A 72,089-nucleotide genomic window follows, 5' to 3' on the forward strand; every position below is an offset into this window, starting at 1 on the left:
GAGATATTACCACCATAATGATTTTATGGATGCGAAAATCGGAGCTAATCCCAGCTATTGTTGGCACTCCCTATTAGCAGGCCAGGAGTTATTTCGTAAAGGTTGTGTTCGTAGGATTGGTAATGGTGCTTCCACAGTAATCTGGAAACACCCTTGGCTTCTTGATGCGAACAATCCTTATGTGATGACTCCTTGTACAGACAATAACAATAATATGAAGGTAAGTGATTTGATTAATCATGAAACTAAAGATTGGGACCCGGGTATTTTGAGCAACTTGTTTGATGACCGGGATGTTGAGCTTATTAAAAAAATTCCAGTAGCTCTTGATTATGATGATGTATGGTGTTGGAAGGGTGACATTACAGGCTATTACTCGGTGAAACTTGGTTATAGGCTTTTGAACTTCTCACATGTGGCTGCCCCATCTTCTTTTGCTGCATGAAATGTAATCTGGCGTTTAAAAGTCCCCTTCCCCCCCCCCCCCCCCCCCCCCCCCCCCCCAACGTCCAAAATTTCATTTGGCGATGTGCTCATGGAGTGCCCCCAACAATGGTGGCTCTTTTTCCCGAAGAGTAGACGTGGATATTACTTGTCATCTCTGTCGACAACACCCTGAGTCGGCGATACACTTGTTCTACGAATGTGAGCAGGTAAAGCCTTTGTGGTATGGTTTGGATTGTCCTTCACCGGTACTTAGTGATGATATTGCTTCATGGATCCATAAATGGCTAACCCAAGTTGTTGATGATATAAAGCTTAAATGCATGGCGATTTGCTGGTGCGTGTGGAGAGGAAGGAATGAGCTAGTTTGGGGCAGTAAGGTGGAATGTTTCCTCTGTTAAATATGAAGCTGAAGCAATTTATTTGGAATGGCTTGGTCTTAACACTTTGGCAGCCCCTAACGCAACCAGTGTAATGCCGCCATTCATAACCTCTCCCTCAAACGATGATACACTGTCTGTGTTTGTGGATGCGGTCGTCTTCCCAGATAGTGAAGACTCGTATTATGGAATCTATGTACGCGATGGTGGGGTGAGTTCGTTGGCGCCAAAAATGGGGCAATTAGATTCTTAAATGATGCTCACTTAGCCGAAGCGCAGGTTGTGAAGGAAGCTTTGTCGTGGCTAAAAGACAAGGGTTCTAATAAGATAGCAGTCTATTCTGATTGTCAGACTGTTTGCAAGTTGCTAAATGGTGCCTCTCGGGATTTATCTTATACTGGCTGTGTCATACGAGAGTGTCGGGCTATCAAAAGACACTTTGAACGGGTGTCCTTCCATTATGTTTCTCGATCAGTGAATAAAGTAGCTCATGCCCTAGCTAGAGTTATGTGTTCGCAATCTGGTCTAATTGTTGGTTGTTCTCTGTACCTCCTTGTGTTGAACGTTTGATATAATAAAGTTTCTGGTGTTTGGTTTTCAAAAAAAAAAAATAGTAGTGCTCAGATTATACCTTTATCCTAAAATTAGTATTTTCACCCGTGCGATGCAGAAATGGATTTGTTAAAATATTTTAAAAATATTTGGATCAATATACAATTATATAAATTATTACATCGAATATTATATAATGCAATTGAAAAATTGAGTTGGATCGATTGTATTTTCTAGTAACTCAATATTTTTTCCATCTCGACTAAACCTTATAATTACACAGTCCTTATATTCTTAATATAAAATAACATTTAATGTAAAAATTATTAATTTTCATCTCGATTAATATTCTTTCCATCTCGACTACACCTTATATATATTTCCATCTCGTATTGCAAAACCTTTTCCATCTTTAATTACAAAATTTTCCTCATAAATTGTGGATATTAAACGATTCTATTCCACTTTTTCATTTTTAAATATATATCTTTATATAACTATATTTCAGTAACATATATATATATATATATATATATATATATATATATATATATATATATATATATATATATATATATATATACAGATTTTACTTTAATTGAGAGTTAATACTTCCAATGGTCCTTCGAGTATTAGCGATTTACCAGATGTGGTCATCCGAGTTTTAAATTACCTCCAATGGTCCTCCATGTTTTAAAAAATAACCACCCGTGGTCCTTTAGGACGTCTCGTGGTCATTTTAAACTCAAGTTTTTTTAGGAATTAGGACTACGATTGGTTATTTTTTAAAACATAGAGGACCATTGGAGGTCATTTAAAACTCGGATGACCATAACTGGTAAATCGCTAATACTCAAAGGACCATTGGAGGTATTAACTCCTTTAATTGACTATAAAAGTTTGGGCGGAAAAATGAAATAGGAGGATTTTACTTTTATATATATATATATATATATATATATATATATATATATATATATATATATATATATTTGTTAGGATTAATAATGTTATTTCTTGTTATTAGTTTATATATGAGTCGCTATAGATTAATCAATTAAATCTTGTATATAAAATAGGAGAGTCTTGTGTTAACTTTCTCTATAGGACTCTCTCTCATTGTAGACTCTGTTTGGCAAACCTAGCTAAAAAGGTATAAGCTAGGAGCTGAAAGCTGAAAATGAGCTGAAAGCTGAAAAGCTATAAGCTCGGAGCTGAAACCTAAAGAGCTGTTAAGCTAGCTGTTATGATTGAAAGTGTTTGGTAAAATTAACTTTTTGATAAGTTGATAAATGTAAAAAGACTAAAAAGGACATCTTCATAAAATTTAAATTAGTTTATTTACATATTAAAATTTAACATTTTGAAATAAAACTATTAGCATAATCATGATCTAGCATCTCATAATGAAGTAGTAATATTGTTGCAAATCTCCTAATAATAATAATAATAATAATAATAATAATAATAATAATAATAATAATAATAATAATAATAATAATAATAATAATAATAATAATAATAATAATAATAATAATAATAATAATAATAATAATAATAATAATAATGATAATAATAATAATGATAATAATAATAATAATAATAATAATAATAATAATAATAATAATAATAATGATAATAATAATAATAATGATAAGCTCGGAGTTGAAAATTGAAGAGTTGTTAAGCTAGCTGTTATGATTGAAACTGTTTGGTAAAATTAGCTTTTCGATAAGCTGATAAATGTAAAAAGACTAAATAGGACATCTTCATAATATTCAAATTAGTCTGTTTACGTATTAAAATTTAACATTTCGTCTACCAAAAAAAGTAAACACTTTTTAAAATAAAACTATTAGCATGATCATGATCTAGCATCCCATAATGAAGTAGCAATATTGTTGCGAATCTCCTTCATCTCCATAGAGGTGTGACTTAAATTTTCGTTGATGGAGATATTACTACTTGAATCTTGAAGTTCATCGGGCGGTATGTAATCTGGATGCTGCTCAAGCACATTAAACATCATGTCATCTTGTAAATTCTTCCGAATATAATTATGTAGTGCAAATGTGGCCATAATAACATCAATTTGGGTCTCCTCACTAAACTGCGACATTTTAGCAAGTATCTTCCATCTCTTATTCAATACTCCAAACGACCTCTCAATACAACTTCGAAGAGAAGAATGTGCAAGATTGAATGCTTCTTGAGCATTAGTTGGCGGCTCTTGTTCAATTTGAGATTGAAGCCATATTGCTAATTTTAAAATAACATTAATAATAATAATAATAATAATAATAATAATAATAATAATAATAATAATAATAATAATAATAATAATAATAATAATAATAATAATCTAAAAACATAATAAGTGTCAATACAAGTTATATCCTTGATTTTTCTCTCTTTTTTATATGCTAATAAATATATACATTTTGCTTTAATTGTTGTACATTCATTTGCATTGGACAAAATCACCCTTACACCGTTATAACATCGTTAGTTTTTAATATATCTACCAATCTTACCATACACCTACATCTATCATATCTTTTTCCTATTTTTAATTATCATTTTATTAAAATTATCATATAACAATTAATTTAATTATAAATTATATTTTAATTAAATATTTATATGAATGTTAAATTATATATATATATATATATATATATATATATATATATATATAATATGTATGTATATTATTTGTGTATCCATATCAATATATCATATATGTGAGTGTCAGCTTAGTATTATTTGTAAATTATTATTATATAAAAATATAATTTTTTTGTTTTGATCACTATATTATTCAAATATATGATAATTCAAAAGTATCATCACTTTAAAAAATTGCAAAATATAATTTTAACTAATTTTTTAAATTTTGTTACTTACAAATATTTTAATATTGGGCAAAAGTTTTCGCGCATCGCGCGTACAAAATGCTAGTAATAATAATAATAATAATAAGCTAAAGTTTCAACATAATTTTTTAGCATGTAACAAGACTAAGGAAGGAATTGACGTGAAAGTTGGGATAGGGGAAGAGAAAGGATTTTAATTCATAAGGTTAAAATATGTCATTACTTTAAAATAATAAGGGTAAAGATGGAAAAAAAAGTTAGGAAGCTAGTAGCTTATTTTGAAACGCTACCTAAAGTAACGTTACAAAATAAGTTCTTATTTTAAGCTAGGAGCTTATTTTGAGAACATTACCAAACAGAGCTTATAGCTTATTAGTAGTTTAAAATAAACTATAAGCTCCTAGCTTAGCGTTGCCAAACAGAGCGGTAATCTTCTGAAACTAATTGATTTTGAATTCATTCATCTCATCTATATATATATAGATTTCCTTTCCTACATGGATTTAATTCTCATATTTCCACGTGCTCTATGGTAGTGCTATAAGACTATAAATCGTTCACATCACTATTAGATGTTTTTAAAAAAATAAATAAAAAATGAATAAATATTGATATCAAGTTAATATAATATTTTCTTATCTGGCGAGTTTTGTTTAAAAGTATTTACTAAAGTTGTTTAAAATTTAATTTTTAATATTTAATCTAGTATTAGTATACACCCCGTAAATTTTATATGTTTAGAAACTATATTAAAATTACTATAAAATTTTTAAAAATTAATTTTAAAAATTTTTAAAAATATGAAAGAAAATAAAACAAAAAAAATAATTTAACCAATTAATAATAAAAAGGACAGGTAAAACGAGATAAATGTTATAATTAATTCATTAAAATTTAGCAAAAATTGCAATATAACTACAACTGTTATACCCTGAACCATGGTCAATTTTGCAAGGTGAACCAAGTTAAATTATTTATTTATTTATTTAAATTTATTTTTTCATTTTTTGTACAAATAAACGTTTGGTGGTGTATTCAATCCAGACATTTACCAAGGAGTGTCGTAGTGATGAGTTTCCAGTTGACCTAAATAATGATGAATCTCTTTTACCTTTACCGATGAATGATGTAGATAATTTTGAATAACTATTTGAAACTCAAGAGCAACAAAGAGAGCATGCCAATGAATGGAGGGCTAAAATAGCTTTGGATATGTGGAGAGACACCGAACAAGGTGAAAACAATTCCAATCAAAGATAATTGTACTAACAAGATGAATATTTTAATTTGTACTTTTTCATTTTAGACATTTTGATAATTATATTACTCAACATTAGTTGTTTCATTAGTTCAAAAAATATTTTTATTGGTTATATTTAGTGAAAAATATATTTTCTTTATGTATAATATAATCTATTTTCATGACAATCAATATATATATATATATATATATATATATATATATATATATATATATATATATATATATATATATATATATATATATATATATATATATATATATATATATATATATATATATATATATATATATATATATATATATATATATATATATATATATTGCAATGCATTAATTTATTTATAATTTATATAAATATATTTTTTTATGAAAATTATAAATACTGTATTAATATAAGTTATGGAATGTTTGTAAGCAGGGACGGAGCCAGAAATTCGGTTGAGGGGGGGCGAAAAAGTACAGACGGATTTAGAAATTTTTCCCAGTAAAGGCGAAACATTAAAGCAAAAGAGATAGTTTAAAAATAAGTAAATAAATTACCTAAGAAATATAGTTGTAAATATTGTTGGATATGGACGAAAAATAAAACACATCAAAACTTTATAAAAATATTCATAATAAAATATGAAACATAATTAATTTGATAAAATAATTTGACTAGTAAAACACATTATAAATTACACATCTCATTATTAATATAAAAGAATGTTATATATATATATATATATATATATATATATATATATATATATATATATCTTTGTGTGTGTGTGTAATATTAAAAAAGCTATTAAAAACTATGTTAATGCTAAAATTTGAACCCTTGACCTTTACTAATGCTAAACATATGCTCTACCAACTACTCTAACACACTTTTTGCTAACATTTAGTAGTTTTTTTTATACTAATATATACTAAAACATGTACTATATATACATATATACATACAAAGACTATATATGGGGTGGGGGTGGGGTGAGGGGGGGGGGCAGGTGCCCCCCCTTTGGCTCCGTCCCTGTTTGTAAGGGTGTATTCAATTTAGAATTTTAATGACTTTTGTAGACTTTTTAATATAAAAAAGTTTTTAAAAGTCTATAAATGTTTGTCTTATGAATTTTTGAAGACTCTTACAAAGTTGATGAAGGTTTAAAAGATTCTAGGAAAGTCTACAAAATCTATACAAAAATCATTTAAAATCCATCACTTTAAAAGTTATTGAAACTCTTTAAAAGTCTTGATTCAATACACCCCCTTAATGTACACAAAATATGTTATTAAAAATCTCTATTTGACATGTAGCTTGTTAATGGCATATTTTAATTGACACCAATATTGATATATTTGTCAAATGTTTATCTTTATAATAATATAATAATGCAACAACACTATAATACCGGTGGACATAAAATAGCTTCATTACAAGAATATTATATATTCATTTTCATAATAAAAAAAAAGTCTATTTTATTAATACTGTAAGTTCATCAATAAATAGTTAAGACTCAAATATAAAGTAAATTAATTTCTAAGTAATCAACCATTAAATATAATCATAAATCATGACTAAAAATTTATTAAGTCACTACTATAAGTTCATCATACAATTATTAAAACAATGTACTAAAAAATATACTCAATATTAATATAAGCCTAGTTTAAAAGATCTCAATGATATTTGCAACAATATGTGATGTAAGTCATGTAATATTGATTTTATTTAAACAAAAAATAGAGAATATATATTAAGTTTAATTGATAATGATAATTTGTAAATTGGAGTATCATCGTAATGAACCTACAATATTTTTATAATAATTACCTATGTCATGTTTGATACATCGAACACATAGTATTATAATAATAGACCATGGTCAATGATATCATTTGTCATATAACAAATATATTTTTATTGCATGAATTAAGTAAAATTAAGCTTACTTATTAAATTTTTCGTAAAAATATAAGATAAAACAGGCCAATACTTATGTCGTCATACACGCGTGTCCATATAACAATATTAAGCCAAGAATTTTTTTAAAATTTTATTTTATTTTTTTACAAATAAAATTGATGTATAAAAAAATAGCATTAGAAAGCTCTAATAGTGATTATTAAATGACTAATTTTTTACGCGCATTGCGCGATTGAGATAATGCCCAATATATATATATATTTTTTAAATAAGTACTTTGTATATATCAATGCAAGATTATATAGAAATTGTTCATGCATAGATAATTGAATGTTGAATTTGCGTATTTAAATAGGTAATTCTAAGTTTACAAATGCAAGATAATATAGTCAAGATTGATTATAATTTTCAATAAAATAATTGTATAGGTATGGTTGAAACCAAATACGGGACATAAGAGAGAGCAAATAAAAATTAGGACATAAAATATTAAATATATACTAATATTGAAGAGCTAACTGTTGATTGCCAAACAAGGACATTGCGAAGTAGTTTCCCACTTCAATTTGTTGTGAGATTTGAATACTCTTTTTATCAATAAATCCCCTAAGTAGTTAATATGTTTGGCTTAATTATATTTATTATTTATTTTATTTTTTAAAAACAATTATTATTATTATTATTATTATTATTATTATTATTATTATTATTATTATTATTATTATTATTATTATTATTATTATTATTAAATATATGTATATCATTAGGTCACTTTTAATGTTAATCTAAACAGCTAACTTTTTCAAATATCTTTTTACCAACCGTTGATATAATTCGCTGGTCAAATCCGCTAATATAATCCGTTAACGCTAACCGCTAACTGCTGGTTGTCAAACAAGGACATTGCGAGATAGTTCTCACTTCAATTTGTTGTGTAATTTGAATACTCTCTTTGTCAACAAATCCCTCAAGTAGTTAATATGATTGACTTTATTATTATTTTTTTTTAATTTTTTCATGATATTAATATAATACTTGGTAAATAAATATATAGCACTATTTTGTATTATAACTTTGATATTTAATTTAAAAAAATAGTTCACAAAAAAGATAATAGACAATGTAGTGAATATAATCAATTGATGAATTTGAACGTAAATAATTTTTACATTAGAGAAAAATAAAGACAATATAATTAATAAAATTATTTCTCTTAAGTAATTTATTGATAATGAATAATTTCTTTTTAATAAAGACATTGTAGAGACAATGTAGCGAATATAATCAATTGATAAATTTGAATGTAAAGAATTTTTATATTGGAGAAAAATAAAGACAATATAACTAATGAAATTATTTCTCTTATTTAATTTATTGATAATGAATATTTTTTTTTTGAATAAAGACATTGTAGACACATAATTCTAAATTAAAGAAATGCATATGTATTATTTTTGTTATAGCTACTAAATTATTATTTAATTTAATAAGAATAAAATAGAGTACTAATTATGCCAACTTTGATTGGAATGAGGTTCGAACTTAAGACCTTACTTATTGAAATTAATGGGTAAGTTAACGGTGAACTAACAGAAATTAACGGAAAAGATAATATTTAACAGAAAAGTTAACGGATAATCATATTCATTAAGGTTAAATTACAAAATCTTAAAGAAAAATTAAAATCTGATCAATCTGAGCCATTCATTTGATTAAAATCTGTGACCGCCATTTTTTTTACCCATTATAAGCCTAACTCTCTTGGGCTCGTATTACTATAGTAGATATCCATATCGATGACTTTTTAAAAAAAAATATTTTAATGAATCCACAAGTTCACAAAATCACTATCACAAGTCACAATTACAATTTCATAAAGTCATTATTGTAATTCATAAAGTGGTTAGTGAAACTATAAAAAATAATGTGGTTAGGGTACCTAGGTTTATTAAGTAAATATTGAATGTTCATAAAGTCATTACAGTAGGTTCTTAAGGTTACTATTGCAGATTCATAAAATTACTATCGGATATGCATAAAGTCACAATTACTACTGCAAGTTCATAAAATTATTATTGTATGTTTGTTAAGTAACTCATACATGTTAAGTCAATATTGCATGTTCAATTAGAAACTCCTACATGTTCATAAAGCACGTTCATCCTAAAATTGATGAAATATATGATATATTGAATAATAATGTATCAATATAAATGTCCTTTAATTTTTATTAACAAAACATTTTAACATATATTTTTTATACATTGATTTTATTTATATAAAAGAAATAAAAATAATATATTTAAGTGATTATATTTTATGAACTTCCATTATTGTTATGATTTGATTTTTTAAAATAAACCTACAATTTTTTTAAAAATGAATATGGATCCATAATGATATTTGTATCCTAGTCCATGACATAATTTGTCAAAACTGATAGAACAAAAACAATGCTTATATTATGAATTAGGATTCATGTAATAAGTTGAACTTCTTATACACGTTCATTTTAACATATAAGTTTAGTTTTAATGTATAAAAAATTCATTTTAACTTGCAATACACTAAAAATGAGTATATTATATGCTAGAAATGAATTTATACCAAAATATAATAAATCTATTAAAAATGAACTTTTAATACACTAAAAATGAATTTATATCAACATCCACCTTATATGGTGAACCTCGAGGTTCACCATATAATTTGCTGTACAAGTAACATCGGCAACCATTGACAATCACCACGTCAAGATATAATTTTTAAAATTTTAATATTTAAAACGTTCAAATAAATAAAAATAATATATATTTTTTAAATAGTAACCACCACAATAACATACAACTTAAAGAACATGTCACTTTTGACTCAATTACACAATTTTAACTCATAATTGTATTTATTTTGAGTTTAATAACCTAAATGCAATTTCTTTTTATAATTTAATGGCTAATTTTATGCTTGTTCCTATTTTATTAGCTAGCCCATCCTATTTTAGTGAGCTCTTACTGGACCAGCAGCCCAAGCAGCGCTGCAAGCCCAGTTAAGAAAATACTAAAGCAGTAAAGCTTATACAATATTCGGAATCCATTAAACCCAGATTTCATCTTTCAGTAAAATGTAAGTTCAAATATTCAAATAGAGTATCTCCAAGATGGGAATAGATGTTAAAAAAAAAAAAACTATATTATTCTTATTTAAATTATTATTAAGATTTATTACTTTTTAACATAATTACAAAAATTAAAAATAAAAAAATTAAAGTAAAACAAGATATGTGGGTATCTCACATTGTTAAATTGAATTTTAGGGTCCGTTTTGAAAGTATGAAGGTGACTTTTGGAAAATGAATCATTTTCCAGAAAACATTTTCCTGTCCAGTGATTAGCTGAACAGTAGAAAACTGTCTTTGTATGTTTGATTTATTTTTCAGAAAATGAGTAGGATTGTATACTTCAACATTTTAATTATTATATACCCAAAAAAAAAATCATTTTTATTATTTTCTATCCATCTATAAAAACAAATAAAATTTCAAAAAATAAAAAATAAAACACACTGTTCTGGTTTCTGCACCCAAAAGTTCCTATGGTAACTCTCTTGTGACACCCTCAAATTCTAATACAGAGATATAAGCAATAAAAGAGAAAGATAAAGGGGTAAAGTTCAAATGTTAAAAATTTCTCAAAATGCGGAAGCTGTAACTAACTACATAGGGGTGTTATGCCACACTTAGGTCATTCTAAACTCAAGTGCTAAGGCGAAAGCTAAGCTCATAAATCTATAAACCATAACATATTCCATAAGGTTCTTACATCAAGTCTATACATAAACAACCTATAGAATTCATCAAAAGGTCCATTTAAGATAAATGGTAGGACTACTCCCTCAAGACAAGATATCGCGCTCTCGAAAGACACTCTACTCCAAACCTGAAAAAAGATTTTTAAAAAATTAGCGAACAATGCTAAGTAAACCCCACTCCAACACTTACCAAAATAGGTTTTGCAACTGTAATGCATATATATCATCTAGCCAACTCTATAGGAAGGTTTCCGAAAGACTCATACTCAACAAGAAGAGAGATTCAAAACCAATTCAAGAGAGAGACCACAACGATACAAATCAATTCAACTCAAGAGTTAAGAAACAGTACCGCGGGAGATAGCAATAGCATAAGACAAGGGATCTCATAAACAAAGGCTTATTTAAGATTGTTCATAGATATAGATGCACAAAAGGAGGGACAAGCCATGTCATACTTTCCAACATACTTCCCGATTCAAGGCATAATCAATCATCTGATTCAAAGGCTCATTCAACTTAGAATTAGAGGGACAGAACAACGAGAGATAACAACAGCATCTCATCAACAAAGGCTCACCCAACGGTACTCATAGATAAAGACATAGAATAGAAGGGAGACATGCCAAAACATACAATTGATATACTTTCCAAAATAAAGATCAATCATTCATAAGATATCAAGAGGATAGGATTCAAAGTCTCATTTCCAAAAACAATAGAAATAGCATAGCAACACATAACAATGGTAATCTCATCAAAACCAAATACAAACATGGAACAAGTGTGGAGGTACCAATGGGCCTAGCAAGGCAGTGACCAAACAGGGAACAAGTGTGGAGATACCGATGGGCCTAGCAAGGCAGGGTCTCCACCACAGCGAAGCCTAGTGAACGGTGTTTTCCACACAACCGCCACCACTGCCCATCTAGCGGAACCTTACTTAATACAACAACGGGCCTAGCAAGGCAGAACTTCACCGTAGTGAAGCCAAGTGAATGGTGCTTCCCACACAACTGCCAACACCGCCAATCTAGCGGAACCTTACTTACAAAACAACAAGCCTAGCAAGGTAGAACTCCACCGTAGTGAAGCCTAGTGAACGGTGCTTCCTACACAACCGCCACTATCGCCCAAACAACGGAACCTTAACAACAATCTCAATACCAATCTAACAAATACCAACTCCCACATAGTCCAACAAAGAAAGGGGTTGATATCAAACATAGGATTCCAACGAAAGGTAGATACATATACAAATGGATCAAGGGTAATGGTTCAACCTCATATCAAGATATGGATTTCCAAGGATTCATACAAGATACCAATAAGTGAATACAAGAGGCATAACGGGTTATCAAATGCTCTTAGGAATGAACAAAGGATTCAAGACATGGATTTCAATACAAATAATGTAGATATCAATAGAGTTGGATTCATGGATGAATAATAGTCTAAAACCGAAGCAAAGGATTCATAAGACCCTACCATAGATCAGACTTGAGCCAAAAGGTAGCAAAAAATACACTGGAATCAAAATAGGCAGTACTGGAACAGAATAAAAAATGAACTAACGGGGTTGAGAGGCGGGGTCAGAGGACCCGTCAGAACTCTAGAGGAACTTTATATTGGAGAATCGTGGTGCGGGCTGTTTCAACGAGATGCCGATTTTTCCTTTCAGATACTCCATTTTGTTGTGAAGTATCAAGACAAGAGGATTCATGGAGGATGCCTGCTAAATCAAGAAAGTTGCATAAAGGAGTTATAAAATATTCTCTAGCATTATCACTTCGTAATGTTTTAATAGATACACCAAACTGATTTTTTATTTCATTGACAAATTTTGAAGAACATGAAGCACTTGAGTCTAAAGATTTTGTAAGTTTATGCACAAAAATTAGATTGAACGGACAGTTAGGTATATAAAGAATTAAGGAGAGGGGCAGAGTAGGAAGGGGGGAAGCCTTCCCAATTGCAGTAGCCGTACTCTTGGACCCATTACCAAAAATAATAGATGGAAGGGATTTAGACTTGGTGAAATGAGAAAATAAGGATGAGTTACCAGAGATATGCTTAGAGGCACCTGAATCGGTAACCCATGGTCCGCTCAGGCTAGGTTGAGATACAAGGGCAATATGAGTTCCTTCAGTGTAGGTGGTAGGAATGACACCAGAAGCTTTGGAATTAGCTTTAAATTGAACAAACTCTTCATACTCAGCAGCGGAAATGGTTTGAGAATATAATTCTCTGGATTGAGATTGAGCAACACATGCTTGGGTACATACCGGTCTCCCATGAAGTTTCCAACACTGATCCCGTGTGTGTCCAGTTCTGTTACAATAATTACAAACTCTAGTGCTTTTCTGTCCACCACGATCGTTAGTTCGTCCACGACCTCCTTGTGTGACTAGATCAGACTGTTCGGTAGTGGATGTTTGAGGAACTGGAATGGAGGATACCTACAAGAGATGTTTGAACAACTTAGTGGTCCCCGGGACAATGTTGCTTCCAAGAACTTGATTCCGGATGCATTCAAATTTAGGACCTAATTTTGTTACGAGAAGTATTACAAAGAATTTCTTTCGTTGGGTAAGTTTCTCTGTGGGTGTACCACCAATAGACATGAGTGTACTAAACTCAGCGATTAAACTTTGGGCTTTGCCAAGGAAAGTTTCCATATCAATACCATCATTCTTAAGGTTAACTAAATTGTCAACAACATTGTAAAATTGAGAGACATCATTAGTGTACAGAGATTTAGCTTGATTCCACACCTCGACACATGTCTTAAAGGGTCGGAACAGAGGCAACAAATGTGGAGAAAGAGATTGCCAAAAGAGACTACAAAGTTGAGCATCTAACCTTTGCCAAACTGTCTTGTCTTTTTTTTGGTATCTTATCCACTCCCTTTTGTAAGTGGTTAACAACACCTTGGCCCATAAACCATAACTCTACGGCATCCGACCAAGAGTGGTAATTTTGAGAACCACATAATTTTTCAGAAGTGATCACCGGGCTTCCGGACAAATTAGGCACATAAATAGAGCTCGAAAAAGTAGGTAGATTATTGGCAGGAAAAATAGTACCCGAATTATCAGAATTTTCGTCGAAAGACATCGCGATCAAAAATAAATCTGATTGCACGGAAGGAATGGAGGAAAGCTGACAAGACGAACTGGAGAGTATCGTCGGAAAAAGCCACAAGAGACGGCTTCACGTGATGCCGGAGCGCCGGCAATGTGGTGGCGCGTGGAGAAGATTCCGGCGACCGTAATTGATGGTAAGGGTCGCCAGAGGATGGGTAAGGGAGTTGGAGTACTAATTTGATAAAATAACTCACCAATAGCAAGTAATCTGAAAACCTAGATTCGAATGAATAGTAACTTTTACTGTTCATCGAAAAAAAAATCAAATTTTGGTTTTGGCTCTTGATACCATGTTGAGAAAGATGTAGAAGAAGTTGTTGTATATTACTTGCTTGTCTGTTACAATGTAGTATAGACGGGCTACATTAAGATATCAAATTTAACAAACTATAAATGTGGGATGCACATGTCCAAAATCACCAACTTAAGGGTTAAGGGATATTCATCCACCTTTCCAAATAGAAGAACCAAGCCACTAACCTTAAACAAAGAGGCTTGAACAGAACTTTCAATATCTTTAGCTACCTTCATGTGGATGAAAGGGACATCAGGGACAGGCGGGATTTCCTCTGATCCGGCAAGCCGCTGCAGTTGTCATATAGATAGTAAGATCAACACAAGAGGGGAACTGCATTGCTAAGAATTTGATATTAACTTCCAAGTAATTGAAGATTGTGAATGAAGTTGAAATAACGGTAAGGGTATTTTTGTCTAAAAAACTGTATAGTACAACTCTAAAAGCACAATGTACAAAATGGTTAACATTAAAAAATGGACATAAATGAGAGATATAACTTTGATTAAGACTTATTATGTTTTTAGATATCAACAACAACGTAACATACATCTAAAACATATATAAAATAAATATATGTTTAAATAAATAAATAAATAAATAAATAGTAGTAGTAGCCTAGTAGGAGTCACTTTTTTTTTTTAATTTTTTTTTTAATATCTGGAATGGAGGGGGATACCCGAAAAGACAGATCAAACCACCATGTGGGCATAAACAGCCCGATGAACCCTGCGTATATAAGTTGCACCAATCTTGTCAAGGGTGACTAACTCCATGAGGTGAGGCGGAGGTGTCTCATAAGTACGTAGACCGGCGCCATCCAAATCCCTCATTGCCGCAAGTTTATCTGCAACACGGTTTTGCTCCCTGAAAACGTGCGTATACCTCACTTCCATCAGACTAGATGCTTCCCGCACACAAAGCCTGCCAATATTATGATTTTGGTGTCTCCACCCTTCCTCTGTACACAAGCTTTCCACCAAGGATTTTGAATCACATTCGACTATGACCCTCATGGCGCCGTATGCCTTCGCCATCCGAAGTCCCTGCACCACACCCCACGCTTCTGCAGCTTCAACAGAGCACCTACCGATCGTGAACGAGAAGCCCCTACACCAATCTCCGTGCACATCGCGTAGAACCCCGCCACAGCTCGTTGCACCTGTTCGCTTGAAGCTGCCGTCAACGTTTAATTTGAACCAACCCGCCGCCGACTTCTTCCAAGAAACGCATGCATCGATATATTTATTTCGGCCCTGTAGAGTCGCCTGCTTCTTTTTAAAAGCCCCAAGCACTTCATGATCATAATTTTGCAGCCAAGCTACCTTATGGTTAACCGCAGTGTTTATCCCGTTAAATACCTCATCGTTTCGCCACCTCCAGATCCACCAAAGTCTGATGCCAAACTTTTCTGGCCAGTCCTCCGTAAAACCGTAATTCGCGCTTCCTCGGATGTTAACTTCGAACCATTCCTCCCAGTTCAAGTTTCTTAGATTTTCCCGTACACGCCAATGCAGTGAAGTTTCCCAGATTGGTCTAGCGGCGTCACAGTCTCTGAACAGGTGGTTCATGTCCTCCCTCTTACCTGCACAACGAAAACAAATGTCATTAGTCGTAAGGTGGCGTCTCGCCCGTTCCATATTTGTTAAAATCTTCCCATGTCGCACAAGCCAGACAAAAACAGAGATTTTGGCCGGCACCCTCAAAGTCCAGATGGTACTCCACATTTGATCAGTACTCCCGACATGAGAGGGGTCCATCAAGGCATAGGCTGAACGCACCGAAAACCGGCCTCGAGGATCCGGCTCCCAACCCCACTCGTCATGGACGCCTGCTTCTGTTAACTCAAAGCCAGCGAGAGTATGAAGTTCTTCCCGCGGTAGGGACTGCTCCAGAATCTCCCATTTCCAACCTTTGGCTTGGTCCCAGTACTCCTCAACGTTTGCGTACAATTCCGGAAGGCTCAACGGATGGAGCAATTTTTCGTATAAAGGATAAGTGGCCAGCCACTTATCCATCCAGAACCTCGTTGCTTTACCATCCCTAACAATTCGCATGACGCCTATCTCCAGGCTGTTATTGGCGCCACACATACCACGCCAAACATTTGAAATCTTACGTCGACTCGAGATGTCCATCGTAGCGCCCACCCTATGATTATACTTGGTAGCCAGAGTTTTTGCCCAAAGGGCTGTGGGTTCCGTTCGATACCGCCAACAGAGTTTAACCATGCAAGCCGCATTCATTTCATGCAGCTTCCTTAGACCAAGACCTCCATTTGCTTTCCCCGTAGTAACCAACTCCCAATTGACCAAGCTCATTTTCCTTCCCCCCGTCTGATCATTTCTACCCAGATAAAACGCCGGGTTCTTTTCTCAATTTCGGCGCAGACACTTTTCGGGAGCGCCGCCATCTGCATGGTGTAGACCGGGATTGCGTTTAAAACGGATTTCGCAAGAGTTATTCTCCTGGTTAGAGATAGCGTTTTAGCTTTCCATCCTTCCAGTCTGCTAGCAATTCGTTCTAAGAGACCTGCATACGTGTTGCAAGTGATCCGACCATGAAGGGAGGGTACACTTAAGTATCGTCCCAAGTTTTTTGTTTCCTCAATACCTAACTTGTTTGCAATCCTGGTTGCCATCTCTGACGATGTACTTTTGGAAAAATGAACCTGTGATTTATTGAGACTGATTTTCTGTCCTGACACTCTGCAGAAGGAATCCAAGCAGCGTTGTACAACCTCAACTTGTTCTTCAGAAGCCTCGTTAAATAGTACCATATCATCAGCAAAGTAGAGGTGTGACAAAATTGGTCCGTCTGGGGCCAATTGAATTCCTTTCCAGTTTCGATTGTTCACTTCTGCTAGGATTAAATGACTAAGTCGTTCTATGCAAAGAACAAAAAGAGCTGGGGACATGGCATCATCTTGCCTTATTCCTCTCTCAGGTGTAAACTGGTCGAGGCATTCGCCATTCCATAAAACTGCAAGCTTAGAAGTAGAAACACATGCCATTATAATATTTACCCAACTAGAATTAAAACCTGCGTGTACCAAAGTATCTCGAATGAAGTCCCATGATAGTCTGTCGTATGCTTTCTCTAGATCCAATTTAATAGCCATGAACCCCTTTTTGCCACGGGCTTCCCGCATTGAGTGCAAAATTTCCTGGTACACAATAATGTTGTCTGAAATTTGCCTTCCTGGGACAAACGAGCTTTGGTGCGGTCCGATCACCTGAGGCAAAATGATTTTCAACCGGTTAGTAATTGTCTTAGTTAAAATTTTATAACTTACATTGCAAAGGCTTATTGGGCGGAACTGCTTGATCGTATCAGGACCCCGGACTTTTGGAATGAGCGCTACCAGGGTATCATTTAAGCCTTCAGGAAGGCTACCAGTGTTGATTGCCTCCCTTACCAAATTAAAGACGCTATTTCCGGTTATGTCCCACATGTGCTGGTAAAAACCAGCTGGAAGACCATCTGGGCCCGGGGCTTTGAAGGGTTTCCTGTCGAAGACCGCTTGTTGCACTTCCTCCTTAGTGACTGGTCTATTAAAGACCCTCCAAACCGTGTGCCTAAGTCTTGGGAAACCTAGCTCATTACTTGGCCAATCCTGAGTCGTCGTGGGCCCGGTGAAAAGATTAATGAAAAAATTTCTAACGTGTTCCGGTAGACCGGGCCCCTCCGGAAGCCAATTTCCATCCTCATCCCTGAGCCCGGACACCTTTGTGCGGGATTTGCGTATTGTAGCAGCAGCGTGGTAGTAGGCGGTATTTCTGTCCCCTGATGTTATCCAATCCTCTCTCGACCTTTGGAACCACAAAAGCTCTTCCTGATAAAGGGTATTTTCCAGCTCACTTCTTAATTTCTTTTCCAATTTTCCCAAACCATTATGGGACTTGCTAGCTTGAACCTTCTGAATACCTCTAATTCTGGCCAAAAGGTCTTTCTTTCGTTTAAAAATATTTCCAAACACCTCCATATTCCAAATATTAAGATCATGAGCCACCTTCTGAATGTTTACGGTCAAGCCAGCTCCGGTGTCCCAGGTCCGCTGCACTAATGTTGACACGTCCTGATTTGTGAGCCAAGCAGCCTGAAATTGAAAACGAAAATGGTTAGAAAGGTTGTCCTTTCGGCCCCCGTGTAAGCGTATCAACAAAGGGGCATGATCCGATGCAACCCTTAGCAGATGCTCCACCGAAGCATCCGGGAATCTAACGCGCCACTCGAAGTTGCACAAGGCTCGGTCTAGCCGGGCTCCTTTTATAAAATCCGTCGACCCATCTTTTACCCAAGTCATCTTAGGCCCCGTAAAGCCCAGGTCAATAAGACCTTCATCCTGGATCCAAGTAATAAAATCTGCACTTCTTTGGGATGAGTAAGAAATATAATTGGCCGTTTCATCCTTGGTAGTGACCGAATTGAAATCCCCAGCCACGAGCCAAGGTCCTTGTGGGCCCCTTTTGGATTGAGTCAGATCGCGCCATAATCTGCGTCTTAGATTGTGAGCTGGACTTTAATACACCGGAGCAAACACCCATGACGGTTGTCCACTTTGGGAAACCTGCAAAAGAATGAACTGCGGGTGAGTGAAGAGGACTGAGATATGAACCGGGTCCTTCCAGAGAACCCAGATCCCCCCACTAAAACCCACAGCTTCCACTCGAAACCAATCCGAGAAGCCGAACATAGAACAAATTTTGTTTGCCTGCACTCCTGAAACTTTCGGCTCGAACAAACCAAGGATGCTGGGTTTGTAGACCTGCAATAAAAGTTTAAGGGCACGGTGGAATGACTTTCCACTCGCCCCTTGACAATTCCAGAGCAAAAAATCCATTAAACAAAGCAGGGAGAAAAGGAAAAATAAACCCCAGGGAGAGAACACAGCATTCAAAACACACAAAGAAAGTACTCAAAGGCCAATGTTGGCCTCCTCATTCCCATCAAAACCATCCTGGGTTGTACCAAGGGCCATCACTACATCGCCCTCTTCATCCACCCGTTCTGGAGGGTCGGCGTGGTGCTCGTTCGTGGGCTCCCAAACTGGTGACGGGAGATCGCCAATCTCGTCTCCAGCAAAAACTCTTGACGAGTGAATCACCAGTCCACCTTGCTCCCCTCGAACAACGATATGTTCATCTTCTTCCGCCGCCCGCCTAGTTCCAACTCGGCCACCTCCCCGGGCTCGTGTGATTACGTCCCTTCTGGCTGCCTGTGCACGACTCATCCCTGCAGGTTCATTCAGAATCTGTCTTTCCACTGCGACCCCATTCGGTCTTCACGCACCAGTACCCGCAACCAATCCAGTTCGAACGCCCTGCGTTTCCTCCGCCACAACCGGTGGTGGCCTCTTCGGATCTGCCTCGTCGACATGTGCTACCACATCCGCCACTTCTGGGTCCCCGATTTCTGTGTCCTCCACGGAAAGCGGCCCAAACCTCGAATTCTGCGCTCCACCATCTCGCTCGGCAACCGCACCACGTCGTCTCTCCTCCGTAGCCCGCGGAGGTCTCACTGGTTGCCTGGGACCCGCTCGCGCCCTCCTCCCAGGGGCGATCATCCAAGCTCCGAAAGGCTCTGCGCCAATAGTAACCCCATGCTTCTCTCCTACAGCATGGCTAACGCCCTCCGCACGCTGATCATCACTCTTTTCAGCTTCCGGTCTAGTCGTTTTTGGGCATGCCTCAGGGCTGTGGCCATAAACTCCACATGTGAAACAAACCATATGAATACCCTCATATGCTACCAATCTCACGCGACCCTTGTATGTGAACTTCGAGATCAAAGGCTTCGTTATATCAACTTCGACGCAGACCCTAGCAAACATCCCTCGGGAAACCATACTCGTCGCTTGATCTACCCGAATCGTACGTCCCACCTTATTGCCTAGTTTCCTGAGAAAAATCAAACTGTAATACTCAGCAGGTAAACAAGGGATTCGAATCCATACCAGGACTTTTTCCGTGACATCGGAAAAAGGATCAAAATCCGGCACCCATGGCTTCACTATTAGGTAGTGATCCATGATCATCCATGGTCCTTCAAACATCGCGTGTTCCAGGTCCTCCACTGCCCCGAACCTGACGATAAAATATCCACTATCAATGGCAATCGGGTCCATCTTCCCGTTTGGCTTCCACATGGATGTAAGGCGACGTAACAGATATGCGTATCCAACATTTCTCCCCATCACCTTTACGATTATCGCCTTCCGCCATGGTGCTCGAATTTCCTTCACCTCAGCCCGTGTTAGGCGGATCGTCGGGCAGAGAGGGTCATCGTCGTCCTCATCCGAAAGATCCTCTTCGCTTTCCTCTTCCATCGTCTCCTCTGTCTGTCGCACATTCCGTTCATCCTGCCCAGAGACAGTCTCGGCGTACATTCGACGAGATGCCTCCGGAACCTGTATCAAAGAAGGATGGGTTACAGGAAGCACTGTTTCACTTACATGCGTTACCTGCATGGCCGGTTCGTCGTTCGTCATCAAGACCTCTATCGGCGTTTCGGGAACACCATCAAGCCCGTCGAGCGCTGGCTGTGTCGAGGATCCTTCTCCCGATCTGTCACCTTTTTTGGCCTTCTTCGTACTCCGTTCTAACAGATCTCGATCTTCCTCAGATCGCTGACAAGAGAGCGTTTCTCCAATCGTTTCTATCGTTATGCAAGTAGCTAGATAGATAATGTAATTTTAGTAGGAGTCACTTTGTTTGGTAGTAAATTGAAATTGGAATCAAAATAAATAAATAATTAATTAAAATATAAGTAAGTATATTAAAGTGTATAATACATATATTTATACACATACATATGTGTATATATAAAAATATGACAAAATACTAATAATTAATTAAGAGACTTTTAAACATTATTATATTATTAATTACAAAATACATTTAAAAACTAAATATATAATTTATATTACTATATTTATAATAAAATTTTGGTTAGTTCGAGTTTCAGGTCGGGTGTGGATAAAATTTTAATACCCAATATTCGAACCAAATTTATATTCGGATATACCAAAATTTAAAATATCCGAATCGATAACTATTCGGGTTCACTCGAAATTTAAAATTTGATTCGAATTTCAGGTGTTAGTTTAGATATTCCGAATTACGCGACCTTGCCTGAGTTAATCCAAGATTATGTGAATACGTTTGATCAGCTAAAAGTAGATGTTGGCACACCATCCAATGATGATACTTACCCAAACAAGTAAAGTTCCTGTAAAAAGTTTAAAAGTTAGATTTCAAGGACAAGTTGCATGCATCGGTTGGTGTAGAAAGAGGCTTAGTAACAAACTCTTGGTGTTTTGTGAAATCTGGGAAAAATTTGTGCTACATTTGTGATCAAAGCACAAGTTTATTTTTCACTTGTAATTTGTGAAAGGACAAATTTGCTGCTGAAATCCCTTTTAGTGAAAAAGAATAAAGAGCATAGTAAAAGAATTACACTATCTTTGAACCACAAATATTTTAAAAAGTTATGGGACCAAAATAAATATAGAAGTTTAATAGTATGCACACCTAGTTATAATATTGACCTGTATGTGGTCTAATCATTTTTAAGATTATATATTACAAGCACATCAAAAGAAAAGAAAATAAGAGTAATACAGTTTGAAACAAATTAAAATAACCTGCACGAACTTAAGTCACTAGTTTAGTAGACAATATTTGGAAGAAGAAGATTGAAATGAAATATATAGTTGGTATAAGACATTGATGGAGGTTGTTAGACTAAAAGTGGAACACATTCCATAATAGTGGTTATAAAGTGACAAAAAAATTAAGATCGACTAAAATTAGAAACGCCCCTATAACAATAGGACAAAAAATTGAATTCACTCTAGATTTAATGAATGAAATTGTATTGCACAACGTAACATACATAACAAATTATATTAAAACTAGCTACAACCTTCTCCTAGCCATAGATGCAGTATTACCATCAAATAATCCCTCAATCAAAGTCTCAATATCGTCAGGTTGGTATTTGATGTACTTCTCTGCATGCTTTGTGTTGTCAAAATATTGTCTAAACCTCCCTAAGAAAGAGCGGTAGGCCGGAATGATGACCGCGGATATGGAAACCCTAAGCTCCGATTGAAGCTGCTCGTCACTCACTACCCACGTGCTCTGCGATCTATGGATCTCGTCAAATATGGTGCTGAAGCTTTTGAACCTTTCTTTGAGCACTGGCTTCAATGCCTTGGCGTTCCCTTGCAAGCCTTCATGGCTCAAGATCTGCAACACCTTGCCCCACGTCTCTCGTTGATAGTTCTTGTGGAATTGTCTCACCACCGTGGATCTTCTCCGGCACCAGTTGTTGCCCATCACTTTGTGAATCTCCGCCGAGCCTTTCACTTTCTGTAAGATGTATCGCCCGTTGTTCATCAGGAATATGGAACGCAAGGCGGGGTCCCGGTACAACTTCGACTTCGCCTCCAGGTTTGCGTCCAGGAGGTCCATGATGGTGATTACCTGTTATTGGAATATGGAAATTAGATAAATATGTAAACAATAATATTGTAGATTAGTTGTATTATAATCTGGAGTGAATTCCATTTTTGGTCCTATTGTTATAGGGGTCATTTTAATTTTAGTTCATCATAATTATTTTTGTCACATTGCGTCCACTATTATTAAAAGTGTTCCAATTTTAGTCCACGAAAAATCTAAAAATGGACTAAAATTGAAACACTTTTAATAATAGTGGACGCAATGTGGCAAAAATAATTATAGTGGACTAAAATTGGAAAAACCCCTATAACAGTAAGATCAAAAATGGAATTCACTTTATAATCTGTCTTAATTTAGGCATATAATCTTGACTTTTGCTCATATACGGCGGGCTTTAACGTGCCTGGCACGACTTAAAAAGAGGCACAATAGTGTTAATAAAGGCACCAACACAACAATGAAATGCACAAATATAACGCATCACACACCCAAACAAAATGCATCACAACTCCCCTACATCTAATTGTACATTAAAAAAGACACCAATAATGTTAACAAAGGCACTAATAGTGTTAGAAAATTGCATAACAATGAAATGCACAAATCGACCACAAAACGCACAACACACCCAAACAAATACATCATAACTCCCAACACTTAATTATACATTCCTGAACAATGGTGTTTTTATACCTAACTAATGGTGCGTTGTTAGCGTTGTGTACTTAATTGTGTATTTTGTGTTGTACATTTTTTAACACTGTTTTCATATTTGCATAACTATTAACACCGTCGTACTGATTGCATGTTAAGGCACGACGAAGTAAGATCTATGACTATTGCCAAATTTGTATGACAAATAAATAAACACATAAAAACAATATTTCTTACACCTGTATCGAAAATGGTGTTGTAGGGTGGGTTGTTGTGAGATTATTGTGCGGGCTGCTATCGCCGCTTTCTGTTTCCGCGCCGCCGCCATTGGTGAATTCTCCGTCGTGGATCAACGACCCCACCTTGCCGTGTTGCTGGAAAATGTGCTCCAGGGTGTCCTTGTACTCGCACGCGTATTTCAGGTAGTTCATCACGTAACGAGTGAGCGGGTGTACGGCGCCGCCGGGGACCGGAATTCTGGCGACATCGTTCTTGATCGAGCTCTCCAGGTCTGTGAAAATGTTGACCGCCGCTTCGCCCAGCCTCTCTAGGGCGGCCTCGATCTCCGATTTCACCTCGTTCTGGTAATCGTTGGTGCAGGATTCGCTGACCACCGGGATGAGCTCCTGCGCGGTCTCGAACACGTCGAGGAATTTGAAGAGCTTCTCGGTGGAGCGTTTCGTCATCGCCACCGCCTCCGCGAAATCCAGAAGCCGGATCGCGACGGTGCGGGCCAGATTGCAGAAGAGGGTCCGAGAAACGGAGGGGTGATCGGAGAAAACGGATTCCCCCAATTTCCGCTCCGCCGGGAGCAGAATTTTGGAGCACTTTCTCACGATTGTGATCCATCTCGTGATCTCTACTCCCAGTAAATCCCAAGGCATTCTCTGCACGTCCTCCATGTTCAACTTCTCGAATTCCAGCGCTTTCATCTTCTCGGAAAACCAATTCCACCGCGCAATCGAATAAACCTGGCAGCATTCCGTTTCAAATCCGGTCGAAACCATCGCGCCGGCGATCATCTTCATTCTCCCCATCAAATCCTCTGGATATTCCACATCATCCTTACTATTGGACTCCTCCTCATCCTCCTCCTCGAAGGAAATTTGAATTCTGGAATCTTCCAGCAAGTACCGTAATTCGTCTTCTAAGAACGTTATCGCCAGATGCAAGACGGTGCTGATCCGGTGCTGCGACGGTGTGAGGTCCGGAAACTTCGCGAATCTATCCCTCAGTTTCGCCAACCTTTTAACACCTCCCACCAAACGCGGAACATCATCTTCCCTCTCCATCCTGTCCCGACACTCTCCGGCGGGATGATACTTGGCCACCTTGGACTCAATTACGTCGGAGAATTGGCCGACGACGTCCGGGATTTCCGGCGGATTGGACTTGTCTGCAACGCTGGAAAGAATGGCAGCGAACCGATCAACGTCTAGAGATAACAGATCGAAATTTTCATCACCACTACCATTAGGTAATGCATAGCCGCTGTCACCGTCGCCCGTGCCTGTGCCCGTGCCCGTGCCGGTGCTGGTGCCGGTGCCGGTATCGGTGTCGGTGCCCGTACCGTTGCCGTTGCCACCGCCTTTGGCGTTGCCATTGCCACCGCCTTTGGCGTTGCCACTTTTTACCATGGCATATAATTCTCCAGTAGAGAATGAATGTGGTATTATATCACCTACAGTACTCCTAGCTTTCATGCTAAAGCTCCTACGACATTTTTGCCAATTGCTCTTCGTCATCTTCATGCATGGAATTGAAGGACCCTTGCAAAGCAATTAATCAAGAAGTTTGGTCATTACAACATATCATCAATACATATATTATTGATCTAAACAGATATATTATATGATTAAGGATAATGGAGCGGAGGAGGGGATGAAGATTAAACAACGTTTAGCTTTGTATGCTGATTAGGTAAAGCCCTGAATGGAACGACAGTTCGAGATATACAGAGTGGATGTTTATCGTTAATTATATATTTAGATTATTGCGGAAGATGGTCGGTAGTAGTTGACTTCGTTGAGAAGGTCATTTCTGCTTCCCACGATCTCCCATTGCGTTCATCTCCTAATATATAATAATATTATTATATTATGTTGTATATACACAAACAAAAACAATTATTATTATTATATTAATCAAAACTAGTCAAATGCAAGAAACTATTGTAAAATTTTACCAATATAAATAATCAATACAATAAAAATAAAGAAAAAATGTAAACTTACAAACAATTATAAATGTAAACTTATACCATTATAAATTATTAGAATTAATGACACTAATGAATTGAAGGGACCAGGAGAAAGAAAACTGAAAACGGTTGGATTTGAAAAAAACATTTGTAAGGCTACAACAAGCATTGTGTATGTATAAGTTACTACAGATGAACCAATGTGCAAGGATACAAAAAGTTGTGTTTTAGGTAGTTATATTTCGCTAAGTCAAAATGCCAGGAGTGACTTGTACCACACCATCACTATGTTTAAATGGTTTGTTGGGGCCGATTGCGAAAGTTACAGATGACTTGTGCATAGCTTCCATGTCGGGTTCAATCTAGGAAAACCTTGGGATTAATTTGACAAATTGAAGTGTCGTGGTGGATGGAACAAAGTTGAGCAAAATGAATCTTCTTCGAGATGTCATTCTCAAGGAATGACACGTGGGAATAGGTTAATGCATGGTTAACCATAAATGCACGAGGGCCACATGAAGCTAGGTCTCAACGCTTAGGCAAGAAACATGTGCGAAGTAGAGAGTAATAACAACAAGAAAGTAAAGGAAGCAATGCAAGAAAGCAAAGTGCGCATGCAATTACACAAGTAAACAAACTAAAGGGAAAATGGGACTTGGATTAAGCTTTCCTTGAGTAGGTGCCATGTAGAGTCCTATGTAGGAAGTAGGTTATGCATTAATAGGGATTCTAGGAAGATGTTATCCACTGCCAATGTCGAATACCGAACCCCTTGACTGATTGTATCATATTTTGACAATCAAATACACGAAGTATTCGGGGTTATCGATCCACAAGGAAGCAAAGCGTATCAAACACTAGTTACTAATCAATTAATAAGAAACTAATCCTAGCGAAAATGGTGGATGATTGCTTGGAAAAGTATAAGTAATTAAAAAGAACAATGCAAGCAAGTTGATGAATACAATAGAGTAAGACTGGATTTTTGGAGGTCGAGTGTTTAATCACCTAGTGCCAATCTAAAGTGAAATATTTAAATTTGGGTTCAAACAAGTGTGGAGATGCATAGAAGAGGGGAATTATTCCCATAACTCCAACAACATAATACAAGAACAAGAACAAGCATCTTAAAATCCCTTAACCAAATGCTTTTTTCAAATAAGCAATAGTCAAGTGCAATTGTGGGTACTCTAATATATGCCCTAACTCCCATCAATACATAAATATAGCAATGAAACAAGCAATTTAGGCCTTTAAGTACAAGCATCAACAATATAAACCACATAATTTACCAAATCGGAATACCAAGGCAAGAGGGCTTTGATTGCCACGAGTTGTTCTCCCACAAAATTGTCATCAATTGGCAATTCTTCTTCTCGAACCACCTCCTCGTGAATCTCCAACCTTGACAAGTGATCGGCAACAAGGTTTTCGGATCCCTTCTTGTCTTTGATTTCAATGTCAAATTCTTGAAGTAGAAGGGTCCATCTAATTAACCTTGGCTTGGCATCTTTCTTGTTGATAAAATATTTGAGTGCCGAGTGGCCAGTATGGATAATCACTTTTCCCCCCACAAGATATGGCCGGAATTTTTCAATGGCAAAGATCACCGCAAGCATCTCTTTTTCGGTGGTGGAATAGTTGACTTGAGCTTCATCAAGAGTGTGACTTGCATAATAAATTGGATGTAAGCTCTTATCCCTCATTTGACAAAGAACGGCTCACACGACAAAGTCACTAGCATCACACATGATCGCAAATGGTGAGGCTCCAATCCGGTGCTGACATAATGGGAGTTGTAGTCAAAGCCTTCTTCAACCTAGAAAAAGCTTCAAGACAAGATTCATAAAAAACAAAGTTAGCAACTTTTGAAAGCAAGTGTGTAAAAGGTTTTGAGATCTTTGAAATATCTTTGATGAATCTCCGGTAGAATCCCGCATGCCCAAGGAAACTTCTTAGTCCCTTAACGGTGGTGGGTAGTGGTAATCTCTCAATGACCTCCACTTTTGTCGGGTCCACCACAATGCTGTCTTGTGAAATTTTGTGGCCAAGAATAATCCCCTTAGTTACCATAAAATGACATTTCTCCAAATTCAAAACAAGATTAGCTTCTTGACACTTACTCAACACTTTATCCAAGTTAACAAGACAATTATCAAAAGACAATCCATAAACTGAAAAATCATCCATAAAAACTTTCACAATTTCTTCAATAAAATCTGAAAAAATAGCTACCATGCACCTTTGAAATGTTGCCGGTGCATTACATAGCCCAAATGTCATCCTCCGATAAGCAAAGGTACCATAAGGACATAAAGGTAGTCATTTCTTGATCATTTAGACGGATGAGGAATTTGAAAGAATCCCGAAAAGCCATCAAGAAAATAAAAATAAGCATGTTTGGCCATCCTCTCAAGTAATTGATTAATAAAGGGGACGGGGAAATGGTCCTTCCTAGTGCCTTTATTCAACTTCTTATAATCGGTGCACATTATCCACCCGGTGACCAACCTAGTAGGGATAAGCTCATTGTTTCCATTTTTCACTACGGTTGTCCACCATTTCTTAGGAACCACATGGATTGGGTTAACCCACTTACTATCCGAGATAGGATAGATAATGCCCGCCCCCAAAAATTTATGAATCTCCTTTTTCACCACATCTTTCATATTTGGGTTCAACCTACGTTGGGGCTCAATGTTAAGTTTGTGCCCATCTTCCAAATACATCCTATGCATGCAATAGGATGCACTAATGCACTAATGCTCAACACATGCAACAACTTCTTGATTTCATCATCATTCAAATTGGCATTCACAATTACAAGATAAGTAGAATTGGGACCAAGAAAATCATACCTCAACTCAGATGGTAAATGTTTCAATTCTACCTTTGGATGATTATTTTCTTTTTGACTAGTCAAGTGATTCCCAAGGCTAAATGCTTTATACATTGGTGGTGGTGTTAATGAATCATTTGCATCAAAAGGCTTGTCACCACCACTTGTGCCTTCATCCATGTGCCCTTCCTCAATGGTGTCTCTCATGCCAACTTTCAAAGGATCATTAGATGCCCAAATGCTTCCTTCAAGTGTTTCACAAACACAAGAATCAATGGTATCTACACAAAAACATTCATCAAGACAAGGAGATTTGTTATTCATTTCAAAAACATTAAATTCAATTTTGCCATCTCCAATTTCAAGCACTAAAGTTCTTTTTTTTTGACATTAATCACCGTCCTGGCGGTTGCCAAAAATGGCCTCCCAAGGATAATGGGAACTTTAGCATCTTCCTCTATCTCTAGGACCACAAAGTCACCCGGGATGTAATATTTGTCAATTTTCATCGGAACATCCTCAAGAACTCTAACGAGGTGCTTCACGGATCTATCCGCCAATTGTAAAGTCATGGAGGTGGGTTTTGGCTCTCCAAGTTGCAACTTCTTACACAAAGAATATGACATCAAACTCACACTAGCCCCCAAATCACACAAAGCTCTTTGTACAAGAGATTATCTAATGACACAAGGGATAGAGAACTGCCGGGATCTCGAAGCTTTGGGGGAAGCTTGTTTTGGATTAAAGCACTACACTCTTCATTGACCGCCACGGTTTCATGATCCTCAAATCTCCTCTTGTTAGATAAAATCTCCTTCAAGAATTTTGCATATGAAGGGATTTCGGTGATGGCATCAAGCAACAGAATGGAGATCTCCAATTGCTTGATCAAGCTCAAAAACTTTGCTCTTCTTTCTTCCACCTTAGCCTTCTTGAACTTTTGTGGGAATGGGAGGGTGGGATTTGCTTTACCATAGGTTCAATCTCTTGAATTTCATCTTCCTTGGAATTACTTGGGCTTGAATCCTTTCCCTTGGTTTGGATAATAACATCTTTCTTTACTTTCTCAACTTCATCTTCTGGCTTCCTCTTGAGAACTTGATCACTAGTGGGCAAAGGTGGACCTTCAAGTTGTTTTCCACTCCTAGTAGTGATAGCATTCATGTGCTCCCTTGGATTTTCGGGGCAAGCGGGCAACTTCCCGATGACTTTGGTGTTGAAGCTTGATTTGCAATGTGATTCTCTAACATTTTGTTGTCAGCACCCAATCGATCCAACCTCTCCTTCATTTGCCTAAATCTCTCATCACTTTGCAATTTGGACTTGGGCATCATTTCTATCATAGCTTCCCAATTCAGTGGAGGTGGTGCTTCCAAAGTAGGCAATGATTGCCTTGGTTGGGTGGTAGGAGCTTGGAAACCTTGAGTTAGCCTAAATTGTTGTGTTGGACCTCCTCTAAAATTTTGTTGCCCTTGAAATCTCGGAGGTGGTCCTCTATTGCCAAAGTTTGGGGATTTTCCGCTTCCATTGGGTTACTCCATGAAAAATCAGGATGGTTTCTTGATGCATTAGGATCGTAGGCCCCTTGTTGTGGTTGGAATGATTGTTGTGGCCTACTATATCCTACCAAATCAACATGTCCCATGGGAGATTGAGGATTCAAATAATCATTAAGGCACTCTCCCAAATTGTGTTCTCCTCCACATAGCTCACACATCATGATTGGTCTTGAATAGTGTTGTAAAACTCGGCCTCCTCGGCGCCTAGGCGGCCTCCTCGGCGCTAGGCGGCGCCATGCCGTGCCGCTTTTGATTATAGTCGGCCATTACTCGGCCGGCCGCCTAGGCGGCCAACTCGGTCAAACTCGGCTAACTCGGCCGAGTCGGTCAACTCGGCTGAGTCAATCGATTTTGACCGATTTCGTCTGATTTTCACTGATTTTGTCTAATTTTGACCAATTTCGCCCCATGTTGTCTTTCATTAATTATTGATTTTAATATTATTATGATGTTATGACTTATAAATTATCGTTATTTCATTTATTTGGATGTGTTATTTGATTGAATGTTTAAAACAGTCTCATTAAAATTGTCAAACTACAAGTTTGTCACTATTTTTTTAAATTTTTTGGGTGCCCGCATAGCGCTGCCTAGACCGCTTAGGCGCTAGGCGCTGCCCAGGCGCCCGACTAGCGCCTAGCGCCTACTGCAACCATGGTCTTGAAAGAGTAGAAGTAGTAGAAGCATAGCTCACATTTTGATTCTTGAGAGTGATTTGAGCTAGCTTTTGGACCATAGTAGCCACATTATCCACCTTTGCCGACAAGACGGATATTTGTTCTACCTCATGTATGCCTCCTACAAGTCATTGAGAAGACCTTTCCGAGTACCAAGTTGAGTCATTCATTGCAATCTTTTCCAAGAGATCTTCGACTTGAGTAGGCTTAACACCGTGAATGATCCACCAAAAGAAGCATCTACCAGGACCTTCGAATTGTCAAGCAAACATTCATAGAAAGCCATCATTAAATCACATCCTTGGATGTCATGATGAGAACGTTTTCTTCTTAACTCTTTGAACCTATCCCAAAATTTGACTACGGATTCATTCGGAACTTGCTTGAAATTTTGGATGACTCTCCTCATCATTTGAGTCTCGGAGAGTGTAATACCCCATATTTTTTGGGCACTATTTGAAGACTGTATATTTTGGGTTAAATTCAAATCCTTGTTACATAATTTTATTTTATTCTTTGTGGCTTTGTGCTCAAGTCTCATCCTAAATCTAAATTATTATATTGAGCTTAATTATATTATGATATGTTGGGTAATAAGGTGGAAAAATCCCAAAATAATAATTCTACAGAAAGATTATTATTCTATGGGAAAAACAGAAAAATTGGGAAGGAAAATGTGGAACAATTTGGGTAGAGGTTAGCACGAGTTTGAACAGATTGTTCTTTTCCTTAAAACCTTATTTGCTACCTCCCACAAGTGCTAGGAGCGTTGTAGCCTAGGTTTCCCAGGATAAAACGTGCTACGATTCTTTGTTTAAGCACCTAAACAAAGAACCCGGCAAACAAAGCAAAGTATGAACACCGATTGGCTAAAGAAGAGAGTAGAAGCAGAGTTTAATCTTCACAAAAGAGAGTAGAAGCTTCAACAAAAGAGTTTAATCTTCACGTTGGTCACGATTCTTTGTTTAAAGTATGAACACCGGTTGGCTAAAGAAGAGAGTAGAGCTCGTGTTCACCAGTTGGCTATACAATCCTACAAGCTTCAAACCAATGTGGGACAAAGCTCACTTTTTCCCTTCATTTCCCAACTCAAATGGGTCTACTTTGAGAATCAATATCTCATTCAACCATTATCCGTTTTGAGCGTACAATATATCAATCTCTTCGTTTCACTACGAAGAACCCGAATCCACTTTGACCCGGCCCAAATCAGAAGTGGACCCCACTGATAATTGTACCACAAAATAGCCACTTAATATGCCATTTTATGTCATTTTAAGCTATTTTTTCCAACATGATATGTACCTACGTTCATTAACACACACACACGCACATACAAACATATATATATATATATATATATATATATATATATATATATATATATATATATATATATATATATATATATATATATATATATATATATATATATGTGTGCGTGTGTGTGTGTGTGTGTGTGTGTGTGTGTGTGTGTGTGTGTGTATAAAAACCTTCCAATTGCAATATATGTGTTCTATATAAAATTAAAAATTACACTAATTTAAAATTTTGATTAAGAATTGATTGGGGCCCGCCTAATTGGGCCGAAGAAAGGAACTATTTTCAATTCTTCGCCCCGTTGTCATCCCTAGATACTTCAAGCTCTGCTGCTCGCATTCAACACATGTCCAGTCCTCCTTAAAATTGCTCTCAGCAAGAATTGAACACACGCCCAAACACAATATCATCAAAATCGCTTACCAATGCTCCATGTCAACATAATGTATACAAGGCAGATGACCGAATCAGCCTGTAGTCCTATGTTATTAGCAAATTCCGATATAAATGTCAATGCTTGGATTCGAACACATGTCTGAATGTCATCTTGTAGAATAGCAGCGATTACCTTCTAATGCTTCATGTGCTCTCATTCATTAAATTTAGAGTTAATTATTGAAATAGTCCCTTGACTATAATGAAATTATCAATTCGATTTTTGACTATTTTTTTTTTAAGTAATTAAGTCCCTCAACTTTAAAAGTCTTGACCAATTTGGTTATTCGTTAGTCAACCGTTAACTTGGAACCAAATTGGTAATTCGCTATAGTCAAGAGAGACCATTTTAGTAATTAATTTTAAGGGTGAAAAATTCGGTTCAATTTTTTCTAACCGAACCGTACCAAACTAGTTAGATTCGGTAATATACCGAACAATCGAATGGTAATAGATTCTTGTATACCGAACGGTTCGGTAAAAATTCGAACCGAATTGTATTGTTCAGTAAAAACCGAACTGAACCGAAGCGAATACCTTTTGAACTTTGGATTGCTATTTTGTTATATATTAGACTTTGGATATGGACTATGTAAACACCATAATACATAATATAGAACCTTTGTAACAAACCTTAAAGAAATCAAATAAAACATTTACGAGAGATACCTGTGAGAACATGAGCTGAACGAAAGAGCAAACAGCAAGGGACTTGGATTTACTTTTTATTTATTTATTTATTTATTTATTTATTTATTTTTATTATTATTATTATTATTATTATTATTATTATTATTATTATTATTATATTTTTGCCTAGGAGGTGAGAAAAGTTGAGAACAAAGTGGCGAACGTGTAATTGCTAAACCGAGGTGAGTTTGACGCTTTGGTTTAAAAAAAAAAAAATCAAACGATATTCGGTTCAGTTCAATATTTTACCGAACAATTCGGATCAATTTTTTATCAAACTGTTCCGTATACAAGAATTCAATATCGTTCGGTTGTTCGGTATATTACCGAATAAAACTAGTTCGGTTCGGTTCGGTTCGATTCGAGAAAACTAAATCGAATTGCCCACCTCTAAAATTAATTATCAAAATGGTCCCTTGACTATAGCAAAATTACCAATTTGGTCCCAAGTTAACAGTTGACTAACAGTCAAACAAACGGAGAACCAAATTGATTAAAATTTTTAAAGTTGAGGGACTTAATTGATTAAAAAACATAATCAAAAACCAAATTAGTAATTTAAATATAGTCAAGGGACCATTTTAATAATTAACTCTTAAATTTATAACAAATAATCTACAAGACCCTTGAACACTGTGAGTTCTAAACTCCAACTCTGACTCCAAGCAAAATAGGCGTTGCCTTGTCCATCGACCTGCTTAAACCTTTTGTTATAAATTCTAAGTATCAATATTTTGAAAGGCTTTCTTTTCCTTGAAATTTCGTAGGATATTTAGTTCAAGTCTATTTTGAAATTGATACACTAGACTCAAAATTAAATATAAGAAATTCTAAAAATACAATTTTGGCACATCAAAACTATATTACATTTTTTTCCTAACAATTTCACTCTTTTGATGATGCCAAAACATATACTCAGTCATTTTAGATTAGTCTTTTGGGTAATGAATTTTTAGGAATTATATTTTATTTTGACTAGCCAAGTGATGAGTTTAACATGATTTTGACCTATAAGAATTCTTTTTAGACAAAAATTTCTATATGGACTTTTGAGACTAGTTTTAATTTGATTCATTTTGAAATACTTTTCAATCATGCATTTATACAAACTATGTTTTTGGACTCTTTATTATCGACTAATTATGTTTTTGGAATAGTCGTGAACGTTTGGAACATAAGAAAGAAAGATCGTTTAGGATTTAATTTTTTTTTTAAACCGTGCGTGTTTAGCATGTGAGACCTTGCATATTATTGTTGTGATAGGGACCCTTAGTCCTTGGTCTAGTAAGGGGCATGCATGTCAAACCTAGGCCCGCCAAATACCTGTTCTACACTTGTGTTAGTTTTTAATTTGTTTTTTAGTGTTTGAAAAATTATAATGGAAAGCTGGAAACACAGAAAAACATTGAAGAATTAATATATATATATATATATATATATATATATATATATATATATAAAAGATTTGAATAGCTGAGAGAAGTACGTTGGCTCCAAATTCATTATGGGATTGATATTTACCAATAAGGAAGCAGTTGACGAGCACATATATAGCTTTTGGACACATTAGTGATGGAACGGAATGTTGTGTATTGCAAATTTCTTCAGAGTTTCATGATTTGGTATCCCAACTTTTTAAAAAGAACAAACCATCTTTATTAAAAAAAATATTACTTAAGTATGCCTTATCAAAGCACCCTTATTAGTCGTTTCTTTGGAGTTTTCATTGAAAAAATTTGAGAATGATGCACATAACTAATGTGGTGAAGAGATTTTGGAGAAATTTTTCTCCTACATAATAAAAAAAAATGCTCAACAAGCGCACGTTTAGGCTCATTTCGCGTCCCAGCGGGCACGTGTTGCCCACGAGCCAGCTAGGGCATGTCAGAGTGGTGCTAACTGGCAGTCACTATGACTTTTTTGTTGTTTTTATTTTTTATTTTTTATTTTTTAAATGTCAGATTATTATTTTAAAATTAGTTTTGTTTTTTTTTTCTTCCCTCCAATAATCTCATTCCTAATCATACTTACAAAAACTCCTCAAAAACCACAAAAAACAAAACACTCTACTATTATGAATTGTAACACCCCCTAATTTCCATGCTAAATTAAGACTTAGACATGCAGATAACTAGTCATAACATCATACACAGCGGAAGACTAAACAGGGAATATATGAATAGGAAATAAAGGTTGTTATGCCACGCCCACTCAAAGGTGAACGCACAGGCGAAACATCTGCATAAATTCACAATCTAAATTCATTCAGAAACAGGAATACTAATGTCTAACATTGGCACACAGGCCACAACGTCTCAAAATAAAGGGATCTAATCTAACATGGTTCTAGACCACGCTCTCGTCTACTCAGCACCTGAAAGAAACATATAAGATATGGGACGACGCCGGGTCAGCGAATGATGCTGGTAACCCACCAATACATGTGAAATATCATATGTAGATAGTTTATATGTATACAAAATCATTTGCGAAACAGGATATAGTATATATCAATTTCAAAAGCCTAGATAGAGATCAACACAAGACTCTATGCAGTCACAAAAGATAAGGGAACACATCCCAATACGACAAGAAGCAATAACGACTCACAAGAACGGCTCAAGGTATAATCTACCATCACACAGTAGATTAACACCCGACAAGCATAACACAAGAGAATAAGGACACAACCATTGGCAACACATACCTTTGTGACATCACACGTCACAAATAAAGAAATACACAACAACGGCTACACAAGCCTTCGTGACATCACCCATCACGAATTGATATGCCTTCCTTATGCTCGGTTCCAACCTTATGGCTACACCCAACCTTATGTCTAGTTCCAACCTGTACCTCCAGGACCCCTGTACAACCAAGTCTAACCTTTTCCCTCCGAGGACCGTCGTCCCCATCCGCCAACGACCGCCAACAAAACCACCAATTTCATAGTACATGAGGTACCGATCACACACATGGGAACACATGCCTTGGCAACACATGCCTCCAAAGAAATACGTGAACCCGACACACAGGTCACAAACTCCATAATCACGTCATGGCCACCACGAGGACCACTGCCGTACCTTGGTGACTAATGTCTCATACCATTAATCGTGCAATCCAGGTACAGCCACACACACCACACCACAACAGGAATTAATCAACGGATCACAACGAAGATATGAAATCATACTCAATCAAGGAATAGATCACAGTCCATCAACAATGATGATTAACACAAGTCATCATCAACAATAGGAAAGGACAAACAACATACACGCTAGCATTTAAATACCGAACTAGCATGCTTATCAAACGGGTAAACCAAACATAATTTTGAAGAACACACAAGACTCACCAGGGTTCAACGAATCACAAGGTTGAACACTTAGCACGATTCAAGACACCAAAACCTACATGGATTCCTACCATATAGTTCTAGACATACGAAACAACAAGAAGACGCTCAAATAGTTCCACAAAAGAACATGGGGAAGTCAAAAGACCAAATACCGAGTCAAAAAAATCACGGGGAACAAATCCCCGCCCAACTCCATATATGTACCCGTGGGTGGGGCAATGGGTGGACCCCCACCCGTGGTTCCGCCTACAGGAACACCAATCCCACCGGCCTGTAAGCCGCAGGTGGGGCGGCGGGTGGAGCTCTACCCGCCGTTCCGCCCGCGGTACACAACCGTGTACCAAATAATCCCTTCGGGGATTTTTAACACCAAGCTCAAATTCAAGTCCAAAACATGCCAAATCTCACCAAATACAACAAAATGAATTGAATCAAAGGAATAGCCAAGCAATGGCACACATGAACCCTAATAACAAGCTCTAGATATGCATTTCCACAAGACAATGCATCAACACTCACATTTCATAGCAAAATCACATGTAGAATCCAATAAATCATCATATAGGTAAGCAAAATAGATTTTGTAGAGCATGGGTTACCTCTTGTAGAAAAAAACCTTCACTTGACACTTCACCAAGCTCCTAATAGGGTTCACCTTCCACACCCACTTCAAGAACACACCAAAAGATTATAAAGATTCTACCTTTAAGGAAAGACACCTTAGAAAACACTAAAAACACAAGATAAACATAGATCTTACCCTCCTAGATGCTAAGGTGGAATCTTGAAGACAAACTTTGAAGATTTGGTAAAGCTCCAACTTGACTTGGAAGAAAAGCTATCTAACTTTTAGAGAGAAGGAGGAGCTCAAGTTTAGGAAGTGTAAGGGGAAAGAATGAGGAGTGTCCTCTAGGTTAGCTTTGCAATTCTAACATAGGGTGAAATATCTTTATTGCCCTTACTAAAATGAAGAGGTGTAAGGGAACAAGGGAACCACTCACAAAGCTTTAGGTACAACACTTTGACTGTTGGGTTGACTAGTCAATTACTAGTCCCCGACTATTGAATTTAAGGAATTTAAAGAATTAAATTATCAATTGGATTATGATTAATTACTTAATTAATCCCTTAATTGAATTTGGATTACGGGGTGTCACATCCTCTCCCCCTTCAAAGAAGCTTCGTCCCCGAAGCTTGGGTACGAGAAATGAACAACAATGTGACAAGAGTGTCAAGAACATCCTTATTTGGTCAAAACTCAAATGATTCAAAAGGTATCAAACATAAGCAAGAAGTCATGACATTCGAGAGTTTGAAAGAAATAATCAACGGAGATAATGAGCATATCAAACTTTAAACCAAACACAACCAACAACTTCTACCCAACCACCAAGGTCTAAACCTCTAACTTCTAACACAAACCACTAAACCAACAAACCAACTAAGCAAGCAAGCAAAACAAACACACGAAGCAACCCACAACAACTAGCAACGGTAGCACAACTAAAAGATAACACAAGCTAAAGAAAAAGGGTGAACGAGGTTACCACAACACTAAGCTAGAACGACTCACTCTCCGACTCGTCGGTGCTCTCCTCGGGCTCTTCTTCGTCTCCTCCTCTTCGGCTTGAGCTGGCCTCAATCTGATCTAGCCTCTGGTGAACGGCAACAAACTGCGTCTTCATGAAAGCGAAGCCTTCTTCGATCATCCGGTTCTGTTGATGTAGCAAGGTGACCACACGCTCCTCGTGCGTCATAGCATCGTGCTCCCTCTTGGTTCGGGCTTCCCTCTTCCTTTGGTTCTCCTCGCTTTCCGGATCGCTTTCCTCGACTTCGGCATCTTCTGGCGCTTCCACTTCCTCTTCTTGGCCTGCTTCACCCTCGTCTTCTACATCGCCTCCCAAGCTCTGGACAACAAGGTTCAACTTACCAACAGGGATCTCGAGCTCATCTGCCAATTCTGCTCTTTCCTCGGGAGCCTTCCTTGCAACCTCTTCAAGAGTGATATAATCACCATCGTCCAACTGAAACAAGTTGCAACTTCGCAAATTAATGGCATCCAACACCATTTTTCCAACGGGCTTCGGGATACAACCATCAATGCTCACACCCTTCTTGACAAGAATCCAACTCAACACCATACCATACGGTAGGCTCTTTCGGTTATGATCACGATAGAAGACCATATGTTGCAACATCAAAGCCGACATGTTGAACTTTACCATATTCTTAAGGCAAAAAGCAAAGGTGCACTCCAACTTCCCCAACAACCGACTTTTGTTGTTATTGGGCAACAAGCAATCTGACACAAGCATAACCAAAATCCTTTGTTCGGCGGACAACCACTTCTTCTCCGGCCTCGAGGCTTGAGTGAAACCACTCGTGCGACCCAACAAATAACTCAAATAGTCCCGATGCCCCATGGTATCCGTACTAATCCACGAGTTACCACTGTACTGAGCAACACCCGAAGCAGATAAACTCAGAAGCTGAGCTAGCCTCTTTTCAGACAAAACCACTTTCACACCTCTCACCTTAGAGGTGATTTCAAGCTTACCAACATCCTTTTTCACAACCATGTGACGGTAAAACTCTTTAACCAAACTGGGGTAAGTCTCTGCCCTTATGGCGAGAAACCCATCTAACAAACCTTGAAATCTAAGCACATCCAACAAGGAACTAGAAAAGGATTCCAGGTCAAAAACCTTACCTTCAAGAACGAGATAATGGGCATCCACCCATTCCGCTTATCTTGCCAAACTTGACCTCCTAGGCATGATTGGAGATGACCCAAAGCTTTCCTCTTCTTTTCTCCCTTTCTCTCTCTCTCTCTCTCTCTCTCTCTCTCTCTCTCTCTCTCTCTCTCTCTCTCTCTCTCTCTCTTTCTCTCTCTCTCTCGCTGCTCTCCCTCTCGCTGCTCGACTTCGCGAATGCACGACGGTCGACGACGAAGCTCCGGTGGGCGGCGGTGGTGGCGGCTGATCGGCGACGGCAGGTCGACGGGGGGTGGGGAGGGGATATCTCGGCTGCACACGGGTAGAGGAAAGAAGGAGAGAAGAATTTGGGGGTTTAGGGATTTGGGGAAGAAATTTGGAAAAAGATGATTTAATTTGGGGATTTGGGGAAAGTGAGAATTTATGGTTCAGATGGAATTAAAATTGGGTTGGTTTTAAGAAACATAATTAGTTTAAGTGGTTAGAGAGTTGGGTTGACAAGTGATATACCTGGGTTTAAAACTCAAGGCTCACAAATTAAAATCTATTTGGTTTTTTAGGCTTGTAAGGAAGGATTTTAGGTGGTTCACAAGGAGAAAAGGTTGCAAAATATTCATGTGCAAAGATTATGGAATTAACCCAAGCATGACTTATTTACGGATAAACAACTAACTCCATAAAAAGGCTCACACATGAAAGTAAGGAAATTATTCATCAAAGAAGGCTTACAGCTACAACGAAAAGAATCATTCACCAAGGGAAAAACGTGGCAAAGATAACAAGGCAATTCAAATAGGCAACGAAGGAACCAAGACAACACACGAAGACAACCAGAAACAAGATGCGTTCTAAAGACAAGGGGTAGGCTAGGAAAAAGGTTACCTGCTAGCTCTTCCTCCACCAAGCCCTCGGTTTCTGCCTGCAATCGTCCCATCACGAACACCCTTCCTGATGGCCTAGACCTAGCTGCTCCACGGCTCGAACTACCTCCTGCTGCTCCTCCGGCTCCTGGGGGTGGTGGCAACGCCCTTTGGTTGGCTTGCTGAGGGGACTCGGTGACCTTGTGACCCCTATCCCCGCAACGGTAGCACCGAAACGCTTGGCCATTGCAATCCTGACCCGCATGCACCTTTCCACATCTACGGCAAGAAAACGTCTTGGCTTGATTTCCATGCTCCGCTCGGTTGGGTCCTTGGGTTGGAGATGGTGCATTCTTGGCTTGGAAACTCAGCTTAGGCCTCTTGAAGCTGGAAGAGCCTCCACTCTCAGTTCTTTTCCTTGCAAGCTCATAAGATCCTCGTTGCAGCTGCTGAACACGGTACAAATCCGCGGCACTCAGGTATGCTTCCTTCAAAGAACTCGGCCTACTCACGGTTAGGGCCTTCCGTGCCTCGTAGTTTAAGCCAGCTACAAACTTATCAACCTTGGCGAGCTCCGTAGGCACAAGTATCTGGGCGAAACGCGCAAGCTCTAGAAACCTCTTGTGGTACTCAACCACCGATAGAGATCCTTGCTGGAGATGGAGGAATTCCTCATACATTGCAGCCCTAACATGCGCCGGATAAAACCTCTCGCGCATCTGATCCTTGAGAGCGGTCCAACCAAACTCAGGTTCCTCAAGGTAAGCTGGGCCCTCATGCATCCACCATAAATCGGCCTAACACAGAAGTAGAACGTTGCAAGCTCTACTCTTCGCTCTTCCGGACAGCCAACAACCGAGAAGATCTTGTCAAACGTCCTCATCCACTCTTCCAAGATAACCAGGTCTTCCTCACCCGCAAAGGTCGGTGGCCTGTGACCTGACACGAGACGCCCCATGTCCCTATGCCCGGCAGGCTGAGGAGGTGGCACAGGATGGTTGTTCTGCAACAAGGCCTCACTGAGGGTCTGAATCGTCTGCATCAACTGCTGGAGGTTCTGGGCAAGCTGCTCATTCGTCAGGGTCTCCGGCGTACGCGCGCGAGGACGAGGAGGCATCGCAAGCTTCTACAACAACAACACGATTACCAACAAGACAACAAACAAGCAAACAACTCTAAATAACACTCAGTTCATCGCGCATCCTAAGAAATCCTAAGCCAAAACACTTATATTCTTACGGTCACCTTAAGGTCTCAAACCACACTTATCCACTTAGAAGTCTAGACTCTACCTTCCTAGGCTCAAACATAGGCTCTGATACCAACTGTAACACCCCCTAATTTCCATGCTAAATTAAGCCTTAGACAGGTAGATAACTAGTCATAACATCATACACAACGGAAAACTAAACAGGGAATATATGAATAGGAAATAAAGGGTGCTATGCCACGCCAACTCAAAGGTGAACGCACAGGCGAAACATCTGCATAAATTCACAATCTAAATTCATTCAGAAATAGGAATACTAAAGTCTAACATTGGCACACAGGCCACAACGTCTCAAAATAAAGGGATCTAATCTAACATGGTTCTAGACCACGCTTTCGTCTACTCAGCACCTGAAAGAAACATATAAGATATGGGACGACGCCCGGTCAGCGAATGATGCTGGTAACCCACCAATACATGTGAAATATCATATGTAGATAGTTTATATGTATACAAAATCATTTGCGAAACGGGATATAGTATATATCAATTTCAAAAGCCAAGATTGAGATCAACACAAGACTCTATGCACTCACAAAAGATAAGGGAACACATCCCAATACGATAAGAAGCAATAACGACTCACAAGAACGGCTCAAGGTATAATCTACCATCACACAGTAGATTAACACCCAACATGCATAACACAAGAGAATAAGGACACAACCATTGGCAACACATACCTCTGTGACATCACACGTCACAAATAAAGAAATACACAACAACGGCTACACAAGCCTTCGTGACATCACCCATCACGAATTGATATGCCTTCCTTATGTCCGGTTCCAACCTTATAGCTACCCCCAACCTTTTGTCTAGTTCCAACCTGTACCTCTAGGACCCCTGTACAACCAAGTCTAACCTTTTCGCTCCGAGGACCGTCGTCCCCATCCACCAACGACCGCCAACAACACCACCAATTTCATAGTACACGAGGTACCGATCACACACATGAAAACACATGCCTTGGCAACACATGCCTCCCAAGAAATATGTGAACTCGACACACAGGTCACAAACTCCATAATCACGTCATGGCCACCACGAGGACCACTGTCGTACCTTGGTGACTAATGTCTCATACCATTAATCGTGCAATCCAGGTACAGCCACACACACCACACCACAACAGGAATTAATCAACGGATCACAACGAAGATATGAAATCATACTCAATCAAGGAATAGATCACAGTCCAACAACTACGATGATTAACACAAGTCATCATCAACAATAGGAAAGGACAAACAACATACACGCTAGCATTTAAACACCGAACTAGCATGCTTATCAAACGGGTAAACCAAACATAGTTTCGAAGAACACACAAGACTCATCAGGGTTCAACGAATCACAAGGTTGAACACTTAGCATGATTCAAGACACCAAAACCTACATGGATTCCTACCATATAGTTCTAGACATACGAAACATCAAGAAAACGCTCAAATAGTTCCACAAAAGAACATCGGGAAGTCAAAAGACCAAATAACGAGTCGAAAGAATCATGGGGAACAAATCCCCGCCCAAATCCATATATGTACCAGCGGGTGGGGCCACGGGTGGACCCCGACCCGTGGTTCCGCCTGCGAGAACACCATTCCCACCGGCCTGTACCCCGCAGGTAGGGCGGCGGGTGGAGCTCTACCCGCCATTCCGCCCGCGGGTAAACAACCCTGTACCAAATAATCCCTTCGGGGATTTTCAACACCAAGCTCAAATTCAAGTCCAAAACATGCCAAATCTCACCAAATACAACAAAATGACTTGAATCAAAGGAATAGCCAAGCAATGGCACACATGAACCCTAATAACAAGCTCTAGATATGCATTTCCACAAGACAATGCATCAACACTCACATTTCATAGCAAAATCACATGTAGAATCCAATAAATCATCATATAGGTAAGCAAAATAGATTTTGTAGAGCATGGGTTACCTCTTGTAGACAAAAACCTTCACATGACACTTCACCAAGCTCCTAATAGGGTTCACCTTCCACACCCACTTCAAGAGCACACCAAAAGATTATAAAGATTCTACCTTTAAGGAAAGACACCTTAGAAAACACTAAAAACACAAGATAAACATAGATCTTACCCTCCTAGATGCTCAAAGGTAGGAAAGGTGGAATCTTGAAGACAAACTTTGAAGATTTGGTAAAGCTCCAACTTGGCTTGGAAGAAAAGCTATCTAACTTTTAGAGAGAAGGAGGAGCTCATGTTTAGGAAGTGTAAGGGGAAAGAATGAGGAGTGTCCTCTAGGTTAGCAAATATCTTTATTTCCCTTACTAAAATGAAGAGGTGTAAGGGAACAAGGGAACCACTCACAAAGCTTTAGGTACAACACTTTGACTTTTGGGTTGACTAGTCAATTACTAGTCCCCGACTATTGAATTTAAGGAATTTAAAGAATTAAATTATCAATTGGATTAGGATTAATTATTTAATTAATCCCTTAATTGAATTTGGATTACGGGATGTCACACGAATGCTCTCAAGATATGTTTCTGGCAGCTACAGAAAAATTTGATGTAAAATTGGTATCAGAGCTTATATTTTGAGATCTTGCTATCAAAACTGTAAGAACCTGTGGAAGCCTAGGTTATGAGATCTTGAATATAGAAAGTAGAAAAGACTAGGTTGTGTTTTTTTAGGACTCTTTATTATGGACTAATTATGTTTTGTTGTTAGTTGTGAACTCGTAGGACATAAGAAATAAATATTGTTTGCGATTTAAAAAGTTTTGGAAAATTGTTGCTAGGATGTGAGACCTTCGCACATTATTGCATAATTATTTTTGTGGCAGGGGCCCATAGCTCGTGGGCTAGTAAGGGGCAGGCCAGTCAAACCTAGGCCCGCCAAAGACCTGTTTTATACTCGTGCTAGTTTTTAATTTATTTTTTTTAGTACTTGACAAATTATAATGGAAACATTGAGGAAATAATTTTTTTTTGAAAGTTACTGGCTCTATTACATTGTAGTATCTGTTCATATACTTTCTCAACCTACTAAAACACAAAGAACCAATAACGCCTCCACTGAGGCTTGAACTCATAATCTTCCAAACGGAAGTCCAATGCGGGTACCATTAGATCACATAGCACATAGCTAGAGGAAACAGTTGACGAGCAAATAGCTTTCGGAGACCTGAGTGATGTAACGGAATATTGTGTATTGCGAATTTCTTTAGAATTTAATGATTTTGTGTCCCAATTTTTCAGAAAGAATAAACCATATTTATTAAAAATATATTACTTAAGTATGCCTTATCAAAGCACCCTTATTAGCCGTTTCTTTGGAGTTTTCATTGAAAAAATTTGAGAATGATGCACATAACTAATGTGGTGAAGAGATTTTGGAGTAATTTTTTCTCCCACATGACTAAAAAAAAACGCTCAATAAGCGCACGTTTAGGCTCATTTCGCGGCCTATCGGGCGCGAGTTGCCCACGAGCCAGCTAGGGCATGTCAGAGTGGTGCTAACTGGCGGCCACTCTGACTTTTTGGTTGTTTTTATTTTTTATTTTTTAAATGTCAGATTATTATTTTAATTTTTTTTTTCTTACCTCCAATATTCTCTTTCCTAATTACACTTACAATAACACCTCAAAAACCACAAAAAAAAAAAAATACTCTACTATTATGGATGCTCTCAAGATATGTTTCTGGCAGCTACAGAGAAATTTGATGTAAAATTGGTATTTGAGCTCAAATTGTGAGATCTTGGATAATAGTTTATATTGTTAAATATGTTGGTGTTTCATTTGTTACTCCCTTGTCTCATTTTATGTGTCTGGTTCAGTTAACAAGGTTTGATTGAAGTTATTTTTAATTTAAATTTTAAAAATATTAAGTTTAGGGTTAGTATACAAAATCTATATATTTAGAAACTACACTAAAAGTACTATTACATACAAAAAAAATTAAATTTAAAAATGAATAAAAAAATACTAAAAGAAAAACCCAAAAAAAAAAAGAAAAAAAAAAGAGAAAGAGTTGGTTTGACCCATGAATAGTAAGTAATTAAGAAAGAGACCAAACACCCCATAAAGGTGGAAAAAACCAATAGCTGAGGGACTCAAAAATTGGAAATCATTATCAATAAAAAAAACAACATCATTATTCTAAAACACCGTTAGATAATATTGTTAAATACCTCTAGGCTTAAGCCCACTGGAACCTCTGTAGTTAAGCCCTGCGAGATGATTAACGGTGTAACCGCCGCCTGGGGTGTAGGGCTTAAGCCCACCGGAACCGCCCCTAGACAATCGTCAAATTAGGAGAGACAATCGTCAAATTATGGCGTAGACCGGGTCAACCCTACAGGCTACCCTAGTCAAAAACCCGCGTGTGTCATTCACCTAATTCCAAAATGAGAAAATATCACATTTAATCCCTCTGACTTTTTGGTTGTTTATATTTTTTTATTTTTTAAATTTAAGATTATTATTTTAAAATTAGTTTTTTTTTTTTCTTTCATTCAATATACTCTTTCCTAATCACACTTACAAATACTCCTCAAAAAGGACAAAAAAAAAAGAACTCTACTATTATGGATGCTGTCAAGATATATTTCTAGCCGCTACAAAGAAATTTGATGTAAAATTGATATCAGAGCTTAGATTGTAAGATCTTGGTATCAGAGCAGCAACAACCTTTGGAATCTTTGGTAATCTTGGATATAGAAAGTAGAAGAGCCCAGGTCATGTTTTTCTGAGACTCTTTATTATGGACTAATTATGTTTTATAGTCGTGAACTTTTAGAACATAAGAAATAAAGATTGTTTACGATTTAAAAACTTTTGAAAAATCGTGGCTAATATGTGAGACCTTACACATTATTGCATAATTATTGTTGTGGCAGGGACCCTTAGCTCGTGGACTAGTAAGTGCAGGCCAGTCAAACCTAGGCCTGTCAAAGACCTATTTTATACTCGTGCTAGTTTTTAATTTATTTTTTATTATTTGACAAATTATAATGGAAACACCGAAAAATATTGAAGAATTCACTTATATATATATATATATATATATATATATATATATATATATATATACATATATATATATATATACATATATATATATATATACATACATACATATATATATATATATATATATATATATATATATATATATATATATATATATATACATATATATATATATATAGGGAAGGGATCAGGTGCATTTGTTGCTTCCCGTGCGGATGTGCGGTGGATTAGTGTGCGTTAGGTTTATACTTAATGTGCGTGTGATTTGTACTCAATGTGCTTGAGATTTGTACTTAATGTGCGTTATGTAAATATGCGTGAGTTTTGTACTTAATGTGTCTGGGTATTGTGTTTAATGTGCGTGCGTATTTCAGAATTACGAGCTCAGAAGGAAGCAGAATATAAACTCACGCACTTTAACGCGGTGGATTATTGTGCGTTAGGTTTATACTTAATGTGCGTGTGATTTGTACTCAATGTGCTTGAGATTTGTACTTAATGTGCGTTATGTAAATATGCGTGAGTTTTGTACTTAATGTGCCTGGGTATTGTGTTTAATGTGCGTGCGTATTTCATAATTACGAGCTCAGAAGGAAGCAGAATATAAACTCACGCACTTTAACGCCCAAACTTCTGGTTACTTCTTCCTTCAATTTGGCCATGGATTCTGGGTTATCAGCTACCTTCAATGCAGTTTGAATGTTTATATAAATAACGCACGCATAGTAAAATTTGCACAGCAGCAAAGTGTGGATTTCTGTTGTATTATTCCCATAATTCTTAACCTCCATAGCTCGCCTCCGCATCATCATCATCAGGGTGGGGGCAAATGGCTACTAGGGATGGGGAAGAAGCTGACATAAATATTTTCTGCTGCATTTTACACATTCACGCACGTTAAATACAAATCTCAGCCACATTAAGCACAACACTCACGCACATTGAGTACAAATCTCACGCACATTAATCCACAGCACATCCGCACGAGAAGCATTCAACCGCACGGGAACCTTTCACAATATATATATATATATATATAGCGAAAGGTTCCAGTGCAGTTGGGTGCTTCCCGTGCAGTTGTGCGGTTGACTAATGTGCGTGATCTTTGTACTTAATGTGCGTGAGTCTTGTGCTTAATGTGCCTGGGCTTTAATTTGTACTTAATGTGCGTGAGTGTGTAATGTTAATATGCCTGGTTTTGTACTTAATGTGCCTGAGTCTTGTGTTTAATGTGCCTGAGATTTGTACTTAATGTGCTTGAGTGTGTAATGTTAATGTGCTCTTGTTGCTCATGTACATATACATCTTCGTCTTTGTCTTCTCTTCCTCTCTCTATGTTCTTCTTAATATACGTCTTTTCTTCCTATTCCCTTAATCCTCTCTTCCCCTCTCTATGTTCTTCATCATATACGTCTTCGTCTGAATTTTGTGTTTAATGTGTGTGAGTTTGTGGTCTGAATGTATTTTGTTTATAGCTTCCTGCGCGATTGTGTTAAAAGTCACGCACATTAAGTACAAACCTCTGGCACATTAAGCACAATACTCAGGCACATTAAGTAAAAAACTCACAGCTACAGAGAAATTTAATTTAAAATTGGTATCAGAGCTTAGGTTGTGAGATCTTTGTTATGGGCAATAGAACTAGTTATACTTTGTTACAAGTTGGTATTAGAACAGTAAAAACCTTTGGAAGCCTAGGTTATGAGATCTTGGATATAGAAAGTTGAAGAGCCTAGGTTGTGTTTCTTCACGACTCTTTATTATGGACTAATTATGTTTTAGGTTAGTTGTGAACTTTTGGGACATAAGAAATAAATATTGTTTACTATTTAAATTTTTTAAAAAAAATCGTGTTTAGGATCTGAGACCTTGCATATTATTGTTATGACATGGACCCTTAACCCGTAGTCCAGTAAGGGAAAGGCCCGTCAAACCTAGGCCTGCCAAAGACCTGTTTTATACTCGTGGTAGTTTTTAATTTATTTTTTATTGTTTGAAAAATTATAATGGAAACAATGAAAAATATTGAGTAATATATATATATATATATATATATATATATATATATATATATATATATATATATATATATATATAGGCTTCGAATCCGGTGCACCCCCTAATTATATGATCCTGTGAGATTTCTTGATATCCATAGATTGATTCCCAATCAATGGTTGAGATCATGAGATCTCCTAGAATAAAATAAAGATTTATCATTAACTAAGGGTGTTAACAGTAATTGTACCTAGTGGCCTAATTATGGTTAAAATTATTATGAAAAGTTATACATGAATTAAGGGATATTAATACAGCAAATATATATGGGGTGATACATCACATGGGAAGGGAAAAAAAAACGCGCGAGACATTCCATGTTGGAAGCCGGACCGGTGAGGTTGCACGAACAAACATCTACCATCACAGGTGTGTTCATAATAGGTACACAGTTTGTGCGTGTTTAGTTTCTGTAATTGTTTTTTAATTGGCCTGCGAGTTACGAAGTTTTAGCACTAAAAACCCGACAAACTGTATGTGTGTTTGTGCATATATATGAGATTGCGACGAGTGTGGAAACCAACATATACACCAACCACTTTCGTTTTGGGAGGCCGTTTGGGGATAATTTGGTATGTACCGGTGAGTGCGTGGAAGTATATGTTGACCAAAATGATGGGTATAATGTGACAAATGTGAATGTGAGCTGCTGTGTATGAATAGTAAAAACCGCAGTACAGATGCGTATGAATGGGAAGAGTTTTTTTTTTTTTTCCCCAATATGTGTATTCGATTTTTGGTTGTTGACGTTTTTGATTTTGGCTATCTGTTATCGGAAAGTTGTTGGTTAAACTTGACATTTAATTTGCAAAGGACAAACGCCCAGTAGTAAAAAAATGTGGCCGTTTAGCACCTATTGAACTAAATGTGGTGGATGCGTGTGCCTATGTATGTTTGTGCACGTGAGTATAACTTAAGGGCCGGTATGTGGTTTCATGGTTTCACGAGGGTATGTATACTTGAGCGTATTGCCTCAATTGCGTTGGTATTGGTTGATGCATGATAGTGTAACCGGAAAGGCCGAGTTCGGATGTGGTAGCTGGTGCACGGAAGTATGAAGCCTTGTGCACCACACATATAATGACTCGTCCACAATTTGGTTTTTCTATCTACTGAACTGTGTGTTATATGGGTGAGTGCGTGATAGTATACAGCCTTGTGCACTATGCATATAATGAGTTGCCATAAATGCGATCATTGTGTATACTTAGATGCGTTTCAATGAGCGCAGGTACACGGCAGTATGAAGCCTTGTGCACCACGCCTATCATGAGTCGTCCACAATTTGGTGTTTGTATATACTGAACTGTGTGTTATATGGGTGAGTGCGTGATAGACTATAGCCTTCTGCACTATGCCTATAATGAGTTGCCATAAATGCGATCATTGTGTATACTTAGTTGTGTTTCAGTGAGCGCAGTTGCACAGCAGTACGAAGCCTTGTGCACCACGCCTATCATGAGTCGTCCACAATTTGGTCTTTGTATATACTGAACTGTGATTTATATGGGTGAGTGCGTGGTAGACTATAGCCTTGTGCACTACGCATATAATGAGTTGACATGCATGCGATCATTGTGTATACTTATCTGTGTTTCAGTGGGTGCATCGTGTGCTGTAAATCCGTGCATGGGGCCTTAATTCCATGCAAATGTGTCAACTATGTTTTTTAAACTCTAGTACGAATAATTCGAATCGTTACGCAGGTGACATAAGCATGGAAGAAGGAGGGAAAAGCCAACACTGTGTGATGGATGAATCCCAAGACGGTACGAGCATTTGGTTTATGGAATGTGACCCATCGATAAAACCAGTTGTCGATCAGGTGTTTGATACCTTGGAAGATGGCAACGCGTACTACAAGACATATGCATCCGTAATTGGGTTTGATGTGCGCAAGAGTTCCGACATTAAGAACAGGTACGGGATCATCCTGAAAAAGAAACTAGTGTGCAATCGTGAAGGGTATAAGGATGCAAAACCAGACACCACAGCAGATCAAAATACCACCACACAAACAAAACGACGACGACCGTCTAACAGGGTTGGGTGCATGGCATAAATAGTTTTCAGAAGAGACAGTAAAGGAAGGTACGTGGTCATGAAGTTTGAAGAGGGGCACACCCACTGTTTGTGCGAGGAGAGTTACAAACCTTTCTTGAAAGGGAACAGAAAACTAGATATTGGCCACCAACAATTCATCGCGAACTGCTCAAAAGTCAATATTAGGGCTAGTAAAAGTCATGACCTGTACGCCGAGATGGTGGGAGGAGTTGGAAACGTGGGAGCGACACAACAAGACTTCAAGAACTATAGAATGGAGATTTTGGCGTACATGCAAGGAGGAGATGCGCAAATGCTAATATCCAAATACCTCGATCTCAAATCGGACTATGACGATATGTATTTCGAATACGAGGCAAACGAGAATGACCAGTTGGCACGTGTTTTCTGGGCAGATGGTATGGCTAGAAAGCAGTATAGTGTTTTCGGAGATGTTGTGTCATTTGATGCTAGGTACAAAACTAACAGGTACGCACCTCATTTACAGGCTGCAATACCGTTGGTGCGTGTACATGTTTGAACCCGTACTGGGGTGCGTGTACGGTCCACGGTATGTGCGTTGCACTGCTACGGATATGAATGGTTCAGACGATTTGTTACATTAAAATGCTAATAAATTTATGGATTTGTTATTTCACAGTACGCAACCCTGACTTTTATATTTTCCATACACTATATTTCTATATTTATATTTATTTCACAGTATGTAACCCTGTGCGCTACATGCGTATTATTTAACACATTTCCTCGTGAAATAGGTACAGTCTCGTGTTCGTCCCATTCACCGGTATAGACCACCATAAAAAATGCGTAACATTCGTAGCAGCACTGATTGCGCGTGAGGATGTCGACTCGTACCGTTGGATACTAAAGAACTTTAGAAACGCAATGGGAAGCACACCACCACTCACAATAACCGACCAAGACCCAGCGATGAAGGTTGCAATTGCACAAGAATTTCCAGAAACTCGCCATCGTTACTGTATGTGGCATATAATGGCGAAGGTCAACGATAAAGTGAGTCCTGAATTAGCAAAAAATGAAGCATTCCGAAGAGAGCTGAATGATGTTGTTTGGAATGACAGCTTGACTACCGCCAAATTTGAGGTTGCATGGAAAGCGATTATAGAAATGTTTGGCTTAATTGAAAATCCATGGCTAAACCGCATGTACGACGAGCGCGCATCGTGGATCCCTGCATCTTTTGAAGGTGTTTTTATGGGAGGGCTATTGCGTACAACATCACGCTCTGAAGCAGAGAACCGGATTTTCAGAAGCAACACTAGCAAACATATTTGTGTTTCGGAATTTTTTAACAGGATAGAGAGTACAATCAGAAAGCAACGCCTAACACAGACCGAGCTAAACGGTGCCAGCCTTGCACAGACACCCCCTTAAAAAACCCAATTGCGCATCGAGCGAGCGGCAACGTCAATATATACATTAACTGTGTTTTATGATGTGCAGACGGAGATATGTGCCGGATGTTTTGATTGCCGGGTCCGTGGTGTCACCCCCGGTGAGGCCGGGAACACATATGAGGTCGAGGATGAGCACGATGTACGATACACAGTGTTCGTTGAACACGGGACAAGGACGACAACCTGCGAGTGCCGAATGTACATCCAGATTGGACTGTTGTGCAGCCATGCATTTGCAGTGTTAATATATGACAGGAACGAGGACATACCCCCCAACAAATCACACCCCGGTGGACACGAACCGCATTAACCACTTCACCAATCAAAACATGCAATGATACGTTCCAGCGTGGAAACCCCAAAGCACGAGGCACCAAAGAAGAAAGTGACGTGCTGAACACAGTGTACAGGTGCATAGCCATGGCGCAAGGAGATTCCACGAAGCTAAAACAAATACGCAATACGCTAACGGAAATTGAGACCACATGGTGCATCGACGGTGAAGACGACGTGGCCGTAGAGAAAGGGAAACGATCGATCAAAGAGACATTTTGTGGTGCCCCCACACCTGACACAATCACCGTGCATCCGCCCGCAGTATCAAGTACCAAAGGGTCAGGAAAACGAATGAGGACAGCCAAAGAAATCGCAATGAAGGAGCAAAATAAGAAGAAGTGAACATGCAAAACATGTGGACTCGCAACCGGACACAACAGTTGAAGCTGCCCAAAAAAATAGAAATAATTTTATATTCGTAAATGCTAGTTTGTGCACAACTGTTCTGACGTTATTATTGAATTACGAGTTAATAAACATTTTCATTGAATAAACCTATCATCCCTGGACCCCGAATTTCCAACAAACATACTCACATAACAATACAAAGGCAATGCAACTCCCAGATCCCGTAACATGAAAATGTTTTTTAAAAAAAAAAAAAAAAAAAAAAAAAAAAACCCGGTGCGTGACAGCAAACAATGCATGTGCGTAGAGAATGAGTCAATACTATATTGAGAAATTGAGATTAGCACCACATTGGTTGGATGATGCAACATGGATGTCGGACAACTCCCTGCGAAAATACCCCACGTGGATTTTGGAAATATAATTGCAAAAAAAAAAGGTGCGTGAATGTAAATTACGCATGTGCGTAGACAATGAGTGACCGAAAGTAGTAATAGACTGATATGGTCATCATCTGAAAGCGTCTGGTCCCATCGGTTTACTAATCAAACTAATGCATGGCAAATTCTGTAACTATAAATGTTTTTATAAAAAAAAAAAAAAAAAAACCGGTGCGTGACTACGAACTATGCATGTGCGTATAGAGTGAATCAAGACTTTGTCGAGACAGTGAGATTAGCACCATATTGGTTCGATGATGGACCATGGATGTCGGACAACTTCCTGCGAAATACCCCACGTGGATTTCCGAAATATTACTGGAACAAAAAAAAAGTGTGTGACTGTAAATTACGCATGTGCGTAGACAACGAGTGTCCTAAAGTATTAATAGACTGATACGGTCATCATCTAAAAGCGTCAGGTACCATTGGTTACCTAATCAAACAAATGCATGCCAGAGTAGTATTTTGCGTAGGGCCGCAAATTTTGGAGATTCAAAAAAAAAAAAAACATCAACGTGAGTGCGTATTCTTTTTGTACGCATGTGCATGTAGACTGACATTGATGCATCCGCTAGAAAAATAAATTCAACATGAACGAACATCATTAATACGGAAAAGATTACGTGGAAATCCAAGATAAAAACACCACACAACAGTGCAATGATGACAGGCGTCTAACCCCGCATTATTAGGAAAAGCCGAACAAATGGCAAACAAAAAACAAAAAAAAAAAAATTGAAACAACCGAACGCCCCTTCAACGGACCGCAGCAATCGAGCTCTTAACACGGGCGAAATTTGCGGCTCTATGCGTGTTGCGTTGGAACAACAAAATATCGAACATGAACCCGACACATAATTCTAATAAGGCACGCGCATCACCCCTACGTAGCCCGCAATCTCATGTAGAATACGGTTGCCCAACATAAGACTCCATGTGACGCATGGCAAACACACCGCAATCGACTTTGTTATTTGCGTCTCGCCACGATAAACGAACCCTACGAGGCACCAATTTTGAAGCCTTCATATATAATGCGATCACCCCCATATCCTCAAAGCAAATCATGCTACAAAAAAAAAAAACTCAAAAAATTTAAAACGCAAACAACGGGAGCATGTATAACCGCGGGGGCCCAAAAAAGAAAAAAAAAATGAAGGTATACAACAAATAAAAGAACTTGCACCTACCAACACCGTTAGGGTGTGACCATATTTGTCGAGCGACGGATCCTCCGCGGAGGAATTATCAATGACGTCAAACCGCAGACGCCTGAAATCCACTAAAACAACATAGTAGTGGTGCGCTTGAAGTATGGGGAAAAAAAAACTGTAGCACAAAGAAATGCAACAAAACCCATTTTAAAAAATGAATGATGGCAAATGCACATTAACCAAATGGACACAAAAAGTTAACGAACCATGTCTATATCATCCCATGAATTATAAGGCGATAACTTCAACTCGTCCTGCATACTATCTGTAAACGACTTCCACGAGGAGCCGAGACATCAACCACCGTGTACAGCTACAATGTTAAAAACCCAATCAAAAATCTAAACAACGGAACATGGAAAATGAATAGATAAAAAAATGACAACAAGAGACAAACCGTAGTCATCGTGGAGACGAAAAGCCTAGACGGTTCCCCAGCAACCTTTGACATTTCCCTAAAAGATAACACACAATTCCACGCATTTAAAATGCCCACCAACACTTCATTACCTTCCACCAGGGAGACGAACTCGACCCGACGTGCTGACCGACCACACCAAAGAAACAACTCCTCTTCCATGATTATAAAACCCCGACAGAAAAAGGAAAATCAAATCACAAGTAAAGTAGGAAATAAAAACTGAAGTTATCACAACTGAAATACATGTCAGCACGCCCCGATCTAGCAATCCAATTGTAAACATCTTGCGCACTAGGTCCCTGCACATTTTCCGCGTGTACAACACGTGAGCGTGTCCACCGTTCGTACGAATTCAAATCAAGAGTCCTCAACGCGCGAACATTATTTAAAGGCTGGCGGGACTGCTTTGCTGGTGCACGGCACGGTTCAGAATCAGCAATGGAGCTACCAGGCCGCGTCCTTACACGAATACGCTGCACAACAAACCGATCCCCAAACACCGTAATGTGTAACAAAAAAATAATAGACCCACATAAAATAACATATATTGGATAAATGTACACGCCATTATACACCGTACCTCATTAAGGGTGAATGGGGTGCCGGCATCAACATTAACCCCCCCCTCCCCCCCCCCCCCCATCAACATTAAGGCGAAAGAGTGCTGGGACCACCAACCTACCACCACAAAAATAAAAAAATAAAAATGATGCTGTGTAAACCCCACTGTTATACGCACATACCACCTAGTAAATAAATTTGTAAAGCATCGAAACGTATCAAGGCACACTTACTGGATGACATGGGGCCGAAGAGCACCCCAGAGGCATTACATTCGTTGATTGTGCGTTATACTCACGAACAATCGCGTCCACCACATCCCAACATTGGGAAGGTAGATCCTGCGACAGACCATCACCCACACACGAAAATTGCTGAGACAACCTAAGACTGAACGATGGGCGGAATGCATCATCCTAATAAATGAGAAAACCAGTCATACAAGCTCCCCCATATATACACAACACCATACCTAATTGCACACTGAATGAAGTAACGCAATAATAAAAATATGAAACTAGACAAAACATGTACGCATAACACCAACCATTCACCACCCGCACACACACCGTGCAGTACCAAAAAATATACATAGTGACCCGCATGTCACGGATACAATCGCAAACCATCCATGTCATCAAAATACACATCAAACCACCAACCCCCTAACAGCAAAAAAAAAAAGACCAACCCCAAAAACATGCAATACCACCCACTCCAACCCTAATACCGCCTCCTTTTCCTACGACGGCGAACAACCTTACTTACAGCATCGGGCATACCAACTCCATCCCCCGCCTCGGGCGGAGCATCACCGGCAGACTCAACGCACTGACCCGCATCTCCCGCAACATCTGCCTGCTGCCCGACGGGATCTTGCTGGTCTAACCCCGCATCAGCTTGTGAGACTTCAACGGCAATAGACTTCTGCTGAACGGCACTAACAACCGCATCGACAGTCTCAAAGTTCTCCGGGTTGTCCCAGATATCATCACCGCTCAGCGCAGTAGCCCCCCCAAGACCACCAGACGGTGCACCACTGTTGGACCCAAACTGATCAGCAAGCGAGATGATCCTCCGAGCACCTGCAACAACTCTAAGAAAGTCCTCCGTCAGTCCTGTGTCATCACCATGGTGGTCCATAAAGAGCATCAAATCGTCCATAGCTGCAGCTACAGCATCGGCCTTTTTAGCATAAATCTTGGCCACAGTCTGCGTCAATACACAAGATGGAGGTTATGCAACAATGCATCAACCACAGTACCCCCCCCCCCCCCCACACGCACACACAGCATGCCAACATCCAATAATAAGAGAAGGCACACATGCTTATATTATAACGCATCCACCCTACCACCTTGTACGCACCCACACACGCGTCCAAATAATAAATCAAAAACAAACCACATTACCTGCACCGAACCAACATTATTACAACAACACAAAAAAAAAAAATACGGAACAATTTCACACACCCCTCCCCCCCCCCCCCTCCCCCACAAAGATAACACATTTATAACATGACAGTGCATGTCTAACAGAATATCAAATACACAAAATTTAAATTATTTCTAACCATCAACAATATCCAATATACTATAACAATAGAATAACATGCTTATACTATACCGCATTCACCCCACCACCCCGTACGCACACACAGCTCGCCCCCCAATAAAACAAAAACAAGCAACATAACCTGCACCGAACCAACATCATTAAAACAAAAAAAAAAAAAACAACAAAAAAAAAACAACACGGGAAAATGACACCCCCCCCCCCCCAACAAGGACATCATATTTATAGCATGACAGTGCATATCTACCAGAATATCCAAAAACCAAAATTTAAATTACTTTTTAAACATCAAGAGCATCCAATATACTATAACAATAATATAACATGCTTATACTATAACGCATTCACCCCACACCCCCCCGTATGCACACACATGCTCGTCCGAATAATAAAACAAGAACAAACAACATAACCTGCGCCAACCCAACATCATTACAACACCAAAAAAAAAGGAAAAAAAAAAAAAAAAAAAAAAACAGAACAGTGACACCACCGCCCCCCTCCGAACAAGGATAGCACACTAATAGCATGACAATGCATGTCTAACAGGATATCCAATATCCAAAAATCAAACTATTTTTAAACATCAACAAAATCCAATATGCAACCAGGATGGGTAAAACTTAAAAACTAATGCACTAAATTAGTAAAAAATAGTTAAACACCACAGTGCATGACTAACAGAATATCCAATAACCAAAATTTAAAATATTTTTAAACATCAACAACATAATACATGATCCAATTCAGGTTTATAATAGTATGCACAAACTGGCATAAAAGTATTATGCACTAACTGGCATCTCTGTATGCACAAACTGGCTCGCAAAAACACAATCGGACCGCATCCACCCAACACCCAACATCAAAGTACACCCGCCAACCCCCCCCCCCCCCCCATCCCCCGAACATAATCCCCTTCTCCAAAAAGATGAAACAATTACCTTTTTAGGAGCATCAACATCATCTTCATTTAGATCACCCTCCTCATCGCGATCCTACCCCCAACACAATGATAAAACACACATAAAAGGATAATCTTTAATTAAAAAAGACACGTAAACAGCATAAAAATTACTGCACTAATAATACTTGCGAGATGAACGGTCCAACCACCTCACCCCGTCCAAAACCCCCCCGCCTAAACTCATCTAGTTCCCGGGCCTTTAACAGCCTAGTGGACCACCCCCGACATGCCGGCATCGCACGAGGAACAACCCTCTCTCCGTGCACAAGTCTATCCACATACAACAGCTGCAAGACCGAAAAAGACTCATTCATACGCATCAAAAATAAATAAAACAGAAACAATAATTATAACATACCAACAAGAAAACAATAGGGCCCGAGATCGGCTGTTTGGTATCCTTGAACCAATTCCTCCGCCGATGAACCAAACACTCGATAACGAACTTGCACCAATTAAGGTTCTTAACCCCATTCGCGTCCTCCAAGTGGTGATACACCCGCTGATTTGCATATCCATTCATCATGGGAGAAGCCAACGTAGTGATTGCCAGCATCGCAAAGTTCCTCTTGAACCACACATCGCCCCCACGTTGTGTCTTGATCTTTTTTGCAATCATAGGCAGTGTAACAGTATTATTGACCCTCTCGAACTTCCAACGCCATTCCATAAGTGCGTCGCTGATATCGTCTTTATCCCTTTTGAAGATAACAGTCTTACCGGCGGGCAGACCTAACACCAGATGCACATCTGCCTCCGTCACCCGAATAACAGCCCCATTCTCCACACGCAAACACATATCGTCAGGATCAAAGTTTTCAAGCAGCCACCTTGCTAGCGGTTTCGGAATGTCATGCACATCAAGATTGAACAGCGACCCCAACCCCAGTTCATACACGGCTTTCCGCTGATGGGCACTGAATCGCTTCATTGGTTTCACGAGATGCGCGGGCGAAGCACGGATCTTCAATGGCGGAAACAAACCACGGTCGACTTTGTCAGGCTGGACATCTGAATCATCCGAATCAGGGGGTTGATGTGCCAGCTCAATTGGAATTTCACCCGCATCAGCCTCGGGCAAATCAGACACCACTTCTGCCGCAACGCCGGGCGCGACAGTCTCGTGCAAAACTGTCCCCCATCTGTCACAACACCGGGCGCGTCGGACACGGGCAAATCTGTCACCCCATCTACCGCACGCGCGGGCACAGCATCAACGTCAAACGGCACTGCATAAAATACCACACACAATAAAAAAAAAAAAAAAAAAAAAAAAAAACAAACCATATTGCAACCAAAAATTGACACACAAAATAAACATAAAACCGGAAGCCACACAACTATAAACACCCACAACCACCAACCCCCCCACTAGAATTCTTTGGATCCCACCCCATGCACCCACTACTGCTGCAAACGCACATAAAAACACGACATACCCCACACCCACATACACACCCAACAGACCCCTAAATCCTGTTAGTACCCAACAAGAAACACCCACACCCCCAACCAAAACTCAACGAATACCACATATGCACCCCCTAAACTGCAACGCGCACACCGCCGGGAAAAAAAAAAAACAATGCACCTCTACAACACGTAGCATCCCATACACATAAACACAAACAGTAGTCCAACCCACCACCACCACACAAACACGAAAAGACCACCTCAACAGTAAAGTCAAAATCCATAAAAGAATAATATGCACAAGGCGACACACTAAAACGCACACACCATATTAATAAAAAATACTGTGAACACTTCATTATCATTAAAGCCATGCGATAACAACATACCATTACTGTACTAACCCTTTAAAAAACTATGGGTATTATAATTTGTTTTCAATTTCCGATAAAAATGAAAAAATTCCACACCCTTGATAGAATTAGATTACAATAAACAGAAAAAAACCCTCACAATTTTACTTTTTTTTTTCCCTGAGGACTGAACCTAATATACCAACAATGTCAGCAAAAATATGGGTGGAGCTATATCTACGCAAGCTGGAAGTGAACAAATAGAAATACAGATGCATTCAACAGATATGCATTCACCAGTGATTGCAAAAACCAACAACAAATAATACGCACAAAGTTGCAACACTAACCCGCACAAACCATGACCCCCCACACACACCCCCCTCCCCCCACCTACACCCATCCCCCATACGCGACACCCACACCGGACAACAGAACACACAGACAAAAAGACCCTTTCCATCATCCCCCCACCCCCACAACAAATTAAAAAACAATAACAACATATACCAAAATACCCACCGTAACACCAGCCAAAAACACCATGCCCACCGCAATAACGGACCCCCATCCATGGCAACCCCATTCCGGCGACCGCCCCAACCCCCCCCCCCCCCCCCCCCCCCCCCCCGTCACATGCAAAATACCCATACAACCCCCCCCCCCCCAGCCCCCCACCACCACACAAACCCCTCAAAAAAAACCCCACCACCGTATCGGCCGATACCCCATCCATCCAGTCCCTCACACAACCCCCAAACGATAAACCCACAAACCCCACAACAGAAATTACGGGAAAAAAAAAAACAAACAAAGCCGAACACCCAATCCGGAACACCCCCAACCCCCAAAACAGTAAACCCACGCCCCCCCCCCCCCCCCCCACCAGACACAATCTACTCCATACCCAAGAACCACAAAATAGAACCACGAAACGAAACAACAAACATAAAATCAACCGGGAAAACACAAATATGAAAGCATAATACCTGGAATAGGAACGAGCGCACCACTCCTACGCCGCTTCGCACTCCTCGATCGCGCCCCTGCCATCGCCAATGTCCGCACAAGCAACACCCACCGGCCTCGACTGGAGAATGACCTGCGAATGATGAAGAAGCTTCAAGATGAAGCTTTCCTCTGAAACGACGGCTTAGTGAGAGAAGCGGACAAGACCCTAAATTAATACAAGACACGCCAGCACCCACCCGCGAATCAAGGCTTGACATAAATAGACCCATTGCAAAAGACAACAATACCCCCCAGCTTATCACAAAAGAGACCACACGCCTAAAATAGCCCAAATCATCATTATCGTTGAAAGAATATAACGAAGGGCCCAGATTACAACTCACAAACACACCTAAATAGGGGGGTGCATCAGATCCAAAATCTATATATATATATATATATATATATATATATATATATATATATATATATATATATATATAGCTTGGGTTTCTAAATAGGACAAGGGTTATTTTTAGAAATTGGGCTAATATTTGGACTTGGGTAGTTTTGTGCTCAAGAAAGGTTATTGGGCCAGGGACTTAAAATAATTTGGGCTTAGGAAATCTAACAGCGTTAGGAATTGATAGGCATAAAAGGATGTTAGCAGGCTAGTCTCAGATGGACTTTGGGGAGTAGTCATGGTTCATAAAATAGTTTATTAAATTTCGAGTTAATACCCAAAATCGTCCTCGACTATAGTGGTTTTTCTCAATTTCGTTCTAAACGACTTTGGTGACCTAATATCGTCCCAGACTTTTGTGTTTCGCGCAATTTAGTCCCAGAATTTTATGTTTTTGCTCAATTTAGTCCATTATTTGTTATTCGGTCCATTTGGTGTTAAATAAATAGATAATTAAGTAATTTTAATATTGGCATCTCTTTACTCATAGACATGTGAACTGCGAAATCTTTTTTTTTTTTTTTTTTTTACGAATTACTCCTAAAACTGCGAATATAAAATTTGATTTGCAGGTCCGGGAGTAATTCTGGGTGTAATTCGTACAAGAAAGAGGAATTTCGCCCTTCACAAGTTGAAAGTAAAGAGAGATCAATATTGACATTACTGAATTGTCCCTTTATTTAACATAATTTGACGGAATAACAAATGGAGGACGAAATTGAGCGAAACACAAAAGTCTAAGACGATATTAGGTCACCAAAGTCGTTTAGGACGAAATTGAGAAAAACCACTATAGTCGAGGATGATTTTGGGTATTAACTCATTAAATTTCGGACAAAAAATAATTATTTTGAAAGTATTCGTGCTAAAATATTTAGGATTGAAAAATAAATTTTATTTTCAAGAATATTTTATTAAAATGGGCCGGACTATTTAAAATAATGGGGTGTCACAATTGGTACCACTTATCTTTGTTCAAATCCTGTTTTTCATTCTCGCATGAAGCATGTTGCTATAGATCGACTATCACTTTATCCGGGAGCAAGTGCAATCTGGTAGTGCTCTTCGTGTCACACATCTTTCTTCAAATGATCAGATCGCAGATGCCCTTACTAAACCCTTGCTGCATTGCAGGTTTTCTGATTTACGGTTCAAGATTAGAATCTCTTTAGGAGCTTCATCTTGAGGGGCATATAAGAATAAGTTTAATAATATATACATATTTTCGTAATATTTCTCTAGTTTATATGATTGTCATGTATTCTCCGTAGAGTAGTTTCATACGTTTGTGTATTCTTTGTAATATATTTAGTCTCATGTACTTAATATATTGTAATATATTCTGATCCTTCATTCTCTGCACTATACACTTTTCTCATTATCTTCAACAATATATATATATATATATATATATATATATATATATATATATATATATATATATACTAATATACACACACACATAACTATAAAAGTCGTGTGCATATACAATGAAAATTTCAAAATCTAAAAGTAATTAAATAAATTAAAATAATTATAATTAAACTTCACATTTTTAAAACTTTACTATATAGAGTCGTTAAAACATACAAATTAAGGTTTGGACTTTGTTCCAAGAGGCCAAAATATTATAACTAATTACGAAAAACAGACAGACAGAAAAAAGCATAATTAAATTGTGCACGAAAGAGATAAATGGGTTTTGCTTAGACAACTAGACAAGTAGCTAGCTAGCTAGCTAGCTAGATTAGGGTTTATAGATTACACGTAATTGAAAAAGAAAAGAAAAAAGAAAAAAGAAAAAGAAAGAACAAACCTGCATTTGTGGAGACGTTAAGCTATATTTGTTAGCTGCCATTCAATGATGAGAAGACAAACACAATTGAAGAAAATCAAGAAAGAGGCAACATGCTATACATCTTCAAGTTTTTCACATTCAAACGTGTTGGCTTATTCATCGTTTAATTTCATTTATCTTGTAGTAAATGATAAGTCTAATTTTGAATTTGTGAGAAAAAAATCTTCAAACTGACACGACAATATTTTGTTAAAATTTTTTTAGAGGTGGGAATTGAAGCAACTCTAATGTGTCAATTTAAATTGGCACTAAATTTTTTTTTTTTTTTTTATAGTCAACGCTAAATAATATTAATTGTCATATATATTGAAAAATTGAGTTTGTCACGCGAAATTGCTGCTAAAAAGCTAATATTAGATACAATTAATTTAGGTAGTAAAATGAGTAAATCTCTAGAAACATGTTTGATTTTATTGGATAGATAATAAATAGAAATTGTCACTGGTCATTATTCAAAAAAAAAAAGTTGATCGACGGAAGATAAAGAATAAAGTAAAAAAAAAAAATGTGAAATATTAATTATAATTTGTTTAGTACACTCAACACGTACTTGTCATGCAGAGGTCTACACGATGTATGCTTTTCCAAAGTCTCCCCAAATTTCCTTATCATTGCCTCTAATTCTGCTTTGCTTTTCTATATATATTGTCTACATTTGTAGCAAGCTAAGCTTAGTGGATCTATCTCCATTCAACTCAAAACTAAAAGCTAACCATAAAGGCACGCATCCTTTTTTTTTTTTTTTTTTTTTTCACTCGTGGCAGAATTTTATTATTTTGGGAAAATGTTTTATCAATTATTTTTAAAATGAGTATTAATTTTCAGTAAATATCACCCCTACAATATTTAAGAAAAAGAATATAACAATTTTTTGTTAGACCAAGAGGTGTCCTGAGCAAACCCTAAATGTAAGAGTCAAATTATTGTGTGGACCATGGTCTAGACAATGTTATGTGGACCATAACAAAAAAGTACATTTTTAATATACTAAATGTACATTATTTTTGTATTGTACATCATACAATATAATGTACACTCAGTATAAAATAATGTACATCCCCTGAATACAATATACATTTTTTTTGTACTGAATGTACATTATTTTACAGTATACAAAATATGGTCCATACAACTTGTGTGGACCGTGATTGACTGTAAGAGGCACCTTTAAGTCCGTATTATACTCAGACTAATTTACGTTCAAACTGGGCCTGCCCAATTAAGCGGCAAAGTGCTGACCATATTGGTTTTTCCATACGAGAAAGAGTTTGAACTCCCGGCCTCTCATAAGAGACAAGAGTACATGGTCACTCATGCCAACCAAGCTGGTTAAAAGAATATAACATTTAACTGTATACCTCTTTCAATTTATTAATGACCTTCCTTAATTATTTCTATTCATTAGTTAACACTTTAATTAAAAATAACGTACATAATTTGATGTGGACCTAAGTAGTTAGCAGTTAGAAGATGGGGATCTTGAAATGTTAGTGGAAGATACATAATTTGATGTGGAGTCGACTAGCCGACCTAAAATATTTGATCCTTCTTTAGATATTTTTGTCTCTTAAAATCTATATATTTCAAAAAGTTTTTAATAACGTTTATGCATATAAAGTTATGTTAATAAACTAGATATATTTATCCTTTATTTTTATTCAATAGCTGATGCTTTATGATTTTAAAAATTGAAAATGGGATAGATTTTTATAGAGGAATTCAATTCACGGTTAATCTAATATGATAGGAATACAATTGAAATTTAATATGATCTTTCACACGGGTTACAAATCAAGCTAACTAAGTTACTTGTTTTATCCCTCTGACAGTCTCAAGTATAACTTTTACATCAAGTTGCACGTTCTTTATTGTCCAATCTTCAAACTCCAAGGGTTGCCACCAAATCGTGTTGAGTACGTGAAGATTATATTATCTAACCTCTTAACCGCAAATAGAAGACTTTTGTCTAAACAAATAGTTAGATATAATCTAGATGATTCTTTGAATATGATGCTTTGAAGGCTTGTGTACTCGTTAAGTCTCCCAATCTTGAAAACTTCAACAACTTCTAAGCTTCAAGAAAGGTTTTATTTAGAGAGGTAGAGTGCCAAAATTCAAACAACTCTGAATTTATCCGTTTGCGCCATCTGAGATGGTAGGTGGCGTAAAACTGCCATCTCCTCTTTTTACACTACACACCACTAACTTTTGAGTATTAATCAATACCTTTTAGATGAAATGTATGTTGTACGAAACAATATTAATCCAACGAAAAGGCCGGATTATTATTTTTTGGGAAAAACTGGAAATTTTTGTGAAAAGAAGCAACCGGAGATGAAGGGATTTTTAGGGTAAGTTGTAAGTACATGTCGAGTTACACTCTCTCATTAAAACCTTATTTGCCGTCTTCCAAGTGTGCTAGGAGCATTACGTTTCCCAGGATAAAACGTACTACGATTCCAAGTTTGAGCACTCAAACTATGGAATCCGGCGAACTACTCAAACTATGGAATCCGGCGAACTAGAGCTTCGGGATGAACATAAGTTGGCTAAGAAAAGAGTAAACGTACTACGATTCCAAGTTTGAGCACTCAAACTATGGAATCTGGCGAACTGCTCAAACTATGGAATCCGGCGAACTAGAGCTTCGGGATGAACATAAGTTGGCTAAGAAAAGAGTAGAAGCAAAGTTTCGAGAGTGAAAATGGAATCCGGCGAACTAGAGCTTCGGGATGAACATAAGTTGGCTAAGAAAAGAGTAGAAGCAAAGTTTCGAGAGTGAAAATAGAATGATTTGTTGTGTGTACCATTTTCAAAGTAATCAACTTTTGTGCCTATGAGTGTCGACGTACACGAGAGAGAACCTCTATACTATACAAATCAATATACCTTAGAAAGGCTCTTATATAAATAGTGGTGCAAACCTACTTCCCAAATCAATGTGGGACAAAAGCTACTTTAAAGCGTTTTCCCTTCATTTTTCAACTCAAATGGGTCTACTTTGATAATCAATTTCTTATTCACCCATCATCGTTTTGAGCGTACAATATATCAATCTCTTCGTCTTACTGCGAATAGCCCGAATCCACTTTGACCCGGCCCAAATTGGAAGTGGACCCCACTAATATTTGTACCACAAAATAGCTACTTAAAATGCCATTTTATGCTATTTTTCCAACAATGTATTATTTTGTTCCCAAAGTAGCTTAATCAATACCTTTTAGATGAAAAAGTATTATTTTGTCCCTAAAAGTAGCTGTATAGACTTTCTGAACGTATCTTGAAGTCAAGTGTCTTGAGAATGTGACCAACAATTTTTTTTTCAAATAAATACATATTTTATTCCTCGTACTAACATCTGCCTGATGTATTTCTTTCAGTAGACCTCCGATCTGTAGCCTTGAGAAGATCTGTCATGCCCTAATTCAGATAGTTCTATTGATTCTCGTTTTTACTAGATGATAAAACATCTACTGAAAGACCTCAACACATGACTTCAAGGGTTTGACGTTGACATGCACAAATGCTAAGCCAAGTTGATAAATATGCTAAGTAGCATGTAGTATTCCTTTTAGATGAAAAGTATTTTTTTTTTAATCCCCAAACGTAGCTTTGTAGACTTTCTGAAAATATCTTGAGGATTGTGACCCACAACTTTTTTACTTTTTTTTTTCAAAAAAAGATATCATTTATTCCTTGTACTGACATCTACCAGATGTATTTCTTCTAGTAGACCTTTGATTTGCAACCTTGAGAAGATCTGGCATACCATGATTTAGATAGTTATATTGATTCTAGTTTTGCTAGATGATAAAACGTCATCCAGAAGACCTCAACACATAAATTCAAGGGTTTGACATTGGCCTGCACAAATGCTAAGCCAAATTGATAAATATGTAAAGATTATAAACTATACTTCATTGATGTAAAATAACGAGCTATAAATAGTATACAAGTGAAGGAGAATAGTAGGAGGTTGTAACAACTTGTTCAAACACACCTATTCTACAGGAGCATAACTATCACAAATATAAAGAGATAAAATGTCAGCCACACATATCCTTAACACGCCCCCGCAAGATTGAGGATCCGTCGGAGACTCCAATCTTGGAATGGAATAGAAGAAACAAAGAGCAGCCCAACGGCTTTGTGAGGAAGTCAGCTAGCTGAGCCGATGAAGGAATGTGCTGCACCACCAGTGAACCATTACAGACTAAGTCACGAACAAAGAAGTAATACAGCGCTAGATGCTTAATACGTGAATGGAAAACCAGATTTCTGCACACATATGTCGCACGAACATTGTCACAGAACACAACTGGGGGTTTCACTAGTTGCACCCGCAGCTCGTGTAGCAAATTCTTTATGCACAAGACCTCTGCCGCAGCATTCGCCAAGGCTCGATATTCAAATTCCGTCGATGAGCGTGACACAGAATTCTGGCGGGTGGACTTCCAAGAAACGAGATTAGCACCAAGATACAACAAGTATGCGGTGGTGGAACGGCCATCGGTAGTGCAACCACCCCAATCAGCATCTGTATAAACACTCAATGACACTGGTTGCCCAGTGCGGAGAAACAGCCCATGACAAACCGTTCCCTTTAGATAACATAGCAACCGTTTGGCAGCCTGCCAGTGTAGCTCTGTCGGTGAATGCATGAATTGCGAGAGACGGTTAACTGCATAGGATACATCAGGCCTAGTGGTGACAAAGTATTGCAACGCACCAAGGAGACGCCGAAATTGAGTGACATCCACTGCAACACTACCAGACTGCGTAGGTAGCAATTTGTCTGTAGTAGCCAATGGTGCCGAAACAGCATTTGCACCATCCATCTTAAACCAAACAAGAAGATCTGTGATATATTGACTCTGAGACAGGAACATGCCATTAAGAGTCGAGACCACTTCAATGCCCAAGAAATGATGCAATGGACCAAGGTCCTTAAGAGCAAACTGAGCTGACAGAGTTCCAACAAACTTCTCAAGCCACGCAACATTGTTTCCTGTTAGTATAATATAATCGACATACACCAGGAAATAAACAATAATATCATTAGCAGAATAAACAAACAAAGACGCATCTGCCCGTGACTTCAAAAACCCACAACGCAACAAGAACTGGGAAAGTTCCAAGTACCAAGCCCTGAGAGCCTGTTTAAAACCATATAAGGCTTTGGTCAGTTTGCATACATGAGTTGGAAAGGACGGACCAACAAACCCGGGAGGCTGCTCCATAAACACCTCCTCGTGCAATGTTCCATTAAGGAACGCATTATTGATATCTAGCTGGCGCAAACCCCAGCGATTACTCAAAGCAATGGTCAGAACGATACGGACCGTGACCGGTTTCATAATCGGACTATATGTCTCAAAATAATCCCAGCCATCAGTCTGCAAGAACCCCTTAGCAACAAGCCGCACTTTAAAACGATCAACCGACTCATCTGATTTGCGCTTAACATAGAAGACCCATTTGCAGCCAATCGGAACGTCCGCTCCACGGGGAACCAGTTGCCACATGTTGTTACGTTGCAGCGCTTCGAACTCCTCATCCATTGCATTCCTCCACCGAGCGTCTTTAAGAGCCTGGGCGACGGTAGAAGGTTCTAAAGCAGGAGGCAAGGGATGTGAAGTGGCTTGGTTAATGACATAATCGGAATACCTAGGATTAGGACGACGCTCCCGGGTGGAACGATGAACATTATGCAACGGTTGAGATGTGTCGGAGGTGGAGACAGGTTGTGAGTCAGACACGGATTGGGCTGCATGGTGATCATTTTCTAAGACAGTGGGAGACGATGAATTGGACGCAGCTGATGGTGATGGTGTTGGAACACCAACGGGCTCTACCTGTATAGACAAAGGAGACGACTTGCACAAATATTGCGTGATTCTGAATCATGAGAATCAGAAGGTAAGCTGTTAGATGACTTTTGCAAATCGTTATAAGGAAACACATGGGGCACAAATCTAACATGCCTAGATACATAAATACGATTCGAACCAAAATCTAGACACTTATAACCGGATTGGGTGTTCGAGTAGCCAAGGAAAATACATGGACGTGACATTGGTTGTAGTTTCTTGGTGTTATAGGGACGCAACCAGGGAAAACATAGGCAACCAAAGGGTTGTAACTTGGCATAATTAGGCAATTGTTGAAACAAGACATAAAACGGGGATTGATTACCTAAAGTCGGAGTAGGGAGCCGATTGATAAGATATACGGCTGTCTAAAAGGCGTAGGTCCAGTATGAGGATGGCAAAGATGCGGAGTGAAGAAGAGACATGCCTGTTTCGTCGCTCGGCGACACCATTGAGCTCAGGAGTGTGTGGCGGGGTGGTGAAATGAGAGATACCGTGAGTATTAAAAAATGGCCCAAGTCTCATGAACTCGCTCCCATTATTTGAGTAAACAAAAATAATTGACAGGCTAAAATATTTTTCCACTAGATGTTTGAGCTGAATGAATATTGTAAATACATTCGATTTACGTTTCATGGGGTGCAGCCAAATATACTTTGAGAAGTGGTCTACAAAAATGACATAATAGCGAAATTCATCAATAGAGTTCTCAGTAGGTCCCCACACATCAGTATAAACAAGTTGCAAAGGTTTAGTGCTAACAAGTGTATTTTTTTAAAAAAAAGGCAGTTTATGGCATTTATGAACATTGCAGGAGGAACAATAAAATTTTCGCAGAGATGACATGGAGACTGGAACATTACAGCGTTGCAACACCTTATTCGACGGGTGGCCAAGTTGTTGGTGCCACTGAGACAAACGAGCCAACTGCGTAGCATGAACTATTGGGTGAGAGGCAACTGTTCCAAAATAGACACCATTAATGTTCGCCCCCCCCCCCCCTCCCGTAGCAGCGGATTCTCGGTTCGAAGTTCCTTGACCAGAAAATGAGAATCAAAGAATTCAACAGACACACGATTAGTCTTGCATAACTGGGAAATAGAAACTAAATTAGTGTGTAACTGTGGGACACGCAAGACATTATCTAGATTGAGAAAATTAGAAGGAGTGGGAATGACAGATTGGCCAATGTGGGATATTTGTAAGGAATTACCATCACCCAGGCGTATTTCATCCGATCCACTGTACTCGGCGAAAGTCTGCAGAGAAGTGAGTCTTGGTGTCACATGGTGCGACACCCCGCTATCAAACATCCAGGGAGGAGACGCCCCAGTCACAACATTAGTTGTAGGAGACATATACGGTTGCATAGGAACAACATTATGCTCCTTATGAAATCTGGCTAGCTTGTTACATACCTTTGTTTCGTGACCTGTAAGATGACAAAACTTACAAATACTACTGGAGCGATCGTTACCCCCTTGTTGCCGATTTTGTCGATGGGCGCCGTTATTATGGGCATTATTGAGGGCCCTCCGGTTGGAAGCTGACTGCTGGTTGGACCATGGGTGTGTCGAAACACGGTGAGTAACATTGGCAGTAACCAGTAGCGATTGCCGCGTCTCATCCGCTGCCTTCAGCTGACGTTCATGGTCAGTCAACACATCCGCCAATTCACCAAAGGAAATCGGCTTTTCACGAACACGACCGACAGATATAATAGAGTTGTACTCCTCCCCTAACTGAGTTAATATGTAGACAGTTAGATCTTCATCTGAAACTGGACACTGAGACAGTGCAAGATCATCAGCTAAGGCTCGCATGTCATTGAGGTAAGATGTAATGGACCGAGAACCTCTCAGATTTTTCGTGAGCTTGGCCTTGAGGGATATGATATATACGTCCTCGAGAGGCACTGGCATAAGTAGCAATCAGACGTTGCCACGCATCGTGGGCTGTCGTAGCCGAGGAGATGAGGGGTTGTATGGTGTCAGTACAACTACCGAGAAGTGCACTGACAATGATTTGGTCTTGACGATACCAAATTAGATGGGCCGGGTTAACGACAGTTTGAGCAGTATCAGTGAATTTGGCCGGTTCCTTGGTGGTACCGTCGATGTAACCCAGAAGATTAAACCCAACAAGTGTGGAGTGGACTTGACGTCTCCACACTGGGAAATTCATGGTAGTAAGTTTAATGGGAAAGTTTGTAGGGGCATTCAGTTGGATTATATCGTTTGTGGCTGTAGCAGTGGAAGCCATGTGGGTAGGAGAAAAAAAACTTCGTAGGAGATTCAAGACTCTTGATACCATGTAAAGATTATAAACTATACTTCATAGATGTAAAATAACGAGCTATAAATAGTATACAAGTGAGGGAGAATAGTAAGAGGTTGTACCAACTTGTTCAAACACCCCTATTCTACAGGAGCATAACTATCACAAATATAAAGAGATAAAATGTCAGCCACACATATCCTTAACAAAATATGCTTAGTAGCCTCTATTGATTTTCCAATTATATGTCCGTTGAAAGGATCTGCCAAATGACCTATCAAGATCTACTAGAAGCATTCCTATTGACAATTGCTATGAGATCTACTTGATGACTTCTCCTAAAGTAAAATTTTTTTGCACAACGATATGCTGATCATAATATCTTCAAAACGAGATTTGCTAATTAAACTTAAAAAGAATAAGTTGAGTCATATTTTGTCTTTATAAAGTGTCCTAACAAACTTAATGAAAAAATTATAAAAATTGAGGATACTAAATTCCGTAACTTTACAAATAGTAACATCATCAAAATTTTTTTTCCTCTTTTGGATGATGTCTAAAATATTAAGATAGAAAAGCCTTATTAAAACACACTCTAGTATTATGCACTCACCTGGAAAACTTACATTTTATCAACCATCCTCTAGAGGTTGTACTCTTCTTGCTACTAGAAAATGTTGGAAATTTATATAGTAATGGAGATTAATGTTTCAGATGGACTACCATGAAAGCTTAAATAATATTTGGAGTTGTGGAGTTATA

The 72,089-nt window shown here is 38.2% G+C and overlaps 3 protein-coding genes across 3 annotated transcripts; 1 reads left to right on the forward strand and 2 right to left on the reverse strand.

The window, feature by feature from the left end:
- Positions 1-19,960: 19,960 nt before the first annotated feature.
- On the reverse strand, positions 19,961-21,145 carry LOC109179582. Its single transcript, XM_019329084.1, has one exon. It carries the CDS (start codon positions 21,143-21,145, stop codon positions 19,961-19,963), a length of 1,185 nt encoding a protein of 394 aa, XP_019184629.1.
- A 1,394-nt stretch (positions 21,146-22,539) lies between these two features.
- LOC109179583 (exocyst complex component EXO70B1-like) lies at positions 22,540-25,543 on the reverse strand. The gene is made up of 2 exons (XM_019329086.1): positions 24,038-25,543; positions 22,540-23,165 (listed from the first exon to the last, which is right to left on the reverse strand). The coding sequence occupies exons 1-2, from the start codon at positions 25,541-25,543 to the stop codon at positions 22,596-22,598; spliced, it is 2,076 nt and encodes a 691-aa protein (XP_019184631.1). The 3' UTR covers positions 22,540-22,595.
- Positions 25,544-50,506: 24,963 nt separating this feature from the next.
- On the forward strand, positions 50,507-52,952 carry LOC109179584 (protein FAR1-RELATED SEQUENCE 5-like). Its single transcript, XM_019329087.1, has 5 exons — positions 50,507-50,754; positions 50,863-51,321; positions 51,612-52,152; positions 52,321-52,512; positions 52,623-52,952. Exons 1-5 carry the CDS (start codon positions 50,507-50,509, stop codon positions 52,950-52,952), a joined length of 1,770 nt encoding a protein of 589 aa, XP_019184632.1.
- The last annotated feature ends 19,137 nt before the right edge of the window (positions 52,953-72,089 follow it).

This window comes from Ipomoea nil, unplaced genomic scaffold (genome assembly GCF_001879475.1).
Source record: "Ipomoea nil cultivar Tokyo-kokei standard unplaced genomic scaffold, Asagao_1.1 scaffold0937, whole genome shotgun sequence".
Lineage (NCBI taxonomy): Eukaryota > Viridiplantae > Streptophyta > Magnoliopsida > Solanales > Convolvulaceae > Ipomoea > Ipomoea nil.

Excerpts from the sequence above, each read along its gene's own strand:
- LOC109179582 (XM_019329084.1), bottom strand. The coding sequence starts at position 21,145 with ATGCAGGTAACGCATGTAAGTGAAACAGTGCTTCCTGTAACCCATCCT.
- LOC109179583 (XM_019329086.1), bottom strand. The coding sequence starts at position 25,543 with ATGACGAAGAGCAATTGGCAAAAATGTCGTAGGAGCTTTAGCATGAAA. Across the intron at positions 23,166-24,037 it reads CAACACCATTTTCGATACAG|GTAATCACCATCATGGACCT; the intron begins GTGTAAGAAATA and ends TTCCAATAACAG.
- LOC109179584 (XM_019329087.1), top strand. The coding sequence starts at position 50,507 with ATGGAAGAAGGAGGGAAAAGCCAACACTGTGTGATGGATGAATCCCAA. Across the intron at positions 51,322-51,611 it reads GCTAGGTACAAAACTAACAG|GTACAGTCTCGTGTTCGTCC; the intron begins GTACGCACCTCA and ends CTCGTGAAATAG. Across the intron at positions 52,513-52,622 it reads TGTGCAGCCATGCATTTGCA|CGTGGAAACCCCAAAGCACG; the intron begins GTGTTAATATAT and ends GATACGTTCCAG.